We start from the raw sequence: 72,089 nt of genomic DNA, 5'->3' as shown, positions 1-72,089 counted from the left end.
TTATGAAGATCCAGATATTGAAGAACAGGAGCATACCATCAAGGATGAGGCAGATCATTCAAGTTGGGTTCAGAAAGATCATGACGAGTCGGTCGTCGTGAGGCGACTATTATATGCACCAAGAAAAGAAGTACATCCACAACGGCATAACATCTTCCGCACTAGGTGTACAGTGAATCAAAAGGTTTCTGACGTAATCATTGACAATGGAACTAGTAGAACATCGTCTCCAAGGTTATGGTGAAAAAATTGCAATTGAAAACGGAGCGTCATCCCTCTCCATATACAATCGGTTGGATCAAAAAGGTCAGCGAAACAAAGATAACTGAACGGTGCACCATTTCCTTTTCAATTGGCAAACATTATAAGGATGAAGTAGTATGTGATGTAGTTGACATGAAAGCATGTCACATACTACTCGGTCGTCCCTGGCAATCTGACCGCGATGCCACTCATAAAGGGCGAGATAATATATATATCTTCGTCAAGGACGGCCGGAAGACTATATTGGCCCCTATGGATCCAGAGGGACCACCTGAGACTTCTAAAGTGGAGGGTCGTTTTCTCTTAACTATACAGGACTTCGTGGAAGAATCAAAGGAAACAGGACAGACTTATGCATTAATTGTAAAAGGGGAAGAACTCGAGCCTACCAACATCCCTGAACGACTAAGGCCCCTGCTACATGAATTCAAAGAAATCTGGCCCGATGACCTTCCCGATGGGTTACCCCCCATGCGGGATATCCAACACCATATCGACTTTGTCCCTGGGTCCAGTTTACCGAATCGTCCCCATTATCGAATGAGTCCGAATGAGTGCGAGATTCTGCAGGGACAAGTAGAGGAGTTGATCCGTAAGGGTCTTATTCGAGAGAGCATGAGTCTATGTGTCGTACCAGCTCTGTTAACTCCAAAGAAAGATAGGAGTTAGCGCATGTATGTCGACAGCCGGGCCATCAACAAAATTACCATAAAATACAGGTTTCTTATACCATGGTTGGACGATATGTTGGACATGTTAAAGGGCACAAAAATATTCTCTAAATTGGACCTAAGGAGAGGCTATGATCAGATTCGAATACGGCTGGGTAATGAGCGGAAAACGGCCTTTAAGACCAAGGAAAGATTGTACGAATGGATGGTCATGCCCTTCGGTCTTTCGAATGCGCCTAGCACATTTATGAGATTGATGAACCAAGTTCTGAAACCTTTCATTGGGCGGTTCGTTGTGGTTTACTTCGATGATATTTTGATATACAGTCAAGATGAAACCACCCATATGGAACACCTCAAGAAGGTCCTTCAAGTGCTCACTAAAAATAAACTGTACCTCAATTTAAAAAAGTACAGCTTCATGACTGATAGCCTATTGTTTCTGGGTTTTGTCGTCACATCCACGGGCATTCGGGTGGATGAGGAAAAGGTGAAGGCAATCAGAGAATGGTCGGTTCCTACAAATATTCACGAAATGTGAAGTTTTCATGGACTGGCGACATTCTATCGTCGGTTCGTAAAAAATTTCAGTACCATTATGTCACCAATCACAGATTGCATGAAGAAAGGGCAATTTCAGTGGACTGACGAAGCTGACAGGAGCTTTGCCGAAATCAAGCACAGATTATCCACGACCCCGGTTCTTGTACTTCCCAACTTCGACAAATTATTTGAAGTCGAATGTGATGCCTCATATGTCAGAATTGGGGGAGTTTTGTCTCAAGAAGGTAGGCCGGTAGCCTTCTACAGCGAGAAACTTAGTGATGCACGCAAGAAGTGGTCTACGTATGAAATCGAGTTATACGCGGTGGTCCAGGCACTACGGCACTGGCGACATTATTTGATTCAAAGGAAATTCATACTTTACACGGACCATCAAGCTCTCAAATTCATTAATAGTCAAGCTAACATTAACCATGTGCATGCTAGATGGATCTCGTTTTTGCAGGAATTCACGTTCGTACTAAAACTTAAGTCAGGGCAACAGAACAAAGTAGCTGATGCACTGAGTCGCCATGCAACTTTGTTAGTCACTATGAGTAATGAAGTTGTCAGGTTCGAGCGCCTCAAAGACATATATGCCGATGATGACAACTTCAAGGACGCATGGGTTAGATGCCAAGAAGGCCACCCCGGGGACTTACATATGCAAGACGGGTTCCTTTTCAAGGAAAATCGACTGTGCATCCCAAACAGTTCGCTAAGGGAACAGATAATCCAAGAGCTATATGGAGGTGTCCTTAGTGGACACCTTAGGCAAGACAAGACGCGAGTTCTTGTGGAAGAATGGTATTACTGGTCGCAATTAATACGTGATGTGGGAAAGGCAGTCCAACGTTATTATATTTGTCAGACCTCTAAGGGGCAATCTCATAATATGGGCCTTTACATTCCATTACCCGTGCCTGACGGCCCTTGGGAGGATTTATCTATGGACTTCGTGCTTGGTCTCCCACGAACACAATGCGGTATGGATTCGGTGTTTGTGGTAGTATATTGTTTCTCCAAGATGACACACTTTATTCCATACAAGAAGACTCTCGATGCAACACACGTAGCGAATCTATTCTTCAGAGAAATTATACGGCTACACGGGGTTCCCAAGACTATTACTTCTGACCGTGACATGAAGTTCATAAACCACTTTTGGCAAACTTTGTGGACTCGATTCGATACACGACTTCAGTTTAGCAATGCCTACCACCCACAGACTGACGGTCAAACTGAGGTTGTGAATTGCACGTTAGGAAACCTTCTTCGATGTATTTCAGGAGAAAAACAGAAGCAGTGGGATTTTCTTTGTTTCAAGCGGAGTTTGCATTCAACAACATGGTGAACCGCTCGATAGGAAAATTCTCGTTCCAGGTTATTTACGGACGAGTACCTCGCCACACACTAGAGTTAGTCCCTCTGCCCAAGCTCCCAAGCATGAGCATTACAGCAGAACATATGGCTGACAAGATCATGGGCATTCATGCGGAGGTACAAACCAAGCTACATGCTTCGAATGAAAAGTACAAGGAACAAGCGGACAAGCATTGGCGACAAAAAGTGTTCAAAGTGGGCGACCAAGTAATGGTCCATCTGCACAAAGAACGATTTCCGACCAGAACGTATAACAAGTTGAAGAATAAAAAGATTGGACCAGTACCAATCATCCGAAAGATCAATGACAACGCTTATGTTGTTGATCTTCCAGATGACATGGCGATCTCACGGACTTTCAACGTCGTGGACCTGACCAAGTATCATGAACCAACGCAGGATGAGAACTCGAGGACAAGTTCTTTTGAAGTGGAGGGGACTGATGTAAAGTGGGTCGCGGACAGTTTCATGGCCAAGATGGATCAGAAAAGGCCCAGTCGACGACAGAAGTGATCCGGACCGTTGGACCTTAGATCGGGCGTATCTCACAATCCGGAATGAGTTATTAGGCGTAAAATATATGATTTTGGGGTAGAACGAGCTACTTTAGCCAACCAACCCTACAACGCCGGGTTATGTAGCCTCAAACTATGAAAAACCCCTTGATCGACGGTCATTTCCCTATTTTAATTTCGTTTTTACTATAAATAGTAAGTTTTAGTTTGATTATAACTCTTCATCCGTCGGGCTTTAGGAGTTGCGCCCAACGTGAAAAGAGCTTAGAATAATTAGGAGAACGGTTTGGTGAAGCCAAATAGGACACTTACTATTTTTGGCCGAAAACCTTGCGCACTAGTAGACATCACGACCGTCTATAAATAGTAAGTTTACTATTTATAGTAAGTCGCGAATTCTAGGAGTTTTAGTTGTAGTTTGATTCTGATTTCTTTCCCATTGCTTGATACCCTTATTTAAAGGGTTGTGAACTCGTTTTTAATTATTCATCAATCATTTCGAATTTATTAGAATTTATTTCTATTTTCTGCTTTCTTTCCTCGTGGATTCGAGAAGTCTCTGTGAGGAGTCCAGAGAAGTTCCGTGGATTCGGAATAGTTATCCTCTTGAGGAAGACGGTGCTCGACCTCACGTCCTCCTCTGCATCAGTTTGGTATCAAAGCGAGGTTTCTCCTCGGATTGATGGCTTCTAACGACAGGTTGGGCAACCATCCCATGGGCGGCTCCAGAGAATTTACCTTTAACGGTGGCGACTTTGAAGTAGCGCAGCGAGAGAATCGATAAGCCATGCAAGGACTGCAGGCTTCCATCGACCGCATAGCGGATCTCTTGCGAAAACCTAAGGCAACCCCATGTTCCAGGTGGCAATCCGCCACCCCAATTAGCGCCACGATCGCGAGGATAATACGGCGGTGCATCCAAGGGTCATTCCCGAGGAAGGGGGCTCCAGTGAGGAGAAAATCGACGACATAATCTTTCAACACCCCGGACATGGCGGCGATCGAGTAGATCGAGCGGATCGAGAATTCAAAATGAGGGGTTGATATTCCTAGCTTGATGGCCAACTACACATTGAGGATTTCCTCGATTGGCTTTATGAAGTTGAGTAATTTTTCGACTATATGGACATCTCTGAATCAAAGAAGGTCAAGCTTGTGGCCTACAAGTTGAAAGGAGGAGCTTGAGCTTGGTGGGAACAACTGCAACTCGCACGAACCAAGCAAACGAAAGCACCAATCTGCACTTAGCAGCGGAGAAGAAGCTACTACGTGCTCAATTCCTCCCTAGCGATTATGATCGGTATTATTCCAACAATACCAAAATTTTTGACGGTAGTCGATCGGTGAGAGAATACGCAGAAGAATTTTACCGCTTCGCGCGTAACGATTTGGTCGAGACGAATCGCAGAAGTCGCCCAATTTAATGGTGGATTGCGTATGGCTATCCAGGATCGGGTCCAGATGCGGTCCGTTTGGACGATGAATGATGCGATCAAGTTGGCTACTCGGGCGAAAGCGCAATGAACGTTCTAACACACGAACCTATCCTACGCAAGGATCCATATGGCGGTGCCGCCAATGAACCGCACGGCAAGGGGAAGGAGCCCGTAGGAGCACACACTCAACCTCCTACGTCTGTGAACCGAGATCAGGGAAGTGGGCAAGCTAGACCCCAAAGGGGCGTATCGACTGCTGCTGGTCCAAGTAGAATCCCGAACCCCTATGCTCGGCCAAGGCCTGACAACTGCTATCGTTGTGGCCAACCGGGCCACCTATCAAATACTTGTCCCCAGCGAAAAGTGGCAAACCTCACCATTAATGATGGTAGTGCTGATAACGCTTATGAAGATCCAGATATTGAAGAACAGGAGCATACCACCGAGGACGAGGCAGATGATTCAGGTTGGGTTCAGCAAGATCATGGCGAGTCGCTCGTCGTGAGGCAACTATTATATACGCCAAGAAAAGAAGTGCATCCACAGCGGCATAACATCTTCCGCACTAGGTGTACGGTGAATCGAAAGGTTTGTGACGTGATCATTGACAGTGGGAGCAGTGAGAACATCGTCTCCAAGGTTATGGTGGAAAAATTACAATTGAAAACGGAGCGTCATCCCTCTCCATATACAATCGGTTGGATAAAAAAGGTCAGCGAAACAAAGGTAACTGAATGGTATACCATATCCTTTTCAATTAGCAAACATTATAAGGATGAAGTAGTATGCGATATAGTTGACATGGAAGCATGTCACATACTACTCGGTCGACCTTGACAATCTGACTGTGACGCCACTCATAAAGGGCGAGATAACATATATATCTTCATCAAGGACGGCCGGAAGACCATAATGACCCCTATATATGGATCCAGAGGGACCACCTGAAAGTTCTAAAGTGGAGGGTCATTTTCTCTTAACTATACGGGACATCATGGAAGAATCCAAAGAAAAAGGACAGACTTATGCATTAATTGTAAAAGGGGAAGAACTCGAGCCTACCATTATCCCTGAACGACTAAGGCCCCTGCTACATGAATTCAAAGAAATCTGGCCCGATGACCTTCCCGATGGGTTACCCCCCATGCGGGATATCCAACACCATATCGACTTTGTCCCTGGGTCCAGTTTACCGAATCGTCCCCATTATCGAATGAGTCCGAATGAGTGCGAGATTCTGCAGGGACAAGTAGAGGAGTTGATCCGTAAGGGTCTTATTCGAGAGAGCATGAGTCTATGTGTTGTACCAGCTCTATTAACTCCAAAGAAAGATGGGAGTTGGCGCATATGTGTCGACATCCGAGCCATCAATAAAATCACCATAAAATACAGGTTTCCTATACTACGGTTGGACGATATGCTGGACATACTAAAGGGTGTAAAAATATTCTCTAAATTGGACCTAAGGAGCGGCTACCATCAGATTCGAATATGGCAGGGTGATGATTGAAAAATGACCTTTAAGACCAAGGAAGGATTATACGAATGGATGGTCATACCCTTCGGTCTTTCGAATGCGTCTAACACATTTATGAGATTGATGGACCAAGTTCTGAAACCTTTCATTGGGCAGTTCGTTATGGTTTATTTCGACGATATTTTGATATACAGTTAAGACGAAACTACCCATATGAAACACCTCAAGAAGGTCCCTCAAGTGCTCACTAAAAATAAACTGTATCTTAATTTAAAAAAGTGCAGCTTCATGACTGATAGCCTATTATTTTTGAGTTTTGTCGTAACATCCACGGGCATTCAGGTGGATGAGGACAAGGTGAAGGCAATCAGAGAATGGCCGGTACCTACAAATATTCACTCAGTGCGAAGTTTTCATGGACTGACGATATTCTATCGTCGGTTTGTGAAAAATTTCGGTACCATTGTATCACCAATCACAGATTGTATGAAGAAAGGACAGTTTCAGTGGACTAACGAAGCCGACAGGAGCTTTGCCAAAATCAAGCGCAGATTATCCACGACCTCGGTTCTTGTATTTCCCAACTTCAACAAACTGTTTGAAGTCGAATGTGATGCCTCATATGTCGGAATTGGGGAAGTTTTGTCTCAAGAAGGTAGGCCGGTAGCCTTCTACAGCGAGAAACTTAGCAATGCACGCAAGAAGTGGTCTACATATGAGATCGAGTTATACGCGGTGGTCAATGCACTGCGGCACTGGCGATATTATTTGATTCAAAGGGAATTCATACTTTACACGGACCATCAAACTCTCAAATTCATTAATAGTCAAGCTAACATTAACCGTGTGCATGCTAGATGGATCTCGTTTTTGCAGGAATTCACGTTCGTACTAAAACATAAGTCAGGGCTACAGAACAAAGTAACTGATGCACTAAGTCGCCGTGTAACTTTGTTAGTCACTATGAGTAATGGGGTTGTCGGGTTCGAGTGCCTCAAAGACATATATGCCAATGACGACGACTTCAAGAACGCATGAGTTTGATGCCAAGAAGGTCACCCCGGTGACTTACATATGCAAGACGGGTTCCTTTTCAAGGGAAATCGACTGTGCATCCCAAACAGTTCGCTAAGGGAACAGATAATCTAAGAGCTACATGGAGGTGGCCTCGGTGGACACCTTGGCGAGACAAGACGCGAGCTCTTGTGGAAGAAGGGTACCGGCCGCAATTGGTACGTGATGTGGGAAAGGCGGTCCATGTTGTTATATTTGTCGGACCTCTAAGGGGCAATCTCATAATACGAGCCTTTACACTCCGTTACCGTGCCTGACGGCCCTTGGGAAGATTTATCTATGGGCTTCGTGCTTGGTCTCCCACGAACACAACACGACATGGATTCGGTGTTCGTGGTAGTAGATCGTTTCTCCAAGATGGCGCACTTTATTCCATGCAAGAAGACTCTCGATGCAACACACGTGGCGAATCTATTCTTCAGAGAAATTGTGCGGCTACATGGGGTTCCTAAGATTATTACTCTGACCGTGACACGAAGTTCATAAGCCACTTTTGGCGGACTTTGTGGACTCGATTCGATACACGACTTCAGTTCAGCAGCACCACCCACAGACTGACGGTCAAACTGAGGTTGTGAATCGCACGTTGGGAAACCTCCTTTGATGTATTTCAGGAGAAAAACCGAAGCAGTGGGATTTGGTCTTGTCTCAAGCGGAGTTTGCATTTAACAACATGGTGAACCGCTCGACTGGATAATCTCCGTTCGAGGTTATTTTTGGACGAGTACCTCGCCACACACTAGACTTGGTCCCTTTGCCCAAGTTTCCAGGCATGAGCATAGCGGAACATATGGCTGACAAAATCATGGGCATTCATGTGAAGTACAAACCAAGCTACATGCCTCGAACAAAAATACAAGGAGCAAGCCGACAAGCATCGGCGACAAAAGGGTTCGAGGTGGGTGACCAAGTAATGGTCCATCTGCGCAAAGAACGATTTCCGACCAAAGACATACAACAAGTTGAAGAATAAAAAGATTGGACGGTACCAATCATCCGAAAGATCAATGACAACGCTTATGTTGTTGATCTTCCGAGATGACATGGCAATCTCACGGACTTTCAACGTCGCGGACTGGTTCGAGTATTGAACCAGCGCAAGATGAGAACTTGAGGACGGGTTCTTTTAAAGTGGAGGGGACTGATGTAGGCGGGTCGCGGAGCGGTTTCATGGCCAAGATGGATCGAGGAAGGCCTCGACGACAGAAGTGATCCGGACCATTGGACCTTAGATCGGGCGTATCTCGCAATTCGAAATGAGTTATCTAATGTAAAATATATAATTTTGGGGTAGAACGAGCTACTTTAGCCAACCAACCTCACTTTGCCGGGTTACGCAGCCCGAAATTGCGAAAAACCTCTTGATTGACGGTCGTTTCCCTGTTTTAATTTCGTTTTTACTATAAATAGTAAGTTTTAGTTTGATTATAACTCTTCATCCGTCGGGCTTTAGGAGTTGCGCCTAACGTGAAAAGAGCTTAGAATAATTGAGAGAATGGTTTGGTGAAGCCAAATAGGACACTTACTATTTTTGACTGAAAACCTTGCACACTAGTAGACATCACGACCGTCTATAAATAGTAAGTTTACTATTTATAGTAAGTCATGGATTCTAGGAGTTTGAGTTGTAGTTTGATTATTATTTCTTTCCCATTGCTTGATACACTTTTTTATAGGTTTGTGAAATAGATTTTATTCATTTATCAATCAATTTCGAATTTATTAGAATTTATTTCTATTTTCGCTTTCTTTCCTCGTGGATTCGAGAAGTCTCGTGAGGAGTCCGAGAAGTTCCGTGGATTCGAATAGTTTCATCTGAGTGGGAATTACCTTATGAACGGTTTGGATGGCATATAAACCACACCATGGACCATGGGAAGGTTTCAACGGTAAGCATTTCCCTCCTCACACTTTTGGTTGGTGTGGTCTACTTGAGTTTTGAATCTGCCTCATCATGGGATCATGTCTTAACATGATCGGTAAAAATTTCTCACAAACATCATGTGGGGGACATTCCCTGGAGGCGGATTGGGTACAACGCACCCACAGGACCTAGTTAGAGAGGGACGGTCCTCGCAGGTGATCTGTGGGGCTTACCATTATGCATGTGTTTTATCTACACCATTCATCCAGTCTGGAAAATCATTGTAGAATATGAGCCAAAAAATAAGGTAAATTGAAGGCTTAAGTGGACCACACCACCAAAAGCAGTGATGACTATAATACTCACTGTTGAAACCTTCCTCAGCACACGTGATGTTTATTTGCCACGGATGCGGATTTCCTGTTAAAGCCTTTCCCAGGAAGTTCTAGTGCAGGGAAGTTAGGTGAGGCTCACCATGATGTTTGTGAGAAATCCTTCCTATCCACATATTTGCAAGATTATTTTAGGATATGGGATCAAAAATGAGTTGAATATAAAAGTATTAGCTTGACCCAAAGCTTCTACTTTTGTGGCTCTCAAATTGTTTTCAATTGTAAGCATTCAATAACTGACGCAAGGGAGGACGTGAGGTCTTTGATTTGTCTATTTTGGACTCATGCCTAAAATGACAAGTCAAAATGAATAGATGATATGGATAAAACACATGCACCACAGTTAGCTTCATGAAGCCCCTACTGGTATCGAGTTCGTCTCTAGCTAGGTCAGGGATGTCGCTTAGATGCAACCCAGAAGTAGCAATGTGGTGGAACCTTGATCATGGGCCTATATAGTTGTAGATGACCCTGATCATGGGCCTACATTGCCAGCTTATAATTTTAGGTCATGGAAAAGGAAAGGAAGCATATATAAATTTAAAGTGAATCACACCACAAGAAACAAATTTCAGGTGGAACATGCCACAAGAAACAATGGTAATTGGCTATTAAAAACTTTTTGTGAGCCACAAATTGTTTTAAATCAAGATGATATTTGTGTTTTCCTTTTATGCAATTGTTGGCACATGGTTTGGTTTTAGCCACATGTGGTGTGTGTGAGCGTGCTAGAACCGATTCCACGGTTCGATTCAAACTGAACAACTTTGACCCTAAGCATCGAGATAGGCAAATGTATCAAATGCGCTCGTGTATGGTAGAGGTCTGAGAAGATTGGTTGTTTATTTAGTCACTCATGATGGAATTGTAAGATAATTAAACAATATTCAAAGGACATAGTTTTTCCTCTTATGATGAATTGCTTCTTACCTTCCGTGTGAAAGGACTTTAATATACCAGTATAATCAAACAAAAAGGAAATACTTACACTCGGTCACATGGAGCAACTGCAAGAATTATAAGCTATGATAATAAAATATAAAAATAATTTGATTGGTTCGTTGGATTAGTATGAGATGATTTGCTTTGTCGCGGTCCAAATAGCGTGGTTCATCCCATAAGGACTTACTGGGTATTGTTCCCCGTTATGAGGGATATTCATAAGGAAAGATTTCCCCCGGGGATTCTCTGATATCTGATTTCATGAATAAAATTCATCTTTTCTCATTCAAATTGTCTAAAATTTGTAGGTAGGGGAACATTCCACACTTCCTATATTAGAATAAGATGTGTGTTCCGTTATGAAATAAGAACTGGCGGTGCTAGTGGCACCGGTGCCAAGTTTCTAACGAAACTATTTTTGACAATTTGCTGAGGCACGGTTGGCTGTGGCACTGTTTGCTGAGGCACAGTAGGCATTCTTTCAACAAAATTGACCATTATCCGATTCAAGTTTTCAGTTTGATTGGCCATCCACATGTTGAAAAGTCTCATCTCTGAATTTGAGACTGCTCTGCCTAACCCAATGACTGATATGCAATATGCTAAATCCTCATTCACATATCGCATAGCCCAACTGACATTATCTCAAGAGAGATCTGTCCGAGATGACGATGTGTTGTTCTAGTTTGGAGGATTGGCTACTAGATCCGACAACAACTCAGGGACCGGTTGCACCTGTATTGCATCTTTTGGTGCATGAGGTTTATTAGTGCCAAAAGTATTACGACCTCTTCGGGTCATATTGCACTGGTATGAATAATACAATAGTCAGTCACTAAAAATTTATGGCAACCAGATACTATAATAGTTAGTAATTAAACATTGATCCCACCAAGTGTGCAAAAAATTGTTAACTTTTTTGCACGGTCGATGCACAATAAATATTTATAACAGCTTAGTAGCTTAAAGTCCCATCGGGCGTGCCAAAAATTGTTGGCACTCGGCTTGATTTTGGTCGTGTGTGGTGTGTGCGGGTGTGCCAGAACCGATTGTACAACTTGATTCAAATAGAACTACTTTGACCCCAAGTGCGAGTTAGGCAGATGCGTTGAATGTGCTCGTATATGACTGTGATTTGAGAAGGTCGGTCACCTATTCAGCTACTTGTGATGGAATTGTAATATAATTAAGTGATATCCAAAAGTTGTGCTTCTTCCTCTGATGATGGGTTGCTTCTTGCCTTCCGTATGAAATGAATTTAATATATCAGTGCAATCGAACAAAAAATAAATAAAAAATACTTACAGTCAATTAGAGAGTAACTACAAAAAGCCTTTATGAAAGATGAATTCATATTGAGAATGAAAATAATTCAACACAAAAGTATAGGCTTGAATTACAATTGAAGATTATCGTTGCTGAATTATCGCTATTCCCAAGATAAAGCTAAGCTATGATAAGAAAAGATAAAGATAATTTAATTGATTTATTAGATTGTTACGAGCTGATTTGCTTTATTAAACTTTTTATTATTTATATATTTTTATTTTTATTTTTATTTTTATAACGGTTATAACACTGAACCGTTATTACAGCCGTTTTTCACATCCTTCTCTTTCTGTCCTTTTTAACCGCGTTCTTCCTAACTACCTTTCACGTCTCGGACTTTTTTACCACGCCTAGTCATCAAAGAACATGCATCATCTACCTCAGCACCAGTAATACTTCAGTGAAAAACGCTTCAAATATTTCTAAAGATCCTCCCCACGCTATAAATTTTCGTGCAATGACACGTGTCTTTCTTCTCATCGGCTATTTCAAGAGCAGTAAAAAAATAAAGTCCAGCAAGAGTATGTGTGACCTCATAAATATGTGGGACATCAAATGGTGGACGTTGGGAAGTTTTTAACGGTGAGCATTTACTGACCACTTAATTTTTTGTACCGGGGCGTAAAATAAGATAGAAAAATGGATGCACGGCATTCATTGACGTAAGGTCGGGGTCCCACATACATGGCTAGGTTCCGGTCGCAGCTAAGTGGCTTGGTTGAGGGAGTAGCCAATCCGCGTTCTCAACCCCCGTCCGACGAGAGGGATATGCCCCCATCCAACCGTACTGGACGCCAACTTTAGCAAAGTTGTAGGTGGAAACTATGCGAGGCCCACCTGATGTCCATATGAAATCCACTCCGTTCATCAGTTTAGCAAGTGAATTTAAGACGTTGGCGAAAAAAAAAAATGAGTTAGATCCAAAACTAAGAAGGCCAACACCATAAAAAAGAGTAGGAATAGAAATGCCTGAAGTGTTGAAAATTTCCCCTGGCCCACCTTATTGTTTAGATGCCATCCAGACTCTTCGCAAGGTTACTCCAACCAGGATGAACTGAAACACCAGTATTAGGCAGATCCAAAACTTCAATGACCTCCACGAAGGTATCAATGGTGGGTTTTTAATCCCTACTGTTTCCTATTGTGTCATCCACGTAAGTATTGGATCTGCCTCTTTATTTGGTCTATGTCCTAACGTGAGATGAAAAAAACAGATGGACGGGTTGGATTTCAAACAGTCGCAGCAGTGGACCTTACCTACCTTAAGCATAAGGAAATTCATGTAAGTGGGGTAGGGCAATTTGCTTGTGTTTCTCCACGATCTATCTACCCTTCATAGTTTCTTCTCATCTTCAAGCGCCAATGACATGCGCACTGAAAATGCCAAAAATTCACTGTATAAGCAATCTGGTACGTTAATAGGGTTGTCCCAACAGTAAATGATACTTAATTAAATAACCTTGGCGGTATATTCATCATGCAGGCTCACACATTCACCATGCAGGCCCACACATTCACCAATAAACATACCGTTAAAATTATGAAAAGTGATGGGACACGATATTGTTCATCCTTATTATGGCCATTCCCTTTGAGAATCAATCAAAGGATGATTTGTATGGACCTGCTTAGTAAATTTGAAGATCAACAGACATGTACAAAGAAGATTTTTTGATAATAACAATAAAAACATATTAAACAATGTTATATCAATCTTTGAGCAACGAAGCGACCAATGAAGAAATAATAATGTAAAAAAAATTATAGAACAGATGGTAAAAGGAAAAATAAATGAAATTAGTAGTGATGAATGATTATGATAACCATTAAAACGTGAGAAAGATCTACATAGATAAGTAAAGGTTATAAATAATAATAAAATTCAACAAGACAATATATCTTATACTAATTCAAGCAAATTAAATATTTTTTTCAATTAGTAATATCTTCATATTTCATAGTGTAATCTTTTAATTTTATTGTTGAATAAATTACATTTCTTAATATAATATTTTAATTTTAGTCTATCATTTAAGTTCTATAGTATGATCTGTAGTAATAAGTAAGTAGTTGATAATCTTTAACTGTAATTTAAATCTATACTCATATGTCAAGTTTAGTTTTTTATTTTAAAAATGTTTAAATAATTGTTTTTGTTAATCAATTATAAGAAATCATTACTCATTTTACTTTATCCGTATTGAAAAAGAGTTTTGTAAGGAAGGCAAACATACGATACATTATTAGACAATAAACCTCACCATTTGAATATTATCTCATTATATTTATATGTCAAGGGAGGGGTTGTATAGGTAATAGATCTCATTATAACTTTGTCATCGCATTCATCCAGGGTCATAGTTGTTCACTTTAAATCAAAGCTGTAATTTCAATTCCGCACACGTGTAGCAACCGAGGAGCGAACAAGTATACGTGCGTATGTTTCCAAAAAGATAACCGAGTTTAGCCTTGTACACAACCACAGTCGTCGGATCCCACAAACACGTGCTACACCACACGTTACGGTGCGTTTATCTTCGGCGCTTGAAGATACGCGTCTGCAAGCAGAAATCTCGTTTCTCCGGTTTCGTTTTCAATAACTGATGACAGTCGGGAAGGCAGCCAAACAAGCCAAAATCAATCAAATCTCAATCCAAAGTCAAGAATTCTCAGCAAAAACCCCCAGAATGAGAAGCATCTCTTCTCTTCTGCAGGTGAAATTTCACACCCTCATATTTGATATCTCCACCCCCTTTTAACTCCTCTCCATATACCCTGCCAAACTCCTCAACCACCCAAACAAGAATCATGAAACAGCTCCACAAGCAATCCAGCATAAACCAATCCAAAAGAGATGAAGAACTTCAAAATCCATCCGTCCAAACCACCCCTCCATATTCAAGTAAATCCCAGAAACAGCCCAGATCTCTCCCAAGATCTATCAATTACCTCCTCAAAGAACAACGGCTCCTATTCATTCTCGTTGGTGTCCTCATTGCCTCCACGTTCTTCATCCTCCAACCAACCCTGTCCAATCTGGGCCCTTCCGATCCCCGCCCCATAATTCACGTCGCCAATGGCAACGGTGGCAATTCGGGTAATTTTGTGTCCGGAAGCCGGCGGGTCCCGGTGGGCGTCCGGAAGCCGCCGCTGAGGATCGTCGTCACGGGCGGGGCCGGGTTCGTCGGTAGCCATCTCGTGGATAAGCTGATGGCGAGGGGGGATCATGTGATTGTGATCGACAATTTCTTTACTGGGCGGAAGGAGAATGTGATGCATCATTTCCGGAACCCGAGCTTTGAGCTGATCCGGCACGACGTTGTCGAGCCGATCCTGTTGGAGGTGGATCAAATTTATCACCTGGCATGCCCTGCTTCGCCCGTCCATTACAAGTATAATCCGATCAAGACGATCATATCCTTTGTTCTGATCTTTATTCGGTTTTTTGTTAAATTGTGGTGAGATTTCTTGATTTTGCAAGATTTGTTGTTCTGGATCTAGGTGATGCTTCAGAATCTCCTCCTTTGGACATTTCTAGCCATTGGATCATTGGCCTTAAAATGAGTAGAAACAAATTCAGTCAATTGCCCATATGAAACATCAACAAGTCCACTAATTGATGGCTGGGATTGTTTGACGGAGAAGATTTTTGGTCTGCCACATGTGAGGCCACTGGATGAACGGTATGGATCATCAAAGGATGGGCCTTAGTTGCATGGAGTGCTAGCCCTGAATGAAAATGGCAGTAATTCAGGATGAGCATTATGTGATATCTCTTCTTTCTATGTGATATGAAACACTTATCTTGAAATTTTTTTCAAAAAAAGAAGCATTAGTTTGCTGTAAAACCATATTTGGTGAACAACAGTAGTGAAAAAGCTACTTTGCATTGGATTCTTGAAGCCACGAATGTAATTGGTGAGGCATTATACATGTTTAACACGGAGTTCCTTTTCATGTACCATTTAAAGACAGTTGGTGGGAATCTATATGCATTTCAAGATATGGATCTTCAAAAGTCCATTTTGAAATGGGTTTTAAGATTCTCGGCTTCCCACTCATGATTTTATGATGGTGGGAAATATGTGTGCGCCAACAATGTTTGCACACTAAACACAAACAGTCTTTTCCTTTTTGTTTTTATGTGTTTCAATGAACAAGGAGTTTCTTCTACTAAATTATTTTAATGCATTTCCTTCGTTTATTTAAATTGGTTGGATTCCTTTGTTTTGAGTCGGTGATCCTTCAGTTCGCCACTGTAAGAAGTACAACAATTTGATTTCTTCTATTGTATTGGACTTTAGTTGCAAGTAGCTTATTTGCTCTGTACAATTCCTTTTTGATGAATGCTCAAAAGTAGCAGTCAATAACTTCATGAATTTGGGATCTGATCCCTGACTCTGCTTACAAGACAAATGTGATGGGAACCCTGAACATGTTGGGCCTGGCGAAAAGGATCGGGGCCCGCTTTCTGCTGACGAGTACCAGTGAGGTCTATGGTGACCCACTTCAGCACCCCCAAAAGGAGACATATTGGGGCAATGTCAACCCCATAGGTGAGCCACCTGTTGCACGTCTAATTCATTTGGGAAAAATTAGTACTCTAAAATGTTCTTGTTGCATATTGTGATTATTTGATGTCTTAAAATATTTGTCCAACGCTTTCTACCTTATATAATTTTAATAAATACACATATTAAATGGCTTTGTAGCATATATTATACTTATATATGATATTGTTTATGGTTTGGTCTTGTGTAGGTGTAAGGAGCTGTTACGATGAGGGAAAACGAACAGCTGAAACTTTAACTATGGATTACCACCGTGGCGCAGATGTTGAGGTAACTAGTTTTTGAAATGCACTTGATAGATATGGCCAACTTCAAACTCCAAAAAAAATGCATTTATCTTCATATTGATTTATACTTATGTGAATGGACCTTCTATTACAAAAGAAAGCTTAAAGAGACAAATTTGGGTCTGACTCTTCTCTACAAGGCTTTCCTGATTACAAATACTGCATTTGCAATACTTCAAACTCATTTATGGATGTGATATTTGTATGGACAATAATATTTGAACTCAAAATGCTTATTCAATTAATGAACATCACTTCCTAGATGCATAGGAATGATAACATAGATGCATGCAATTTGTTCCCAATCAGAACCTCTTTCAGCCATTTGCACTATTCCAATACAATTCTTTTCAATGAAAAGACCACATCCAAAAATGCAACTAGTTCCCATATGTCATCTTCTAAACTAACTGTCGCCTTCTGATCCATGTTCCTTGATCATTGTTGAAAAGATACCATGGTGCCCTGGTATTCGCCTCCATAGAGTTTGCCACTACGATTCTGACAGTGTCCATCTCTTTGACCATCAAAGTTGTCCATATCTGTCGATTCTTCAGTCTCTTATACCAGGTCATCTGTCAAGTAATCTTTTGATTTGTTAGGAGCCTTCTCTGGTCCAGCTGTTGATCCATTTGTAGATCCATCCATGGATCCATCGAGCAAACTAATGGTGGGTTCCTCTTGGTGTGATTCCACATCTTCAGGTATGTCCAGAGCCGTTGAATATTATCTCAGTTTGGGAAGTATTCCCACTCTAGGATTTGTTGCTCCAGATACAAATGAAAAAATTGTTTCCCTGGACATACATCCCCATCTGAATATTATGTAATCTGCCATGGAAGTGATTATAAATACGCTATAGCGTCTTGATGACCGATGCAAATCTTATTTCCAGATTTGGGTTGGGAAGGAATTGGCTACAGAAGGGGAAAGGTTTATAGCTTGGGGTTTTAGGGACTGTTGAAATTGCTTTAGGTTCAAAAGGGATAAAATGTTGGGCTATGTCTGGACAGCTTATGGACAGAGATTGCAGGACAGATTGGATATGGTTCTGGGATGGGTTTATAGGTTGAGTTTGTGGCTGGAATATGGGATCTAATTGGTGGCAGGCTAAGGAACAGTTTAGAACAAAAATAGGCATTGTCTGGAGAGGCTAGACTGGTTGTTTTATGCACAGATTCTAGGTAGCTTTGGGAAGACTTTGGGGAAATTGTTCAGTTGGAAGTGGGGCTTGTATTTGGATGAAGCTGTGTTGGTATTAAGGCTGATTTGAATGGGCAAGGTTGATGGGCAGATTGCTGGCTGAATTATTGACAGAATTGGGCATTTAAAGATGCAGGTGGGCTGGGATGCTGTAGAGTTTGGAAAGAGGGCTTGGAGTGGCCTACTGTTTTGGACGTGAATTGCTTGTAACCCTTGGCTACAGGATCCCTGACATGACTCAGTGAAAAAGCACCATGTGCGTATGTCAGAGTTAGGGTCTGCAGTGAAAGGGCAATTACGCCATGTCACCCAGAGGAATCCTTGCCTTTCGTTGTGGGCCCCACCTCTGACATGCGCATGTGGTGCATTTTCAGTGGATCATGTCAGGGTTATATGGGATTCCTGTAATTCGTGCCCTACTGTTTTGCAGCAGTTAAAGAATGTTCAGTATAGATCTTTGGGAAGTTATGAGGCTATGGTATGACTGCAGTTAAGGCTGTTTTATAGGAATATGGACTATTGTTTTTTTAATAGCACTTGGGCTGTTTTGGATGCGGTAGCAAGTGACTTGCAGGTGGGACTGGGTTTTAGGCTTGGTAGCGTGAGTTTAAGGGTTGTGGTTGAGGGTTATATGTGCATAGACATCTGATCCGAGTTGGAGGAAGCCAAATCTGAACCTTTACATTCAGATTCTGGGTCTTTGAGGAGCAAAAGAAAAGAATGGAGTCCTAGACAGAAACAGCATATATGAATCTGTGCTCAATATTTGCAGTAGAAATTGGATCCAATTCCCTTCAAAGTTCCATGTGCATGTGCCGAAAACAGAAAGGAGGGACTGTGAACTACCCACAGATCTAGATGACGGATCAGCTCCAACAGTAGGAAACAAGTTGATTGCAGCAGAAACAGACTGACACAAGAAATCTGTTGAATTAAAAGCAAAACAAGTTCCCAAGACAGAAACTTGCTTTGATGCCAAATTGACACAATCACTCGGTTTGGATCTAGATCTGTCTAAACAGATCTGGATCTGAAGTTTCAGCAGAGAAAGCAAAGAAAATGCTGCCAAAAATATATCATATAGGACTTTGGGAGGATTCCCAACAGTATACCTCCCTGTCCTCCCCCCTTCAATCTCTTCTACCAATCAAGCAAAGGCATGCTAAACTCAAATTTTATTCAAGGCCATCTATATATTCATCCGTAGGCCCCACGATCCAAATAGACCATCAAATATGGTCATACAAGCATGGATCTGATCCAGGACTTCCATCATCCAATCTGGATCACCAATATGGTCACAGTTTACAATCTGAACAGTTGGACTTTTTATATTGTCAATATGAATTGATGGATCATTAATCAATGAGCAGCTCTTCAACTTGGTCAGTTGGATCATTGGTCAGGGCCTTAGATGGCCCCAATCTAGGCCTGATATACACTCCGACGGTTGGATCTTCAATCGCTCAGTTTTTAATGCTCATATGGGACCAATCCGATGGATGGATGGCCTTGATGCACCTGCAAAGCCCAATGGAAAAAGATTGAACAAATTGTTTGCTAGTCATAATTTCAAAATTTCCGATTACTATGAGAATGATGGAATTTGGTGGTGGTACTGAAACATTACAAGTTGGATACCAGGTACTGTAAATGGTGCTGTTGAGCCAATGCATAATTCAGATCATCGAGAGTGCCGCTTGCTCCCAAAACATTGCAGGAGAGAACGCGAAGCAGTGTTTAAATTCCAATTACATTCTCTTTGGTGTGCGAAAGGTTACATAACTGAATTGGAAGCTTATAACCACATACAAGGGATCAAGGTCTAGTATGTTCATGTAAAGTCTGATCAATAATATCTTTTATTTGTGTTGCTAGATCAGATATAGTTGAAAGTACCAGAACGTTTAGATGCAACCAAGTTATGTGGACTTTTGTATTTCTCAAAAGGAAAGTAACAGTTTATTGTTTTGTATATGGGTTAAATTATCTGTAACTTCTTCAGTGTTAAGATTGTCTGAGTACTAAAGAACGGTTTCATAATGGCTGTTACAGAAAGGTAACAGTCCAACCGGTTATGCGATTCAGGGCTATAACACCCTGTTCGGAATTTTTGGACTGTAATGGTCTGTTACGAGGGCATAACAGCATTTGCGGTCCAACATAACCATAACGGACCATTACAGTCCAGTATAATGGCCTATGGTCATTATGCACAGTGCTTATTTTCTGGAGAAGAAAAATAGCGTACGGGCCGCTGGGGAAACTCTTCTTGTGCTTCTGCTTCCTTCTCCTCCTCCTCTACAACATCTCTTTTTTCCCTCTCACTCTATCTCCGTCTCTTATGTTTTCAAAATAAAAGGCTTATGACAGTGGATACACTTGCACCCAGAAATTGTACGCATAGTGTATATTATCTAAAATAAACCAATTAAATTGTGGGACCCGTTGTTGCTAAGTGTCAATTCCAAAAATCAGATTGTTTGAATGATCATAAGTGTTGACTTGTGGACACTTGTTTGTTGAAATAGGAACATTGAATATTTTTCATTCTTCACCGTCCAACAAATGTTCACCTATCTGATAGTCGGATGATGAAATAAGCATAATTTTGGGCCAATTGCATTAGTGGTGATAAAAAGGGTTTGAGTGTCATCTGTCTGGCTTGTGCAGGCCCGTGTGGGCTTTATTGTACATGATATTTGAGCTATTGGGCTTTATTTTTCTGTTGGGTAGTATTTAGGAAGTGTAGGAGCCTCGCCTTGAAGATGAAGGCTCGCTGATTTTTCTTTTAAGGTAATGTTTAAGTTATTTTCCTTCCGTTATTGTGTTGGAGGTGGTCTTTTAATAGTTTCATCATCTGTTACATTTTGTGAAATGTATAAATGACATTGAAGTGAGTTCTAGTTGATGAGGGGCTAGAAATTTATGTGATATAGTTGTGAGTTGTAGTTGTGCATGAATTGAATTATAAATCAATGTTTTTCTGTATAAATTGAAGTAAATCAGTTCCACGGTGGCTATGGAGCCGAAATGTGTAGTTAGTGGTCCCTCATTACTAGAAGTGTCTGGACAGTCGTTTAATGCGTCCATAACATCCATGAAATTGAATGGGAAAAATTATCTTTACTGGGCTAAATCGATTTAAATATTTCTCATAGCCCCAGCAAAGGATCAATTCATCATAGAGTTTGAACTAGAGGAATCTGATTATAGATATGGACAGTGGATGCATAATGATGCCTAGATCAGATCATCGTTATGGAATAGCTTGGAACCCAAGGCGAGCTCTAATTTGATGTTCTTGAACACAGTGAAAGATGTTTGGGATATTGTAAAAAAGATGTAATCAAGAATATAATATCTCATGGGTCTGTTAGTTGTAATGGAAGATGATCTTGTTTGAAAATAGAGACAAGTCCCTTGGTGAGTATTTCGCTAAATTGATTGGCATGTGGGAAGAGCTTTCGATATATCATCTTATCATGTCAGATGTTACTCTATGAAGTTGTTGGGGGATATGAAAGTGGTGAAACTTTTGTCTGATTTTCCGAAAGAATATCAGTAGACTAAAGATCAAATTTTGAGTGGTGTGTCAATCCCTTTGGCTGCCAAAGTCTATACTAGGCTTTAGAGTCTCTTTTGCAAATGACTTTGATAGTGTTCATGTTAATGTGTCTGATACAGCTACATTGACTTCTTCATCTGGTTTCATTGGTTTGCATGGAGGTTGTTGTTGTTGGTCAGGTCGTGTGATGTATCGTGGTGGTAGGTTGCTAGGGGGACGTAGAGGTGGCCGTGGTGGTAGAGGAGATCGCATTTGCACTCACCGTGGTTTGGTGAATCACACTGAATTTTTGTTTGGATTTCCATAGAAAGGCTCCGAAAGTTAATTAAGCTCTTGTGATGGACTACGTTTCTGTTGATGGTAGACCCAATACTTCTACTGCTTTGATTGTTGATAGTGATCAGATTAATGTCACACCATCACGGAAAGAATATTCGCGTTTTCTCTTCCAGTGGTTCTATGTCCAACAATGTTTCTTCCACTTCTATAGTCATCTGGTTCATTTAGGTAGCCCCTTGTTTTCTCATCCTTCTCCTTAGATCATCGATTTTGGTGCATTTGATTATCTTTGGCAATCGCAGCTCCTTTTCTTCTTTTGATCATGTTTCGTCCAACATAGCTATTACTTAAGCTGATGGTACCCTCATCAACTATTTTTGAATTGGGCACTGTTAAGCCTAATGCATCTGTCCTTTTTTTCTATCTTGTATGCCCCCAAATTTCCTTTAGCTTTTTGTCTATAAGTAACTTACAAAATCTTTAAATTGTTCCGTCTCATTCTTTCTTTCCTACTGTGTTTTGCAAGACCTCAAGACGGGCAAGATGATTAGTAGAGGTTGTGAGAGGAAGTACCTGTATTATTTGGAAAGGGAATCAGCAGGTGTTGCAGTGCTTCCTGAGGGTTCAACCAATGTTGTCAAATTGTATAAGTGATCCTATGCGTCTGCGGGGGGCTGATTGATTATGTGACCACATAATTGCATATGCGGTTCACAGCCTGCTGCTTTTTTTTCCTGGAAAAATTTAGAAAAATGCCAAAAAAAGAGAGGAACAATTCCAAAAAAAATTCATGTAATATTACTAAAGTGTTTGGAATTGTTTTTTTAAACCTATTTTATTATATTTTATTACATTACATCTAAATGACAATTAGACTATAACTATTAACAAGTTAACTAACAACATATTACAGTAATAAGTGCGCAAACGATACGTTACCATTGTTTGAACTATCCCCGATATTATTGAAATATCCATGAAATTATTTGTATCTCTAGCTTAGTGATACCGATAACATTGGTAGCGATACTAATAACAATGGTAGAATCAGAAATTCCAGGTATCGCCACATCGGAGATGTATCGCTAATATTTTCGAATGTGTAAATTCCGGGTGTCGCTTGTATCATCATTGTATCGGCAATATTTTGATAATATCGCCAATGTATCGATATCGCCAAAAATCTGTTTATTAAAAAAAATTCCATTAAATTTTTTTTTTTTTTTTTTGGTTAGCTTGTTAGTACACCCCACTGTCAGTTCACACTTCACTGGTAGCCACCCCCACTAGGGATCGATACCAAAGCGCATGGTTGTATGCGATGTTCAATTTGTTGAAGATAATATCAATAATATCGCAATATTATCATCATCACAAGATAGGCGATATCAAGACCAAAATCTCTCGTTTCCTTTTAGTTGTCGACGATTTCTCGATGAAATATCGTGTTGTGGATATTGACGTTTGGATGAAAGGCTGGATGGTTGGATGGTTAGATGGTTGGGTGAATGGGATGGTTGGACTGATTTCTTACGTCAGCACATGCTTTTAGGCCCCCATTAAATGGAAACTTTTATGTATGTATTCTTTTTTGCAATTTTTGATTCCTAAATATGCAAACATGTGTATTTTAGCATCTCCTAAAGTTTCACTAAAGAATTTTACCGTTTCCCCCATGTTTTCTTGCATTTCTGGGTATTGATGATATTATTTGAGATATTGATATTATTTTCGTATCATTGACCAACGATACTTGTACCGTACTGATACTTCGAACATTGTATGATATGTATACTCAAAATTATGAAAAAAATAGAAATTTTATTGATGACTAACTACAGAGTTACAAACTTGTAATTACAAACTATAAATTAGTTACAAATTCAAAAAAAAAAAAAAAAAAAAAGCTATATAGTTTGATCTTTGGTCCATTTTGGCACATCATCACCACCATCATTGTCATCATCATCGTTGTTGTCATCTCATTCTTCGACGTATATTGCCTCTTTTTTTGTTTCTCATCCACACCCAATGGTTGATCATCTTCTTCTTGTATCTCCTCAATCTCATCTATTTCTTGGTTTTGATTGCCACTAAGCCTTGTGCTTGCTTCTCTTCTCCACCTTTCACTTGAAGAACTTTCTTTAGATGCTGATCCAAATGCAACATCTTCTCCTTGGGCCCATGTTAAGTCCTCATTTGCCAAGGCTAGGTCCTATCTCTACAAGCCACTCGTTATCTGCCTCCAAATCATCTAGGTAGATGGAATCATAAAAATTAGGCTTTTCTCACTTAGCTCAGAATTGTTCCTTCGCAGCTTTTGGTTGTATTGGATTAAGACTAGATCGTTTAGCTTCTTTTGTTCAAGACGAATCACTTTTTAAGTGTAAATTTGTATAACATTTCAATTTATGGATGTAAAATCATTGAGTACATGGACAAACATGCTAGAAAAAGCCATTATATTGTGGGACTTAAAGAAGGGTTTACAAAATAATAAATGTATAAAAATATTGAAATTGGTGTTGTTGACATGGATCAATCTACCCCTCTTCCAACCGGGCGCTTTAGACCACCAACACCCAAAGATCTCGTGGTAATGGGCCAATAGATACATGGTGTAAACCATGTCCTCAACTAAAGGGTTAAAGGATCCGCACAAAGAACACTAAAAAACCGTTATAAAAATAAAGATAGGAAAACCCTTCAGTATATTACTAAGTGGTTATACCAAGCTGTTGTTGCTTTAAACATCGTTAAATTGAAAAGCTTCAAAGTAATGATTAAAGCAATAGGTCAATTTGGACCTAAACTTGAGCCCCCTTCATATCACAAAGTGAGAGAAATATGCCTCAAAACTGAGAGAGAGAGAGAGAGAGAGAGAGAGAGAGAGAGAGAGAGCTTTAGAGTAGGGATTTTTTTGGGGGTAATGAATTGCAAAAATAAAATAAAATAATAATAAATAAATAAATATAAAAATAAATAATCCCAATGGTCACAAATATGACCCTTGGGGATTATTGCATAACCATCCCATAGGACACTATGCGATTGTGTTGTGTCCAATGACTACTAAATTGCATATGCCATTCCATGGACCAAGATCACATATGACAACACCAGGTCCGGCAATCGTCGTCGTCATTTGGGTCATCTATCTCTCTAAAATCTATAGACTCTTGTTCCATCCCTCTCGAAGATGTTGAATTTTGAGTGTGAAACGTATTGGCTGAGAAAACATCATAGAACTCATTTTTCTTCCAAATTCGATGTTAGGAGTGATATTCCGTTTAAATTAGTTCATTGTGATGTGTAGGAAGTAGCTCGTGTCCCAAGTTTTTGTTAGGTTTTAAGTACTTTTTTCTATTTATTTATGATTTTTTTTTTCATAGAATGACATGGGTATATCTCATGAAATATAGGTCAAAAGTCTTTCATATATTCTAAAATTTTCATAATGAAATAAAAACTTATTGTGGTGCAAATTTGTGTATGATTAGATTTTATAATGCTTTAGAATTTATTTCTCGGGACTTTTAAACCTGTGTGCAAAGTCAGGGTATTATCCATTAGACCTCTTGCGCTTATACATCTTAACTGAATGTGGTAGCTGATCGCAAGAATGGACATTTGATTGAGGTTACTTGTGCTTTGTTATTAGAAATGAATGTTCCGCAGTTTTGTTGGGTAATGTAGTTCTTATTACATGTCATTTGATAAATAGGATGCCCTTATTAGTTTTAGATGGAGAAACTTTATTTTCATTGTTATGTCTTGATTGGCCAATATTTTCGGTACTTCCTAAAGTGTTTGGTTGTACCGTATTCTTGGGTCTGGTCGAGATCAACTTGCACTTGGTTCTATTAGATGCATCTATTTGGGATATTCTCGTACTAAAAAAAGGTTATCAATGCTATCGTCCTCCATTCTAAAAGCACTTTGTGATATCTGACATCAGTGTTTGAGTTGTTGTTTGAGTTGTCGTAAAAAATTCGATAACATCGCCGAAATTATCAGTATTGCAGCTCTAGCGATACCGAAACCCGCTTGTTTCGATTCACTTCCTATTTTTGGCGAGATTTAGCTAAAAATATCGATTTTTTCGATATTACTTGTTGTCGGCGATAAAATTGACCCCTACCATTGTTAAGGGATGTAGCCAACAACCCACACCCGTGTGAGGCAGGTGGCTCGTGTGAGGCAGTACCCATGTGATTTGGGGCCCGCGAGGAGGGTTCGGCCGAGGTCTTAACTTATGGGATGTGGGGCCTGGGCTATGAGGTAAAGGAATTAATTCGCCATGCTCTATCAGTTCGAGCTTTTAGAGCAATTGGTTAATTATCCTGCATCAAAGAGTCAGTCTCAGGCAGTTGCCGGAGAGTAGAGAAGAAGCTATTCCCCTAGTAGAGTTTGAAAAGACTATCGTATCCATGATGGAGCCTAGCTGATAATCATCGAGCTGATGGGAGAATCCCCTCTCACCATTTTGATAGAGGACATAGGGGCATCTTGGGAAAAGCTCCCGTGGAGGCAGTAGCCTTGAAGGACGAAGGATGGACTCTAGTCTCCAGGGGAAAACCAGTAGCCTTAACGAAAAAGCTGCCGGTTTCAAAGTTTGCAAACTTCCCCACTCTTTTCATCTCTAACGTCCCAAAGGATTGGGACGAGTACATGGTTTCTTGCATCTTTCGCAGAGTAGGGAAAATCATAGAGATAGTATCCCTAGGAGGCAATGGTTGGCAGAAAAGAGGGTTTTGCTTTCGTCCGAGTGGAATCGATGGAAGCGGCTTCTTCAACCATCGCCCTTTTCCACCACGTAAGATTCAATGGCTACCATATTTCGATTCAAATGGCTAAGTATGGCCCTATACATGATTCACCGACGGACATCTCATCTCTAAAGTTGCTTATGTGGTATGGTTCAGATACTCGGGTGTGATCCAAGATCCCCCAAAAAGTTGTCGGTAACCGAGTAGATAGACGCTCCTTCACAGAGGTCGTGAACGAAATTTACCCTACTCAGCAATCATCACCCCCCCTTGCCTGCTCCCTTGACTCCTCTTGAGGAGCAGCGTTTGTTCGGATTCGTATTATCTCCTTGAAAGTGGGACTCAAAATTAGGGACGATTGCTCTGTTGTTACAAAAGCAACCATGTCTTACACTATAGCCTGGTGGTAACATGCTGAGGGGGAGCATTGTTAACCGACATTCAAGGCTGGTTGGAATTTCATAGGCAACTTAGGGTAGAAGATTTTGGCTTAAATCCCTTGGGTGATTCGGAGGCCTCAAACTCAAGCTAGAAATCAACATGGATCTCATTCTAATGGCGGGAGTCTAGTACAATGATGGATTGGTGGCCCTTGTCTGTAAATGGGAGTTCTCCTGCTTTGGCTTTGTCATTGGCTAGTATTATTTCTCTGGGATTCTGCTGGAATTATGAAATCTCGAATTCCTCCTTGCAGTTGGTTCTTGTATAGGTAGGTTACTCAGTTTGATCAAGTAACATAATCAGGTTGGGAACTTTGATACGCCTGTATTCAAATCAAGAGGAAGAAGAGCAACTCAAAAATTTCCTCTATACCTGTTGGTGTACGAGATGTTTGTTTCAAGATTCATATGTTTAGTTGGAGGCTCCTTTTGCTTCACCTTTCGAAACCCTAGCTGTAACAGACAAGATGACTAAAAGCCATGGTGTCGCAACCTTAGTGGAGCACTTTGGTGAAGGAGGAGCACAACCCCACCAATACTCCTACGAACCACCGCCCCCCTCTTAGAATCCTCGAGAAACACACATGTCGCTTCCAGTATACTCCATTAGCGATCGATATCCGAACTCTGCCGTAAACCATGACCCACCAGAGATCTAGTCGGTCCCCCTTTCGAATGTATCGAGTCTACTAGAGTGCGGCAAGTGTCTTAGATCTTGATGTTCATGTTGTGGAAGGCAATCTGGATTTTTCAGAGTGAATATCGAGGTTGGATTTGGACCCGATAGGGAGAGAAAATCAGTCCCTACCACATGGACGGATCCTGCCTGTCCACTCGTCTTTTGCAGGGGCAGTTGACGCTCTCTCACAATGCCTCAAGCTAATCGAGGTAGGTTCTTTTGACAGTAGCCGCCCGAAGAGGGACAATGCCCTCCTTCCAGCTATGGCATTTATGTTCCTATGCCACGTGTTAAAGGGAGAATTTCTTTTGGCAATCTCCCTCACCTCTCTCGAGATGACTATTGTCGCATTAACTCTACCATATCGGGAGCTTCTCTCCCTGTGACATGTAGCCCTATTTCGTTATTCCTTGCCCTATCTTTATCCTCTTCTCTATTTGAATCTGATTCCTTCATCAATAAAGAAAATTTTAATTGTCACGAGGTGTCTCTACACGACTCCTCAAGTCGCTTCTATTGGTCAGATGGTTAGGTATCCTTTGCCAATAGTGACACATCCTCTCTCGAGCCCATCCGTGGAGAAGCTTTCTCTTGGTGCCACGTGGCTTGCAGTAATTGATCTCCTCTCCCTAGAATAGAGCGAGCATTGAATGCCATTCTCTCTTTCCCTTCCTTGTTTTGCCACGCATCCATCCTGATGCTAATGAGGTCTCCATTCCTCTTCCCCTCCGAAATTCTCCTTTCCCCAGTTTCTATTCTCCCACTCTCATTTTCCTACCCCAGCATTTCCTCTCCCTTTAGGCCCCCATTAGGCATTCCTATAGCTCCTCTCGTTCTTCGCTCTCATCCTTAGAAGACAACCCTAATGCCTTTTCAGTTGGTGGATCCTTGGTTGATGCAGGACATGAAAATTAAATACGATATACGAGATTTCAGGCTTAAGATCACGTTAGTTCAGAAACAATTACACAAATTTCATATCCCATATGAAAGTCCAAACATTCAATTAAGGGGAATCTATGCAGGTCCAGGCCTACACATGATAGGGCTGAATCAATAAAAATTATGAACCAAATGATACTCAAAGATAAGAAATAATCATCCACACATGCATAGTAATCAGTCCCTAATCCAAGGGATTCAGAAATTCCAATTCGAGGAACCCTAGGGTAAGAAAATGGGCATAAAATTGGAGATTTGAGTAATTTAGGGTTAGGTTTAGGAATTTTGGGTGAAAGCGGAGTGAAAGAGAGGAGAGGCGAACCAGAGAAGTACCGTATGCGTGGACAACAACAATGGCCCAAACGCATGTGCGTGTGATCCCAGCTGCACGTGTGTGGGGTCCACTATTTAGAAAAAGGCCACCTTGGCCCTAGTCGGCCAGGGATGGACTCCAAAACCCCCAAATCTCAGCTCGATCCGATGCACGGTTTGTGCATGGTGCTCCACCAAAGTTTCAGCCCTCCTGTAGGGCCAGATTATGAAATTCTGCTGTGGGGAGGAGAATTGCTGCAATAGATGATTGATTTGAAGTGTAAATGATGGGGTGAGATAAGGAGAAGGGATGGTAGAAGATGGGTAGTAGAGATGGCGATGGATGGGGGGCGAATCGGGATAGATGTGGCTTTGCACCATGGTAGTTAACCCTTCGATGGAGGGAGGGCTTTGCACTCAATTAGGCTTCACAACTTAGAGAGTAGGAAAACGGATAATTTTTATTAATTTTCAATGAATCAAAAGAACTACAAGGGGTGCCTATTTATAGGAAAAACTCTATACCCCAAAACTTGCGCCATGTGCGCAACCTATTACTTGGCGATGAAGTAAACTAAAATAAAAACCAAACAAAGAAATCTAAAGCGTTTATGATGTTCTAAATAATAACAATAAGCAAAACGTAAAATATGAAATCAATCCGACTAGCGGGCCATGATCATGAGATCCCATGATGGGCTTTTCTTGATTATCGGGCCTACTCTTTTAAACCAAAACTCTATCTTCTAGCATAGGGGCCCTCCCTGGACGTCGTCATTGATCCAGATCGACGGTGGGGCCCTCCTTCATGCGTACGTGCGTAGGGGGCGGCGTGTGCGCATGATGTCCCCATCACTTGACCTAAAACCTTTGCCCTCTGATCTTAAATATGTCTACTTAGGTCAAGATGAGACATCCGGTGGTGATTTCTTCCCGCCTGGAGAAAGAACAAGAGTGTGGTTATTTCTACTCTTATCGAGCATAAAGGAGCCCGCCGTCTGATGTTGAAACTATCTGATGGTTCAGGATATCCTCTACTTCTTCTTTAGGTGTGTGAAGGTTGGGTATGGTAGGTAGAGGCTAGGAAGAAAGGTCAGAAAAATTAGGTATGGGAGGTAGAGGCTGGGAAATTGGATCTGGACAGGTAGGTATGGGAGGTAGAATCTAGAAAAATGGATCGGGATGGGTAGGAATGGGACGTAGAGGCTGGGAAAATGGGTCGGGAGGGGGCCATGGATCAAAGGAAAGGTCTGGGGAATCAGGATGGTTAGGCGAAAGGCTAGATAATGCGTCAATGACCCCTTGAAATGCAACTAGATCCTCCACATTGAATGTGGAACTAATTCCCATGGAGGGTGGAAGATTTACCACATACGCATTAAGACTGTTTCGTTTTATAATTTTAAATGGTCTAGCGCTATATACGTATAATTTTCGAACTGCTCCATGAGGGTACCGCTCTGGCCTGATGTGGATCATGACAGTCTCTTACATTGAATTCTTTGAAACATTTATGTTGGTCTGCAGAAAGTGAGTAATGTTCATTACTAGTCTTGATCTTCTGCCTGATTTCTTTATGCCATGAATGAATGTGATGCGCAAAAGACTCTGCAGGCTCTGACGGTCTATGGGACAGTGACACAGGGACAAGATCAATATGTTTCTCATATTTATAACCAGTAACGACTTCATAAGGACTGAGACCTGTGGACCTATCGACAAAACTATTAAACGCAAACTCGACCGTAGGTATTACGGTGTCCCATGTTCTGGTGTGCTTTATATCTCTTTTAGGGGGAAACTCATTCGGTAGATTATCAGGAAAGACATCATGAAACTCATCCACTACCGGAATAGCCTCAGTTGGTAACTCTACACTAGCCTCTGGTGCACTCTCTCTAGCCAAGAGGCCGCACATGTTGTACCCCTCAAAATTATGGTCTTGATGTCCCTCATGGAGTGGGGGTACGGGTGCACGCCCATGACTGATTCCTTGGCCACCTCCATTCATTGGTCTATCTTCCTGGCCACCTGCCTAAGATTGGTGATCTTTCCTAATGGTGGGGTTTGTCCTGAGGGAGGTCTCTATTTGGTCAAGGCGTTGATCTATGTCTTGTTCCAAACGCTTACCCCAAGACTCGATCCGCTGGGACAGCTTGTTTAGTGACTCTAATAGTTGTTCCATGTTTAGCGTAGGGTGCTAGCCAAAACCATGACCTGTACGTGTTGGACGTACAACTTGCAACTCCACCTAAGGACTTTCTTCGACGACTATATGGGACTAAATGATCCTATGAGACTATATGAGGGAAACTACGCAGTGTTACTAAAATCCAACAATATAGTTGTCAAAATAAAGGAATAATAGAAAGCTACAGCAATGTAAATTGGTAATTTCCTGCTAATAGAAATTTCTGCAACTAATATCAGGAACTATGGACTCCTAAAGGCTACATATGATGAATTGAATGCATAATGGACTCAAACAAACTAATCCTAAATATGTAATGTATTCCCCTATAAGAACCCTAAGCTCTGATACCAAATATGATGCAGGACATGAAAATTAAATATGATATGCGAGATTTCAGTCATTGGCTGAATCCCAATCTTACCTTTTCTCCCCGTTTTCCCCCATACCTTCATAACCATCTAATGGATGTTGTTTTGTTCCTCTTCAGGCCATTTCAGATTCTCCTTCTCCTTTAGACCTCCCTTAGCTCCCAAGTTCTAGGGAGGCCTTTACGGGCAATTGCTCCATTCTAGCTAATTGCTCCAATCTTACATTTTCTCCCTGTTCCCCCCCCAGACCTTCATAACCATCTAATGGATGTGGTTTTGTTCCTCTTCAGGCTATTTCAGATTCTCCTTCTCCTATATACCTCCCTTGGCTCCCAAGTTCTATGGAGGCCTTTACGGGCAATTGCTCCATTCTAGCTAATTGCAAAGAGCCCCAAAAATCAAAGAGGCCCTTATGGAATTTGGTTGATCTATTGGGATGTCTTTTAGGGATGAGGAGGAGGATTACATCACCCTCTACCACTTTATCGATGATCAGGAAACTTGAGCAGCCTTGGCAATAAGGAAATCTCCCAAGTCATTTTGGGGTAAACGGGAGCTAGCCAACCTCAAATCTTCAATTAATTACAAGGTAGGCTCAAGTTCCAAATCCTCAAAGAAAGGAAGACGGGGTAGTAGAGTTGCCTTATGAAGATTATCTCAGAAGGGGTGGTAAAGTTGCCTTATGAAGATTATCTCAGAAGGGGTGGTAAAGTTGCCTTATGAAGATTATCTCCTAGAATGTTCGTAGTCCCAGATGTGGCAGGAAGAGATCTCAAGTCAAGGACATGTTGCAGAAATACAAGGTTCAGGTCATCGCTATTCAAGAAACCAAGCTCCGGTCGGTTAGTAAGTCTGATCTTGATATCTCTACAGAGTCAAGCATAAAGATTGGATCTTCCTTGGGGTGGATGGATCCGCTGGAAGTATTTTGGTTGCCTGGAACTCTAATATGTGGATTAAGGAAGACTCTTTACTAGGAATTTCTTCCGTCTCGGTGGTTTTGAATGATACCTCCTCTAGTTTTTGATGGGTCTTTTCTTGGATTTATAGTCCTTACAAGGCTTCCTAGGATGATCTCGATGCTATTAAATTCAAATGGTCTCTCCCTTGGTGCCTCGAAGAAGACTTCAATGTCATTCGATTTTCTTATGAAAAGTCGAATGACATTGATTTGGGTTGGAGCTAATATCCTTATTGACCTCCTCCTTTTGGACGTCAGATATACCTAGTCCAATTGGCAGTTTCCCCCGTCTTGTCTCGATTAGATAGATTTCTAGTCTCATTTGCTTGGTTGGACGCCTTTCCTGTTGTTTTCCAGAGGGGCTTTCCGAGGCCGATGTCCAATCACTATCCCATCCTCTTGGATTCGGTAGAGGATAGTTGGGGTCCTAAGCCATTCAAGTTCAAACTTTAGAGTTTGAAGGGTTTTCTACTCTTATCTCCTCTTGGTGGTCCTCTTTTTCTATCTCTGTCAATCCTGATTTTGTCCTGATTCGCAAACTCCATCTCCTTAAGAACAAGTTGATTAATAGGAGAAAGGAAGCTCAGGATGATCTCCAGATCGTTGTTTCTAACTCCCTTTCTACTTTCCACTTGTTAGATGTGCTGGAAGAAGTGGGCTGTCTCTCTGAGAAAGATAATTTGTTGAGAGAAAACCATAGGGATGTTTATACTAGTGTCTCCAAACAACTTGAAATCAAATGGAGATAGATCTATTTGGCTAAACGAAGGGGATAAAAACACACCTTATTTCCATGCCATAGCTGGCACTGGATCAAGATCTAATAAGATGAGTTTTTTGTGCATTAATGGATCTCCCATTTCTGATAAGAGCCAAGTATGTGTTCGAATAACATCTTACTTCTCTTCGCTTCTCTTTTGTTGAGCACTGGTCTAGACCTAAGTTGGACAATCTTGAATTCAATCAGATCTCTGTCGAGGAGGCTTCAACTTTGGAAGCCCCTTTCTCTTAGGGAGAAATTAAATCAGTTGTCTTCTCCCTCAATGGAGACAAATCGCATAGTCCTGATGGTTTCCCTGTAGCATTAAAAAAAATAAAAAAATAAAAAAATAAAATCTCTTTCTGGAACATAGTCAAATAAGAGGTTATAGCTTTCATTGCTGACTTTTTCTCTTTGGGTTCAATTTCCAGGGCAACGGGAGCTACCTTCATAGCTCTAATCCCTAAGGTGGAAGGTGTGACTGATTTGAAGGATTTTAGGCCTATTATCTTATTAGGTTCTCCCTATAAAATCCCAGCTAAAGTTTTAGCTACTATACTAGGCCTATTTTGTCTAAAGGTTATTTCTAAGGCCCAAGGGGCCTTTCTGGCTAATAGACAAATCTTGATTGTGCCGTTTGTGCCCACGAATGTATCGATTCTCGCCACAGAGAATGTCTTGAAGGCTTGGTCTGCAAGTTGGACATTGAAATAACCCTTGACCACGTGGATTGGGACTATCTCGACTACATTTTAGGGCGTTAGGGTTTCAAATTGAAATGGAGAGGATTGGTCCATTCATGCATATCCTTTGCTCATTTATCGGTTTTGGTAAGCAGATCACCAAAAGGTTTCTTTCAATCCTCCGGAGGGCTCAGACAGGGAGACCTCTCTCCTTTCCTCTTTGTCATTGTTGTGAAGGTCTTAGTTGTATTATGAGTAAAGGTGAGTCAATGGGTTTATTTAGTGGGTTCACAGTTACCCCCTCTAGTCCCTTTCTCTCATAACCAATTTGTTGATGACTCATTGTTGTTCTATGAAGACACTGTAGAAGTTGTTACCAACTTGGGAAAGATTCTATGCTGCTTCGAGGCTATCCCTGGGCTTAAAATTAACATTTTCAAAAGTAAAATGCTAGGCATCAACATTTCTGCCCATTCCCTCCCTAACTTTGTAAAGGTGTTTGGTTGCAAACCCGATTCCTTCCCTTCTTCTTATCTTGGTCTTCCTCTTTGCATAGGTAAGCCAAACAAACACCTTTGGGACATAGTTATAGAGAGAATTGAGCATAAGCTATCTTCTTAGAAAAGTAGATATTTCTCTCTTGGAGGACATCTAATCCTTATTACAGATTCCTTGTCTAATATTCCCTCCTACTTTCTTTCTCTGTTTAGATGCCCTTTGACTATTATAAATATGAGACAAACTTAGGAGGGATTTCTTGTGGAATGGCAACTCATACCACAACAAATTTCACCTCCTTAGTTGGTCTGAAATTTGCAAACCATGTGGAAGGAGGAGCTAGCATTCACATTTTCCTCGACATTAATTCTTCGCTTCTCTATAAGTAGCTATGGCGCTTTGGCGAGGATGGCTCTTTGTGGAAAAACATCATTGCTTGCAAATACGACACTGAGGAAGGGAGTTGATTCACTAAGTCATCCTCCCTTTGCAGAGCATCCTCTGTTTGGAAAGCCATCATGAATCTTAAGCTCTCCTTTATGAATGGCATATCCTTCAATCTTGGAGACGGTTATAGACTCAAATTCTGGCTTGATCGTTGTATTCTTGATCATCCTTTAGCCTCTGTTTTCCCCAACCTTGTTGGTATGTTCACAATCTATCCATTTCAGAGGCTAATTGTTTCTCGGCTATTGGTCCAAGTGTCTGGTGCCCTTCCTGCAGGCGATCCCTTTCGGAGGCTCATCTCGACAAATTCCTGAACCTGCTTAAGGCGCTTCACCTCATTTGACCTTCCCCAGGGGAGTTTGATTCGATTTCTTGGGCGTCCGCTGCTTTGGGTAACTTCAATTGCAAGTCCTTCATTCAGATGATTCGCTTTAGACCGGCAGAGTAGACCACCTTTCTATCCTCATATGGTCTTATGGTAGTCCCCCCCAAGGTTACTTGCCTTTGCTTATCTCTTAGCTAGAGGGAGAACTCTCACTGTCAACAATCTTCAGCTTAGGGGCATGATCTTACCAAACTTTGCATCCTCTGCTTGGGCAATGAAGAAACCATCAACCACTTGTTCCTTCATTGCCCTTTTGTTTTTGGAATATGGTCCTCCATCTTTGCCCGAGGGAGAACTCTCACTGCTGATGATCTTCAGCATAGGGGCATGATCTTACCAAACGTTTGCATCCTTTGCTTGGGCAATGAGGAAACCATCAACCACTTGTTCCTTCATTGCCTTTTGTTTTTGGAATATGGTCCTCCATCTTTGCCAAATTCCAAGTAGCTTGGGTCATGCTCGGTTCTGTCATTGACCTACTCTTCTCCTAGCATAGACTCAGAAATGACAAAGCCTTCAAAGATGTTTGGAGATTGGTTGTCCTAGCAACTCTGTGGGAAATCTGGAAAGAAAGAAACAACCGGACCTTCTATAATCTCTTTGCCTCGCATGTGAGAATCCAAGGGATAATTACTCGGGTTATCAAAGATTGGGCCTCTGCTTTCAATATCGACCCTAGTTTGAATTCTTCTCACTTCCTGGATTAGTTCTTTCGCTCTTTCAAGGGACTGTTGGGAGGGTTTGGTTGTTTCTTGAGTAGTTCTTAATGTAGGGGCATTTTCACACCAGGGCTTGAGTGGGGTGGCTTGTGGGATGCAGGGGCACACTCAGGGTGGGCAGCCCATGTGCGGCGGGCCCCACCCGTGTGAGGCGGGTGGCTCGTGTGAAGCGGAACCCAAGTGAAGTGGGGCCCACGAGGAGGGTTCGACCGAGGTCCTAACTCATGAGATGTGGGGCTTGGGCTATGAGATAAAGGGATTGATTCACCATGCTCTATCAGTTTGAGCTTTTAGAGCAAGTGGTTAATTGTTCTGCATCAGTTCTTCTTGCAACTGTTGCACTTGAGTTGTATAGTTTTAGCTTTCTCTTTTGTTTTTGTTTTGAGTTGTATAGTTTTTTGGTTTCTTGTCTTGTTTTTGTTTTTGTTTCTGTTTTGCTTGGGATTGCCTTTAGTTCTCTTTAATAATATTCAATCTTCCAAAAAAAAGAAAAAAAATAGAGAGTGATCTTCCCTCCCAGTGAGAGATAGTTCCTCTCCTAGGAAGCTAACCTTTTCTCGATCCTCTCCACCACCTGTTACCAAATGGATGGGGATGCAACGTTGAAACCTAGCAGGAGGCCACCTAGGTATGAAATGGTAAAGGACTAGATTTTGCAACCAATCCTATCAGCTCGTGGCATAAGCCGGGTCTCACTGATTCCAATACCTGCCATGGAGCTTTTACTTAGATTTACTTTGAGGTCTGAAATTGCTTCAAAACATCCGAGAATGAACTTTAACCTGGTTACATTGTATGAATTTGCCTTGCAAAACACCACCGTAACGCTGGCATACTGGAGATGTGATAGGAGTAACTTCCCCAATTTGAAACCTTCTAACATACAGCAGCTTTCCCCATTTAGGAACAATCTGCTCAAACCTTGCGCTACTAGCAAGAATAGGAGGGAGGAAGGGGGTCCCCCTTGCTGCAGGCCCCTTGAACTTCTTAAAAAACTGAAAGGGGATCCGTTGATGAGAAAGGCGAAATACGTTGACGAGTTGCATTCTCCCATCCAGGTTTACCATTTAACACCAAAACCTACTCATCATGTAGTCAAGGAAACCCCAATCATCCCTGTCAGAGGCCTTCTCCGTGTCAATTTTGTGTACAATCCCTGGCTCTTTGTCGACCTTTATTGAATGAATGTATTGACTAGCTATCAATATACCATTGAGAATCTGACAGTTCTCTATGAAGGCTCCTTGAAAGGGGAAGATCAGGCCTTACATCACCTTCTTCAGCCTGCTTGCCAGGATCTTGTATACGCTGCTTATTAGATTGATCGGCCTTAAGTCTTGAAGTTCCAAGGCTCCTTGTTTCTCAGGGAGGAGGCACATTAGAGTAGCGTTTAGAGGCTCCTTGTTTTTCAGGGAGGAGGTACATTAGAGTAGCATTTGGACTTCTATTCAGTCTTCCCCTTTTGTAGAATTCCTTGAAAAACTCCATTAAGTCGAACTTTAATGACCTCCCAACAGGATTGGAAAAATCCTATCGTAAATTCACCTGTTCCTGGGTCTTCTCCATTAGGGAAATCACACCTTTGATCTCTTCCATCTCTAAAGGCTTTCCTAGATTAGAAGGCCCCTCAGTTGTTAGCAAAGTGAATTGTCTGAGTTCCGCATGTTTGGTGTATTGTAATCAACCACTACTTTTTGAAGTCTCCATTGTCTTGTCTCCCTCCCATTGATGGTTTTGTGTTTGATTATGTTCTTCCTTCTCCTGGCATTGGCTATGTTGTGGACGTATGATGTGTTACGATCCCCAGCTTTTAGCCGGAGAGCTCTGGATCTGTCTCCATGTGATCTCCTCTTGTCTAATGAGGAACTTCCACCTCCCTTCTAAGTTCTTATCTTTCCTTTCTTCCTTCTCCTAAACTCCCCAGATTTTCTCTTTTGTCAAATTCTTCTATGTCGTACAGGACGTATTCTGATGTGGGTGTATCAGCTTGTTGCAGCTCCTTGTCCCACCGTGATCTTTTCTGGCCTGTAATTTTTTGCTCAATCTGAAACCAGCCCATCCAGAGGCATTAGATTCTGACCACCATTCTTTCACCATGTTGAAGAAACCATGGCCATTTATCTTTTTATTTAGATGATCTTGGACTGCAGTACGGATCGTTGCTATTCAGCAGAAACGTTGGCTTAGGAAGGATGGTCTGCTTAGAAGCTGGGAAGATCTTCTTCCACTCCTTGACCATTAAGAAGTGATCCGGTCTGCTCAAAACAGGATGCTCACAGTGGTTGGAACAGGTGAAAGGACCCCCCTCAAATGGAAGATACAAGATTTCATTGCAGTTAACTCCAGCCTCAGCAACTCCCAACAGTCTGGACCCGGGGCCATTTATGTTTGAAAAACTCTTTTGTTGCCATCCGCTAGATCCACTAGGAACTTAAAGGGAAAAATCCTCTGTCAATTGGTCAGTAGTTTGAAATTTCTCGCTATCCCACAATGAAATCTAGGCACCCACTGTACCTTCAGCCTCCTTAGCTAACCAGTTGAAGTTCCTGATGCACCAAATCTGCCGAATTGTGGAGTCGTTCACTACTTTTGAGCTTGGATTCCTGAATGAGTAGAACATCTGCTTTTTCCTTTATGGCTAAACAAGACACTGACCTTCTTTTGCCCGAGTGGGGCCCAGACCCCTGATATTCCAAGATAGGTTCTCCATCTGCCTTGATTGATGCGAAATCCAAAACACGCTCTGCTTCCATTGGGTCATCTTTCGTTTCCATATTTCCCCCATCTAGTGACATCCTTGTTCTTGAATTAGATTGATTAGGCTGCCACTCAGAAGGTTTTCTCCCATGGAACGGAACTAATAGGCAGTGACTCCAGCATCAATGGGGAGAGGCTACTGTTTTCTGATGGGCCTTCTACATGACAGGAGCTGCTGTGATGATCTCAGTCTCTGGGTCTTGCATCTGATCTCTGACCTCTGACCTCTTTGGGATTGGGCTCCTTTCTGCCTCTATCTTCTCTACTGATCTATAGAAACTTTGGAGGATCCAACTTAGGGAGAGGGTTTTCCTTGCTAACTGGGGATTTTGTCTGGTCTATTTCATTACCCCCTGAGGTAGAGGACTTCCGGTTAGAAAAATGAACCCTTCAAACTCTAGGTTTATCATAGGCACCTTTTTTCGCTAACTGTGGTTAGTTTCCTTAACAGTTGTCTGGATGGATAAATTGTGCCGAAGTTGCATCTCCAACTGGGCTACATTGATGACTTGATGGATGTGTGTCACAATGATTAAATCCCCACCATTTTTTCTCTCCACCTGTACTTCCTCCAGTGAACAGCTAATATCAGATCCTGCTAGAGATGCGCCCCCTTGCTTTGTGAGGATATGTAAGTATCCCGAGAAGCTTTTGAGTCAGTCCCCAAATGTAATGTTCTTTTATTTATCATGGGATTTTGAGCATTTCGTGAGATGGTGATATTACCAGCATCATCAGATGTATCCCCCAATGAGAGATTTGCTTTCATAGGGAGCGGCATCTGTATACTTTTGCAGGTGGGTAGGTGAAGCCAGGGAGATATTTTAGCGGATTAGAGACCTTTCGCAATTGGGATTGGAAAGCTTTTTGTGATACAATGGGCACCATTTTGGCGTGGTGACTGTGAAACTATTGTTTAGAACAGAGATCAAGATGGATTTCTTCAAGATCTCTTCATTGCTGATATAGATTTTTGCTTCGGCAAAGTTGATCCCTCTGCCTATGACTGATACATGGTCATTCTCCACCATCATGCTCATCAAGGTATCCCGTATCGGTATCGGTTGGCGTAACGGTGCTCTCTGATACCGATATGGATACGGGGGTGTAATGGCGCTACGGGGGAGTTACAGCCCGTAACGGTGCAATTTTTATTTTCTTGCCAAAAAAACATGGATTAAATCCGGAATATTCTAAGCATTCCAAATATGCATTCATTTATAAATTGGAACATGTTTATGGTTATGTAACGGTCTACTCTTTGGTGAGAAGTTGTATCGAACTGTCTGATGAATTTATGAACCAGATAACTTGAATTTAACTACAAAATTCATATATTTAATTTTCTAAATATATAATTTATATACTTAACAATTTGATATCATTTCTCCCAATAGTTCTTAAGAAAAATGAAATTAAATTCAGGTAGATGGCGTTGCCAATTTGGGGTTGACTTGGGGGACCAATCCATACCCCAAATCAGCCTCAAATTCATGCAATTTATTGGCATTATACCACTTATGAATTGATGGACATATATTGGATAGTGAATTATGAAAAAAATCAAAAGGCCCTATTTTAAAAAATAAGCGTCCACAAATTAACAATTATAACTATTTAAACATTTTGATTTTGGCATTGTGAGTTAGCAACTATAGTTCATAATTTAATTGGTAAATTTTAAGTTAATACATGTCTCGTGTACAATTTTTTAAGGGCCCGAATTAGGCGGGACTCGGATTGTGAAGTGTAGCACACGAGTGTCAAAGTTTTTTGGGCCCCACCATGATGAATGTGTTATATCCACACCGTCCATCCATTTTGCCAAATAATTTTAGGGCATGAGCCCAAAAATGAGGCAGATCCAAAGCTCAGGTGGACCGCACCATAAGAAACAACAATAATTAAACGTCCACCATTAAAATTTATTGGGGGGTACAAAAAAGTTTTAGATCAAGCTGACATGTGTGTTTTCCCTTCATCCACGTCAGTGTGACCCAATTAACAGGTTAGATGGAAAATAAACATTATAGTAGACCGTGTAACAAAACAGTGCAAGTGCACTGTTCAGCGTGCACCGCAGAACACAAAAAATTACAAAAATAATAATAAAAAAAGCGTTTTTGATGCTGGAAATGAAAAACAAGAGAGGGAAACCGAAAAGAAAAGAGGGAAAGAAGAGAGAGAGAGAGAGAGAGAGAGAGAGAGAGAGAGAAGAAGAAGAAGAAGAAGAAGAAGAAGAAGAAGCCGCAGGCCCGCAACAACTGCTGCTGCCGTAGAAAAAGAAAAGAGAGCAAAACCGAAAAGAAAAGAGAGAGAGAGAGAGAGAGAGAGAGAGAGAGAGAGAGAAGCTGCGGCCAGGGATTTTGAGTCAGTCCCCAAATGTAATGTTCTTTTGTTTATCATGGGATTTTCAGCATTTCGTGATATAGTGATATTACTAGCATCATCAGATGTATCCCCTAATGAGAGATTTGCTTTCATAGGGAGCGACATCTGTATACTTTTGCAGGTGGGTAGGTTAAGCCAGGGAGATATTTTAGCGGATTAGAGACCTTTCGCAATCGGGATTGGAAAGCGTTTTGTGATACAATGGGCACCATTTTGGTGTGGTGATTGTGAAACTATTGTTTAGAAAAGAGATCAAGATGGATTTCTTCAAGATCTCTTCATTGCTGATATAGATTTTTGCTTCGGCAAAGTTGATCCCTCTCCCTATGACTGATACATGGTCATTCTCCACCACCATGACCATCAAGGTATCCCATATCGGTATCGGTTGGCGTAACGGTGCTCTCCGATACCGATATGTATACGGGGGTGTAATGGAGATACGGGGGAGTAACAGCCCGCAACGGTGCAATTTTATTTTTATTTTTTGCCAAAAAAATATGGATTAAATCCGGAATATTCTAAGCATTCCCAATATGCATTCATTTATAAATTGGAACATATTTATGGTTGTGTAACGGTCTACTCTTTGGTGAGAAGTTGTATCGGACTGTCTGATGAATTTATGAACCAGATGACCTGAATTTAACTACAAAATTCATATATTTAATTTTCTAAATATATAATTTATATACTTAACAATTTGATATCATTTCTCCCAATAGTTCTTTAAAAAAATGAAATTAAATTCAGGTAGATGGTGTTTCCAATTTGGGGTTGACTTGGGGGACCAATCCATACCCCAAATCAGCCTCAAATTTATGCAATTTATTGGCATTATACCACTTATGAATTGATGGACATATATTGGATAGTGAATCATGAAAAAAATCAAAAGGCCCTATTTTAAAAAATAAGCGTCCACAAATTAACAATTATAACTATTTAAACATTTTGATTTTGGCATTGTGAGTTAGCAACTATAGTTCATAATTTAATTAGTAAATTTTAAGTTAATACATGTCTCGTGTACAATTTTTTAAGGCCTCGAATTAGGCAGGACTCGGATTGTGAAGTGTAGCACACAAGGGTCAAAGTTTTTTGGGCCCCGCCATGATGAATGTGTTATATCCACACCGTCCATCCATTTTGCCAAATAATTTTAGGGCATGAGCCCAAAAAAGAGGCAGATCTAAAGTTTAGGTGGACCACACCATAAGAAACAACAATAATTAAACGTCCACCATTAAAATTTATTGGGGGTTACAAAAGTTTTAGATCAAGCTGACATGTGTGTTTTCCCTTCATCCACGTCGGTGTGACCCAATTAACAGGTTAGATGGAAAATAAACATTATAGCAGACCGTGTAACAAAACAGTGCAAGTGCACCGTTCAGTGTGCACCGCAGAACACAAAAAAAAAAAAACAGCCACACAGTCCATTCCGATTTCGACGCTGGAAATGAAAAAGAAGAGAGAGGGAAACCGAAAAGAAAAGAGGGAAAGAAGAGAGAGAGAGAGAGAGAGAGAGAGAGAGAGAGAGAGAGAGAGAGAGAGAGAAGAAGAAGAAGAAGAATGCATGGAGAACTTGAATAGACCCTTAACTGGAAGCGTCCAACACATGGCTCTTGCCAATGACATCATTAGGACAAGAAAAAGAGAGAGAGAGAGAGAGAGAGAGAGAGAGAGAGAGAGAGAGAGAGAAGCTGCGGCCAGGGATTTTGAGTCAGTCCCCAAATGTAATGTTCTTTTATTTATCATGGGATTTTGAGCATTTCGTGATATGGTGATATTACCAGCATCGTCAGATGTATACCCCAATGAGAGATTTGCTTTCATAGGGAGCGACATCTTTATACTTTTGCAGGTGGGTAGGTGAAGCCAGGGAGATATTTTAGCGGATTAGAGACCTTTCGCAATCGGGATTGGAAAGCGTTTTGTGATACAATGGGCACCATTTTGGCGTGGTGACTGTGAAACTATTGTTTAGAACAGAGATCAAGATGGATTTCTTCAAGATCTCTTCATTGCTGATATAGATTTTTGCTTCGGCAAAGTTGATCCCTCTCCCTATGACTGATACATGGTCATTCTCCACCACCATGCCCATCAAGGTATCCCGTATCGGTATCGGTTGGCGTAACGGTGCTCTCCGATACCGATATGTATACGGGGGTGTAATGGAGATACGGGGGAGTAACAGCCCGCAACGGTGCAATTTTATTTTTATTTTTTGCCAAAAAAATATGGATTAAATCCGGAATATTCTAAGCATTCCAAATATGCATTCATTTATAAATTGGAACATGTTTATGGTTGTGTAACGGTCTACTCTTTGGTGAGAAGTTGTATCAGACTGTCTGATGAATTTATGAACTAGATAACCTGAATTTAACTACAAAATTCATATATTTAATTTTCTAAATATATAATTTATATACTTAATAATTTGATATCATTTCTCCCAATAGTTCTTTAAAAAATGAAATTAAATTCAAGTAGATGGCGTTGGCAATTTGGGTTTGACTTGGAGGACCAATCCATACCCCAAATCAGCCTCAAATTCATGCAATTTATTGGCATTATACCACTTATGAATTGATGGACATATATTGGATAGTGAATCATGAAAAAAATCAAAAGGCCCTATTTTAAAAAATAAGCATCCACAAATTAACAATTATAACTATTCAAACAATTTGATTTTGGCATTGTGAGTTAGCAACTATAGTTCATAATTTAATTGGTAAATTTTAAGTTAATACATGTCTCGTGTACAATTTTTTAAGGGCCCGAATTAGGCGGGACTCGGATTGTGAAGTGTAGCACACGAGTGTCAAAGTTTTTTGGGCCCCACCATGATGAATGTGTTATATCCACACCGTCCATCCATTTTGCCAAATAATTTTAGGGCATGAGCCCAAAAATGAGGCAGATCTAAAGCTTAGGTGGACCGCACCATAAGAAACAACAATAATTAAACGTCCACCATTAAAAATTTATTGGGGGCTACAAAAGTTTTAGATCAAGCTGACATGTGTGTTTTCCCTTCATCCACGTCAGTGTGACCCAATTAACAGGTTAGATGGAAAATAAACATTATAGCGGACCGTGTAACAAAACAGTGCAAATGCACCGTTCAGTGTGCACCGCAGAACACAAAAAAAAACAGCCACGCAGTCCATTCCGATTTCGACGCTGGAAATGAAAAAGAAGAGAGAGGGAAACCGAAAAGAAAAGAGGGAAAGAAGAGAGAGAGAGAGAGAGAGAGAGAGAGAGAGAGAGAGAGAGAGAGAGAGAGAGAGAAGAAGAAGAAGAAGAAGAAGAAGAGCAAGTTTGGTTAATGCAATAAGTAAAGAAGCATACGTGGGGCACTCTCATCATCATCACCACCAAAAGAAAAGAAGCGAGAGAGAGAGAGAGAGAGAGAGAGAGAGAGAGAGAGAGAGAGAGAAGCTGCGGCCAGGGATTTTGAGTCAGTCCCCAAATGTAATGTTCTTTTATTTATCATGGGATTTTGAGCATTTCGTGATATGGTGATATTACCAGCATCATCAGATGTATCCCCTAATAAGAGATTTGCTTTCATAGGGAGCAACATCTGTTTACTTTTGCAGGTGGGTAGGTGAAGCTAGGGAGATATTTTAGCGGATTAGAGACCTCTCGCAATCGGGATTGGAAAGCGTTTTGTGATACAATGGGCACCATTTTGGCGTGGTGACTATGAAACTATTGTTTAGAACAGAGATCAAGATGGATTTCTTCAAGATCTCTTCATTGCTAATATAGATTTTTGCTTCGGCGAAGTTGATCCCTCTCCTTATGACTGATACAGGGTCATTCTCCACCACCATGCCCATCAAGGTATCCCGTATCGGTATCGGTTGGCGTAACGGTGTTCTCCGATATCGATATGGATACGGGGGTGTAATGGAGATACGGGGGAGTAACAGCCCGCAACAGTGCAATTTTATTTTTATTTTTTGCCAAAAAAATATGGATTAAATCCGGAATATTCTAAGCATTCCAAATATGCATTCATTTATAAATTGGAACATGTTTATGGTTGTGTAACGATCTACTCTTTGGTGAGAAGTTGTATCGGACTGTCTGACGAATTTAAGATCTAGATAACCTGAATTTAACTACAAAATTCATATATTTAATTTTCTAAATATATAATTTATATACTTAACAATTTGATATCATTTCTCCCAATAGTTCTTTAAAGAAATGAAATTAAATTCAGGTAGATGGGGTTGCCAATTTGGGTTTGACTTGGAGGACCAATCCATACCCCAAATCAGTCTCAAATTCATGCAATTTATTGGCATTATACCACTTATGAATTGATGGACATATATTGGATAGTGAATTATGAAAAAAAATCAAAAGGCCCTATTTTAAAAAATAAGCGTCCACAAATTAACAATTATAACTATTCAAACAATTTGATTTTGGCATTGTGAGTTAGCAACTATAGTTAATAATTTAATTGGTAAATTTTAAGTTAATACATGTCTCGTGTACAATTTTTTAAGGGCCCGAATTAGGCGGGACTCGGATTGTGAAGTGTAGCACACGAGTGTCAAAGTTTTTTGGGCCCCACCATGATGAATGTGTTATATCCACACCGTCCATCCATTTTGCCAAATAATTTTAGGGCATGAGCCCAAAAATGAGGCAGATCTAAAGCTTAGGTGGACCGCAGCATAAGAAACACCAATAATTAAATGTCCACCATTAAAAATTTATTGGGCGCTACAAAAGTTTTAGATCAAGCTGACATGTGTGTTTTCCCTTCATCCACGTCAGTGTGACCCAATTAACAGGTTAGATGGAAAATAAACATTATAGCAGACCGTGTAACAAAACAGTGCAAGTACACTATTCAGCGTGCACCGCAGAACACAAAAAATTTAAAAAAAAAGAAGAAGCATTTTTTATGCTGGAAATGAAAAACAAGAGAGGGGGAAACCGAAAAGAAAAGAGGGAAAGAAGAGAGAGAGAGAGAGAGAGAGAGAGAGAGAGAGAGAGAGAGAGAAGAAGAAGAAGAAGAAGAAGAGCAAGTTTGGTTAATGCAATAAGTAAAGAAGAATGCAAGTTTGGTTAATGTAGGAAATGAAATAGAAAAGAGAGGGAAACCGAAAAGAAAAGAGGGAACGAAGAGAGGGAGAGTGAGAGAGAGAGAGAGAGAGAGAGAGAGAAGCTGCGGCCAGGGATTTTGAGTCAGTCCCCAAATGTAATGTTCTTTTATTTATCATGGGATTTTTAGCATTTCGTGATATGGTGATATCACTAGCATCATCAGATGTATCCCCTAATGAGAGATTTGCTTTCATAGGGAGCGACATCTGTTTACTTTTGCAGGTGGGTAGGTGAAGCCAGGGAGATATTTTAGCGGATTAGAGACCTTTCGCAATCGGGATTGGAAAGCGTTTTGTGATACAATGGGCACCATTTTAGCGTGGTGACTGTGAAACTATTGTTTAGAAAAGAGATCAAGATGGATTTCTTCAAGATCTCTTCATTGTTGATATAGATTTTTGCTTCGGCAAAGTTGATCCCTCTCCCTATGACTGATACATGGTCATTCTCCACCACCATGCCCATCAAGGTATCCCGTATCGGTATCGGTTGGTGTAACGGTGCTCTTCGATACCGATATGGATACGGGGGTGTAATGGAGATACGGGCGTAATTTTTTTTTTTTTGCCAAAAAAATATGGATTAAATTCGGAATATTCTAAGCATTCTAAATATGCATTCATGTATAAATTGGAACATGTTTATGGTGGCGTAACGGTCTACTCTTTGGTGAGTTGTATCGGACTGTCTAACGAATTTATGAACCAGATAACCTGAATTTAACTACAAAATTCATATATTTAATTTTCTAAATATATAATTTATATACTTAACAATTTGATATCATTTCTCCCAATAGTTCTTTAAAAAAATGAAATTAAATTCAAGTAGATGGCGTTGCCAATTTGGGTTTGACTTGGGGGACCAATCCATACCCCAAATCAGCCTCAAATTCATGCAATTTATTGGCATTATACCACTTATGAATTGATGGACATATATTGGATAGTGAATCATGAAAAAAATCAAAAGGCCCTATTTTAAAAAATAAGCGTCCACAAATTAACAATTATAACTATTCAAACAATTTGATTTTGGCATTGTGAGTTAGCAACTATAGTTCATAATTTAATTGGTAAATTTTAAGTTAATACATGTCTCGTGTACAATTTTTTAAGGGCCCGAATTAGGCGGGACTCGGATTGTGAAGTGTAGCACACGAGTGTCAAAGTTTTTTGGGCCCCACCATGATGAATGTGTTATATCCACACCGTCCATCCATTTTGCCAAATAATTTTAGGGCATGAGCCCAAAAATGAGGCAGATCTAAAGCTTAGGTGGACCGCAGCATAAGAAACAACAATAATTAAACGTCCACCATTAAAAATTTATTGGGGGCTACAAAAGTTTTAGATCAAGCTGACATGTGTGTTTTCCCTTCATCCACGTCAGTGTGACCCAATTAACAGGTTAGATGGAAAATAAACATTATAGCAGACCGTGTAACAAAACAGTGCAAGTGCACTGTTCAGCGTGCACCGCAGAACACAAAAAATAAAAAAATTTTAAAAAAAAGCGTTTTTGATGCTGGAAATGAAAAACAAGAGAGAGAGAGGGAAACCGAAAAGAAAAGAGGTAAAGAAGAGAGAGAGAGAGAGAAGAAGAAGAAGAACTGTGGCCGCAGCCGCAGCAGGGCCGCAGCTCACAGCCACGCAGTCCATTCCGTTTTCGATGCTGGAAATGAAAAAGAAAAGAGAGGGAAACCGAAAAAGAGAGAGAGAGAGAGAGAGAGAGAGAGAGAGAGAGAGAGAGAGAGAAGCTGCGGCCAGGGATTTTGAGTCAGTCCCCAAATGTAATGTTCTTTTATTTATCATTGGATTTTGAGCATTTCGTGAAATGGTGATATTACCAGCATCATCAGATGTATCCCCCAATGAGAGATTTGCTTTTATAGGGAGCGACATCTGTATACTTTTGCAAGTGGGTAGGTGAAGCCAGGGAGATATTTTAGCGGATTAGAGACCTTTCGCAATCGGGATTGGAAAGCGTTTTGTGATACAATGGGCACCATTTTGGCGTGGTGACTGTGAAACTATTGTTTAGAATAGAGATCAAGATGGATTTCTTCAAGATCTCTTCATTGCTGATATAGATTTTTGCTTCGGCAAAGTTGATCCCTCTCCCTATGACTGATACATGGTCATTCTCCACCACCATGCCCATCAAGGTATCCCATATCGATATCGGTTGGCGTAACGGTGCTCTCCGATACCGATATGTATACGGGGGTGTAATGGAGATACGGGGGAGTAACAGCCCGCAACGGTGCAAAAAATATGGATTAAATCCGGAATATTCTAAGCATTCCCAATATGCATTCATTTATAAATTGGAACATATTTATGGTTGTGTAACGGTCTACTCTTTGGTGAGAAGTTGTATCGGACTGTCTGATGAATTTATGAACCAGATGACCTGAATTAAACTACAAAATTCATATATTTAATTTTCTAAATATATAATTTATATACTTAACAATTTAATATCATTTCTCCCAATAGTTCTTTAAAAAAATGAAATTAAATTCAGGTAGATGGCGTTTCCAATTTGGGGTTGACTTGGGGGACCAATCCATACCCCAAATCAGCCTCAAATTTATGCAATTTATTGGCATTATACCACTTATGAATTGATGGACTTATATTGGATAGTGAATCATGAAAAAAATCAAAAGGACCTATTTTAAAAAATAAGCGCCCACAAATTAACAATTATAACTATTCAAACAATTTGATTTTGGCATTGTGAGTTAGCAACTATAGTTCATAATTTAATTGGTAAATTTTAAGTTAATACATGTCTCGTGTACAATTTTTTAAGGGCCCGAATTAGGCGGGACTCGGATTGTGAAGTGTAGCACACGAGTGTCAAAGTTTTTTGGGTCCCACCATGATGAATGTGTTATATCCACACCGTCCATCCATTTTGCCAAATAATTTTAGGGCATGAGCCCAAAAATGAGGCAGATCTAAAGCTTAGGTGGACCGCACCGTAAGAAACAACAATAATTAAACGTCCACCATTAAAATTTATTGGGGGCTACAAAAGTTTTAGATCAAGCTGACATGTGTGTTTTGCCTTCATCCACGTCAGTGTGACCCAATTAACAGGTTAGATGGAAAATAAACATTATAGTAGACTGTGTAACAAAACAGTGCAAGTGCACTGTTCAACGTGCACTCCAGAACACAAAAAATAAAAAAAATTAAAAAAAAAGCGTTTTTGATGCTGGAAATGAAAAACAAGAGAGAGGGAAACCGAAAAGAAAAGAGGGAAAGAAGAGGGAGAGAGAGAGAGAGAGAGAGAGAGAGAGAGAGAGAGAGAGAGAGAGAGAGAGAGAGAGAGAGAACTGTGGCCGCAGCCGCAGCAGGGCTGCAGCTCACAGCCACGTGGTCCATTCCATTTTCGATGCCGGAAATGAAATAGAAAAGAGAGGGAAACCGAAAAGAAAAGAGGGAACGAAGAGAGGGAGAGTGAGAGAGAGAGAGAGAGAGAGAGAGAGAGAGGAGAAGAAGAAGAAGAAGAAGAAGAGAAAGAAGAAAGAAGAGGAAGTATCGGGGAATAGAAGAGAATTTTGGGGGGAGGGGGGGGGGGGGGAGGTGGAGGTGTTCCCGTTTCGAACCTGTATCGAGTAACGGTGCCGGCCGTTACCGTTACGTATCAGCCAATATGGCTATATTGTAACGGATACAGGACACCCTGATGCCCATAGCATTCGCTGATTTCCATCGATGTTTCAGAAAAACAGGCATGACGAGGGATGCTGAATAATCTAACCCAGTGGATTCTTCTATGGGCTGAGATTTCCTCGGACCAATGGATGATGGTCGCTAAGAGCTCATGTACAGGGGCTCTGTTTCTCCATGTCATAGCATCCTCTGATTGGTTCGTTGCTGTCATTTTCCTCATCATAATAGTCATGTCCCAGCTATTTAGAGTTTGCTTTACAGATCCCATTTCTAAGGCCCTATCCTTGGTAAGTTAACAAGACTTAATATCCTACTTCCAAACTATGAGTGCAAATTACATGCTGAAATCATTGAATGTTTTTTACATCCTTTATCTTAGTAGAAATATTGCCATTTCTGCTGTTCAATCATGTTTGAATCAGTGAGACCTGCTATTTTTTCTGGTCTTTCTAGATATTCTATAAGCTTGAAGAGTAAATTTGGAGAGATGTGCAGTCTTAGAGTTAGAAGGTGATATGAGCTCGTGTTCTGAACCCGAAAGCCATGCATTTTTATTTTATTTTTTATATTTCATTTCAAATCTTTTTCTTTCATACATATATAAATATTTGTAACCTGCATATTCATACCTTCTTTTTTTTTTTTTTTTTTTTTTTTTTTTTTTTTTAAATAATAATAAAATAAAAAATAAAAATCCTACATGGAATTCATCTGATGTTGTGATATTTACAGGTGCGTATTGCTCGCATTTTCAATACATACGGGCCTCGTATGTGTATAGATGATGGGCGTGTTGTCAGTAACTTTGTTGCTCAGGTTTGCTTCCTCTTTAGTTAAATTGCAGAACAATGGTTTGTGGCTTTCATAACGCATTCAAGTTGGAATGGACTAGAGTTACAAAGATGTTGGTGTTCTAATCATGCTGAGATATCTGTGTTACAGGCCCTCCGTAAACAGCCTTTGACAGTTTATGGTGATGGAAAACAAACCCGAAGCTTTCAATTTGTTTCTGATCTGGTACTTTACTCTTTCTTTTAAGACTTTATGATTGAGAATGTGTTGTGGGCTCACCATCTTTCCCAAAAATGGCATACCTTGCTCAGTTCCCACTATTGTGATAGAATCCCTTTCTTCAATCCCATGGTTAATGATTAATTGTATGTCTAGCCACTGCTGATTACCACCAAATAATCTTTATATTTAATGATGGAAGTTTGCATAATTCATGGGCACACTTTGACTTATTATTATTATTTTTTAGTTGTCATTTTTGTCATTTCTTTTACCGAGCCTTTTGTGAGCAGCATAAAAAACCTTGGTAATTTTATCCAACTGAATTTGGGACGTTTGTCTTGGTAATCAAGAATGAGCTAGATCAGAGTTTTGTCACTTCTCTGCTCAAGTTATTATTGACTCTTATTTTTAACTGATGGTAGACACGTCTACGTGGTAACATATAGAGGTTCCAAATGAATCATCAGGGAAATGTCTCAAATACAGTAGAGGATCCAAAAAGAAAAAAAGAAAAAAAAAAAAAAAAAGAAGAAGAAAAGAAAAAAAGGGAAACCTTTAGAGGATCTAAACCAATTATCAGATACCGTGGATGGGCCATATCTAAAATATCATGCCCGTTGGACAATCCTGTTCTATTGGAAGAAATTTGGGGAAAGAAAATGGATAACAATATTAGTTCTTTGGCTATCCACAGTTTTCCTAAAAGATCTTCCAAGCCAGGGGTTGATAACTTGATATTCTCCATCACTTTAATTTCGAGATATGGCCCATTCAAGGTTGGTCGTACCTGATGATTGGTTCGGATCTCTTACATGTGGCCATGTTTACAAAAAGCGAGTCACCGGTAATAACTTATGGAAAAAAGGGGTGACAAATTCTCTAGAGTTTCTTTTTAAGAACTATTCTCTCTATGTGCAGAATGCAGATTCCAGCATTAGAAACCAATAATTCTGAAGTAAATCTAAAAATCGGTAGTTGTTTTTGGTCATTGTTATTGGTGGACAAACATTTTCTATTTAACTCGCGTTTATCACAAACTGATGCTGTTCGTATGCCTTTTAGTCACATACAGAGAAGTTATGGTTCACATTGGATTGTCATGAAATATCCTTGCAGTCCTTCCAAGAATGTTTCATGATATGTTTGCATTATTGAGAGGAGCTAAGAAATGCCTTAGTTCCTATGAGTATTGGGAACAACAATAGAGAACCGGTAGAGCTATAATTAATTAATCAGCCATTATAAGCTTTTGGAATACGGTGAAACAGCTCAGGAGGGAGGATGGTGAAGGGCACAGGGACCTTTTTTGTTTTCATAGGGCAGAGAACATGATTCTGAATATCAGTCTCAAGGAGCATATCAGCCTGGCCAAAAAAACGATATGATATGGGTGTCGCATATCGGTATTGATCCATATTGGGACCATATCGGCCCATATCAGTCTAAAAAAAAAATATTCAAGCTGAAGAATTAAGGAAAATATCAGGAATAAAAGAGAATAATAAGATATTCAAGAATTTATTATTATTATTATTATTTTTTGGTATTTTGGACATGCATATGTTGGTGCATCGGACCATTTTTTGATGAGAATGTTGTTTGTCAGCTTGACTTGTTAAAGATCATCTAGACGGGCCCTAATTGTATACAATGTTTTAAATATTGACGATATTGGCCAATATATCTTGTATCCCACTTGTGCGATACGAAACACACAAGTAGTGGGATATATCCCACATGTTCGATCAGGTGAGCATTTTCAATTTTCGATACTTTTTAAAAAAAATTTGTAAATCATGTTAAATCAGTGTCAAATTGTTACAAATCCATAATTTTTCATATTTTGCATGAAAAATCATGGATTGGGAACTTTGATTTCGAGATTTAGAGGAGATGGGTCGAGTTGCTGAAAATTGAAAAAAAAAAATAAAAAATAAAAAATTTCTCGCAAATCGGTTGCAATCTTTGTGTCGTCGAAACATAAAATCAAACATGTATGTAACCTGATCTAGTTATTCTTCTTTTGCTTCGAATGTATTGCTTGTGCTTCCACGTCTTCTTACAGTTATAAATTATATGAATAGACTTTAAATATAATTGCATCAATTCAGTTAGACAACGCATAGATTATGACTCCATACAAGGAAAACCTATTATGTGAACTTGTTTTTCGTAATGTTTTGATTTATAGTGTATATTGATGTCTTTTTTAACAATCACTGAAGTTTCATTGAAAAATTCAACTAATTTCCCAATGTTTCCCTATGTTTCCAACAACAATGATACCTTATGAGATATAACTGATATATCCCATGCGATAACTGATACGTATCCGTATCCTAAAAAGTGCGATATGTAATGCGATACCGATATTTCAAACACTGATTGTACACAAATCAAGCATGATTTGGTGAATTAGGGCCCATTACATTGAAAAAAAAGAAGAAGAAGAAGATGAAAATATCAAAAAGAAAGTAAATATTTACTATTCTTTCTGATTTTTTCCATAATGGTCCATTTCGCTTCGATTTGTGAAATTTGATTCAAATCATTTGTCTTGATCCTAAAAATAGGTATACATCTAGCATAAAATAAGTTTTAAAGCTTCCTTCATGGTTTAAATGAAAAAAAAAGAAGAAGAAGAGGAGACATGAGTGTAATTTTGAAAAAAAGAAAAAGAAAAAGAATCAAAATTGGGCTTTTGTGAGTGTATTGGCCTGTATTAGCTCCGTATTGGGCCAATATAGGCCCGTATCGTGTATCATCTCATGCTAATATGGATTCGATATGGTCGTATCAGCATATACGATACCGATATTTAGATCAATGGCAGAGGGTGTGGAAGGTTCTGAGTTTGAGAATTCATTGGCCTATTTTAACGTTTAAAAAGTAATTGACCGGGTGAGTGCCTTGGCTTGAGTCACCACGAGTCACATTGATATGATTCGACGAGTCTTGTTAATTTGGATCTGAGTTAGTCTTGAGCGAATTTTCTAGTGACATGTGCTTGACATCTCGTCAACTTGAATTGACTTGGCCGAGTTTTGAGTTGAGTTGCTGAGTTCTAGGACTATTTGTGATGCAGGACATGAAAATTAGATATGGCATGCTAGATTTCGGGTTTTAGATCATAATAATTTAGAAACAATTACAATAATTCCACATCCTATATAAAGTCAAGCATTTAACAAGGGGAACCTATGAGGGTCCAAGCCTACACATGTTAGGGCTGAATCAATTAAAAATTATAGACCAAACAATACTTAAAGGATAATAGATTCATCCACACATGCAAAGGATTATTTCTCAATCCAAGGGATTCCACGTTTCAATTTGGGAAAACCTAGGGTTTCAAAAGTGGAATAGAACTTGGGGATTTGAGATGATCTAGGGTTAGAGTTATAGAAACAAAGCAAAAGAGGAATGAAATAGAGACAAGAGGAAACCTGTGACTAGCCCACACATGTGGACAGCAAACCGGCCTGACGCACGTGCGTGGATGGCGGCCCTTATGTGTGTGGGGCCCACGAATATGAAATCGGCCAGCTAGGGCCTGATCAGCCAGGGATGGGCCACCTTTCCTTCAAATTTCAGGCCAAACGGATGATCGGTTTTAACACGGTGCTTCGCCGAAGTTTCAACCCTCCTGTAGGGCCAGATTCTGAAAATCTGCTGTAGGGAAAAGATTAGTTGCAAATGTGGGTGGATTTGATGAGGGGATGACTGTAGGAGATAAGGAATATGGAGAGTACGAGATGAGGACAATTTGGGATGGGTGTGGCTTCGCAGAATGGTAGTTAGCCCTCAAAGAAGGGAGAGTTTTGCACCCAATTAAGTTTCCACAACTCGGAGAATTAGAAAAGCAGGAAAACGCAGAATTTTATTAATCATCTTCAATGAAAAAAACCCTACAAGGGGTTGCCTATTTGTAAGAAAAACCTATACCCAAAAAGCCGCGCTATGTGTGCATACTATTACTTAAAGACGAAGTAATAAAAAATAACAACTAATCAATGCAGTCTAAACCGTTCATGATGTTCCTAATAACGGTAATAAGTAAAACTCAAAATCCTAGGTCACCTGGGGTAGTGGGCCACGATCATGAGATCCAATGATGGAATCCACATGATGATCGGGTTCACCCCAAGGAACCAAAACACAGTCCTCTAACTAGGAACCCCTCCATGGATGTTGTCATCGATCCAGATCGAAGGTGGGGCCCTCCTCCTTGCGTATGTGTGTAAGGGGGGCGTGCGTGTGCGCGAGATGTTCCCATCAATATATTTTGTTTTTTGGTTTGGTGGTTTTAAAGCTATGCCTTAATCATGTGGTGTAATGGTCAAAGTAGTTTGTTGTCCAAGGGTTGTTCTTTTAGTTTAGCTTCACTTGAGTATGATAGGTGCTTGTTCTTGTTTAGCATTCGAATGTTGCCTAGGTTCCATATGGAGAAAACCGAGTTCAAGCTCACCAAGATTTTGGCTGATAGCAGCTTTTTTCTGGTTCTTGAAATTGAATTTCAAAGCAATGATAAAGAGGACGTGCACATTGACTTCTCCTTTTCTGTGTGAACAACAGGTTGATGGATTGGTAGCACTAATGGAAAGCGACCACGTTGGACCTTTTAACTTGGGGAACCCCGGTGAATTCACCATGTTAGAGCTAGCTGAGGTTTGTTCTCGAATGACAAATACATCTATTCCTTTTATTCATTTTAAGGTCTGCCCTTTTCGTAAATGACTATTTTGCTGTCTTTACTTTGAAAAGGGTCAAAGTTGCCTAGGCTACACATCCAAGGTGGGGTCCATACATGTCTGTGTGGTCCACAAGTGGCTGTGCCAGCATGCACAAGCAAAGCAGGGCCACCATTTGCACTTACATGCTGCATGTACAAGCAAGATGGTCCCACCATTTGGACTTGCATGCCATGTGTACAAGCAAGACGGGCCCACCATTTGCACTGATATGCCACGTGTACAAGCAAGGATAGAGAATTTGAATTTAGTAAACTCATGGACTTGGTCCAATTCATTAATTTGCATCAAATTTTGGATTTGGCAAAAATCCCAAAGTCCATTGTTTGGGAATCAACCTATTAATCCATGGATTGGGGGAGTATTTATTGCAATGGTAGGACATTTATTGCAAGGAAATAACCTTTATTGCTTTTAAGAGAGTTATTTTGTGAATTTGCCAAGTCTTTAGTTTTCTAGGGGATTTGGATAATCCATAGATCTATGAGGTATGGTTTTGGGAAATCCCCAACAAAACAGTGGAGATTTGAAATCCGTGGATTTCACAAATCCCCACTGCAAATCCTTCACCCGAAACATGTCAGACTTGAAAGAGACATAACTGTGATTTGAGCAACTTCTCATTGTGCATCCAAAGGTAGCTTTAGTTAAAGCTTAAACAATACTCCCTATTTCTATACAGGTGGTGAAAGACACGATAGATTCTAGCGCGACCATTGAGTTCAAACCAAACACTGCGGACGATCCTCATATGAGGAAACCGGATATCACCAAAGCGAAGGAGCTGCTGAATTGGGAACCCAAGGTCTCCCTAAGAAAAGGGCTGCCTCTGATGGTGACTGATTTCCAGAAACGCATCTTGGATGAAGAGAGAAGGCTCTAAGCGATACTTGTGGCCATCTGTATTATATAGAAAGAAAATAATCCTCTTGATTTATTTTTGTTCATGGTGTTCGGCCATCCTATTCATCTCATGATCTAATTTACTGCCTGGAAATGTCAACTTCTCTTCAGTATTGCATTGTTTGTTCACCTTTGGCTGTGGTAGGGGCCACCATGTAGATGGGTGGCACGAAGGGCTGGTCCACTCATCAGCTGGGTCATGCAAATGTTGAATGTGGGCTGTTGGCAGTTCTTATAGCCACCCATTGTTTTTCTTTGCATGTCTGGTCTTCAGAGAAAGCGATGAACGGTGGTTCGTAATCTTTGTGGATTGATGAGCGAGACTCAGTCGAGCGTGAACTGTTTTGGCACCATGGGTCAGCATTGAAAATATGGGTGAGTTGGCCGAGTCAAAACTTGACTCGGTTTGAGTTGCAGTCTTCAGTCCATGTGTGTTGTTGGATGGCCAGTGCAGGTGCCTCCTGAAGTTAGAACTATTGCTAGTGCAAAATGCTAGTTTGGGTGGTACATCCAAACTGGGCCTCAGATAATGGGTATTATTGCATGACCATCGTGTGCAATGCATTGGATGGATGTGGGCACAGTAGGGGCCATGATATACCGTTTCAAAATATCAAAAAACAATCTGAATAGTAGAAAATGCAGCGATGTTTGGACCATCCATTGCTTTGGACTGCTGTGGACCATTCAACACTGCTTTTTTGGGACATGGTCCATATGAACTATTCAATGATCTGGGTCACCCACCCAAGGGCCCCACTTGGTAGAAACTGATGGTCTGACCAACCCTGGTTTTTAAAACCTAACCTGATATTTTAAACGGGTCAAAATCCTAACAAAATCCATTTTATGGACAGCAAACAAATAAGCCCCTGAAGTTGGGAGTTTTAACATCTAGCTATGAGATGAAACTCACTAGTCCGAGTAGGCAAATCCCAATTTTAGAACATTTGGCCTGTGAATGATGGGCCAGCTCAGTGCTATAGGGGTGAGATTAGGGTTTAATTCATATAATGATGCTAATGGCCCACTAGTACAAGGTCCACATGGACAAATCATGAATATGTCATGGCACAAAAATAATAGAGCCATATTTGAATTATGATAGTCAAAGAGAAATGAAAATTCTGAGAATTTTGCAACCTAACTTTTAAGGAAGAACTTAATGCGGACTCAGTGACTCATCTCAAACACGTTTGGGTAAGGTTGGTTCGACTTGCCTGAGTCGGGGCTGAACCAGGGGGGCGATTTATGGTACCAACCTGCACCAGTTTGTGCTCGGGCTGATGCTAACCCGTCTAAAATCCAAACCATTGACACCCCTAGATGGACCAGGTGCCAAAAATTTAGGTTTTGGGAATATCTTAGCCGCTAACATTGGGAAGTTCAGTAGTTGAATATGAACCGTTCCTGTATTTCTCATCTTAACCGTCTGTTTGTAGCCCACAACTAAAAAGATCACGATCATCCCATGTAGGAGATTCACGGGCAAGTATCAAAAGACTGCCCAACTGATGGTCTGGAGTACTGGAACGTGGACCCCACCTATCAGAACTGAAAACCTGAGTATGAAATGGTCTGGATTACTGGAACGTGGACCCCACCTATCAGAACTGAAAACCTGAGTATGAAATGGTCTGGATTACTGGAACGTGGACCCCACCTATCAGAACTGAAAACGCGAGTATGAAATGGTCGCTTCATGCACGTAACATGTGGTAGCCATCAACAAGTGACAAAGAAATAAAAAACAAGACGACATATGCTATTTGAATTTTAATTTTGCTTCCTTAACGATGGATTTTTAGGCATCATTGATGTGACAGACCCATCTCAGCCATGATATTATAGAGCCTTCCACTACACACGTGGCAGGGTAATCAGTAGATCCGGACCGTGCATCTTGTGTGCCTGCCATAGGTGGTCCTTGACTAAAAATAGCTAATAATGGAACATCTGATCAGTGTCCTTCAAATGGACGGTAAAAATAACATATTTAATGGTGAGAAAAACAGATGGACAGGATTATCCAATTAGCAAGCCATACGCTATCCATGGTACGGACTACTAGATAGACGGTTCTGATCGGAAACGGATTGGCTACTCCCCCTGCCACCAGCCAATGGCTGATGGTCGGTGCTCTGTGGGCCCCACCATGATGTATGTGTTTCATCCATGCCGTCCATCTATTTTTCTAGATCATTTTATTCCATGATAGAAAAAAAAAGTATATCCCAATCTCAAGTGGACCACATTAGAGGAAACAGTGTTGAATGAATTTTGACCATTAAAAACTTTTTGGGGCCATAAAAGTTTTGGATCAAGCTGATCTTTGTTTTTTCCCTTCATCTGGATCTGGATCTGTATGACCTAATCAACATATTGGATGTCAAATAAAAAGTACAGTGAGCCTTAGGACGATTTTAACGGTAGATATCCAATCACTATTTTTTCGTTTGGTGCGGTCCACCTAAGATTTACACTCTTATCATTTTTTATCAAAAACTAAAATGATCTATAAAAATGAATGAACGGAATGGATGAAGCACATACGTCATGGTGGGGCCCACAGAACACTGACCACCAGCCACGGGACTGGTGGCAGGGTGAGTAGCCAATCCGTTTCCGTACGCGATCCGCTTCCGTCTAGTACGGACGCGGATTTCCTGCGAAAGCCTTTCGCAGGAAGTTCCTGCGCAAGGATCTGGGTGGGGCCCACTACAATGTATGTGAGAAATCCATTCCGTCCATCCGTTTTGAGATCTCATTTTAGGGCGTGTGACAAAAAATGAGGCGGATAAAAAACTCAAGTGGGTCACACGAGAGGGAAAATTAGGGAAAGAAATTTCTACCGTTGAAATCTTCCCAGTCTCCACCTTGATGTTTATATGTTATCTAAACCCTTTAGAAGGTCATTGTCAATGGGATGAAGTGAAAAAACCAATAATATAGACTGATACAATAAATTTTTGGGCATAAGAATGCTTCAACGGTGCTCACTGAATGATCACTGTTTCCTCTCGTGTGTCCCAATTTAGTTCCACATACATCTAATTTTTGATATCAAGTCCTTAAATGATCTTGAAAAACGGATGGACGGATTGGATTTATCAAAAACATGTCGGTGGACCCCACCCAACATCCATGCGCACGAAGTTCCCGCTATAAAGGCTTTCGCAAGAAATCCGCGTCCGACGTGGATGGTCGACAGTTCAAACACTATGTCATATCATCCATCATCTCCGGTGGAAAGAAAGCACCGACCGACTGTTTTGTCATTTTCGGCCTTTGATGTGAGTGGGATTAGATAGGTCCCGGCGCATTGTAGTCAAAGGTTGGTGAGCAGCGCCGCGTTACGTAGGCAAGGAATCAACGGAAAATCAGGTATTTGTCTCGTGATCATGTCCCCACACCTACTGTCAACAGGGTTTTTCGACATTTTTATGTACGCCCCACCGTATGATTTACGTTCTTTATCCATGCCGTCCATCCATTTTTCCTGATCATTTTATGGTATGAAACCAAAAATGATGCGGATCCAAATTTCAGATGGACCACATCACAGGAAAATAGTGGTGATTGAACTCCCACCATTAAAAACTTCCTACGGCCGACTGTAATGTTTATTTGCCAATGTGTTAATTAGGTCAGAGACATGGATGAATGGAAAACGAAACTATTAGGTTAATCCAAAACTTTTGTGCCCCCAAGAAAATTTTAATGGTGGCCATTCATGTGGTGCAGCTGTGATTTGGATCTGCCTAATTTTTGGGATCATGTGCTAAAATGATCTGGAAAAATGGACGGACGGCGTAGATAGAATACATACATCATGGTTGGCCAGTCGCTACCGGCAGCGTCGCTAGGCAATCAGCGACCGTTTTTCACGGCTGCTACTAATTTTCGAGATCAACGGCTAATCCTGCGTTTGGTTGCATCAAATATCATGAATTTCATGATATTTGGTGCAACCAATCACCCCCTGCACATATGCTAAAAGTCGTAATCAAAGAATCTGGATCCAATGTGAACGTTTCTAGGAGAAGCTTGGCCTACGGGAGTAGATTAGGGGAGACCCCGGCCTCACCCAAGATGGTGCGGCCCTTACCGTGGGGCCCACCTTGATGTATCTATTCTTTATCCACGTCGTCCATCCTTTTTTTTCAGAACATTTTAATGTACGATCCAAAAAATGAAGCAGATCCAATTATCAGGTGGACCATACCATAGGAAACAGTGGTGATTGGCCATTAATGGGCTGCATAAGTTTTGGATCAGGGTGATATTTGTTTTTCCCTTCATCCCAGGATTACATGAGCTTATCAAGGGATTGGATGGCAAATAAACACTACAGAAACATTAATGTTTACCCTAAGAAGTTTGTAATGGTAGGGTGTTTAATCATCACTGTTTCCTAGAGTATGGTCCACCTGAGGTGTAGATCTTCTTCATTTTTGGACTCATGTCCTAAAATGCTCTGGAAAAACGGATAGACGGCATGGATACAGAATAGATACATCCAGGTGGGCCCCACAGTAAGGGCCGCACCATCTTTGGTGAGGCCTGGGTCTCACCAATTCGGCTCCCTTGGCCTACAAATCTAGGTGGGGGGCAGCGTGATGCTTGAATGACATCCAAATCTGTTCACCATGTGTGCTGCTCCTTATTCTCCTGAGATCTCAGGACTCAAGTGGGCCACAACAGGTGAAATCATGTTTAAGTCCTCTAAAATCACGTGATATGGTCACCTCAGTTTTGGAATAGCCTATTTTTAGGGTGTACATTAATCATGGTTGAATGCATTTTCAAAATGGATTAGATGGTATGTAAAAACATGTTGGACCCACAGACAATTTAGAGGATTTTTAATAATGGCTATCTTTATTCCAACTATATATTCCTTACGGTGCAACTCATCTAAGTTTTTGATCAACAGTAATTTTTATTTTTATTTATTATTATTATTATTATTTTTTTGTGCTGAAGAGAACATTTAGAAACACACATGATGGATAGATTGAATGTGGATACCAGCATAATAGTAGCCCCATAGATAGATTTGTATGTTTAGATCATCTTAGAAATGTTCATGGTGGATCAACCTCTAATAGAAATCTACCTTGAGAGGCATTTAACATACTACATCTAGGAATTTGAACATTTTCTGGAAGGTGCCAATGCCGTGGCAAAGGTGAGAGAGTTTATGTACAATGAAAGCAAAATAATATCAAATTGGATTTACTTCTACATGTGCATGAATTAATAAAATTGTAAAAAAATATACTTTCAACCACAGTTGGAAGAGGAGGATGATCAATACAACGCTTATTATTATTATTATTATTTTTTTTGTTTTCTTACTGTCCCGTAACATTTTCATTCTAGGGTTTTTACTCCATGTGCCAAATGAACTTTTTTTAAGGCATAAAACTCAGTGGAACTTCTTAAACTACTCTTTTATATTTATGAACTTGTAGCAAATGTCATCTACTTTCTTTGTTATAGAAAAACCTTTTTAAGATAATCTTTGAAGGTTGCATAAAATGCAACCAACCAATGTAATATATTTATCTAATCACTCAGGAATGTTGACCAAGTAATGTAGGATAAAGTCAAAGTTATCCTCATTAATGGTTAGGATCAAAAGAAAATACCATACCGTAGATTACTAAGAGTTAAGTATGTATTATAGTTTCCGACAACCATAACGTTACCACCTGTTATGATTTTGTATATAAATATATTGTTGGAAGTATATTAAAGAGCTCTACGTCTTGACCAATGCTAAATAAGATTGCCTTATGAATGTTATTTCAAAAATAGGTTGTTTTAAGGATTAAATGTGAGTTTTTAGTCAAAATTTATTATTTTTATTATGTTATTATTATTATTTTTAGGTTATTTTAGAATTTGAAAATGAATTCCCCATAATTTAATAATATGAAATAGATATATTGATTGAATTCACTTCTGGTAAACTGTTTAATAACCATGAAGGAATCAAACTTCTTATACCACCATCTAGGCACCTCTTTTAAGCTGTATAACGACATCTTCAACTTGCAAACTTTATTTTCTGCTCTCTTCACCTCGAATCCTCTTGTTGTTTCATGTAAATTTGCTTTTCCAATTCTCCATGTATGAAAGCAATCTTCACATCAAATTATTCCAGTTTAAGATTTTATTGGGTAACCATAGCCAACATAAAACCGATAGATACTTGCTTGATCACAGACGCGAAAAATTCACTGAAATCGACACCCTCCTTCTGTATAAAACCCTTCACAACCAATTTAGCCTTATATCTATTCTGTTTTTTCCTAAGATCAACGTGCATCTAATCACTTTCCAACTAATGGGAAGCTTCTCTAGCTCCCAAGTCTTGTTCTTATACAATGAGTCTATCTTATCGTGTATTGCCGTCATTCATTTCTTAGCATCATCGTTATCTAATGCTTTCTCGAAGGTAAATGGATCATTCTCATCCGTAATGAGGGCAAACGCAGCATTTGAGTCATCCTTATATCGCAACAGTATTCTGTGATTTCTCAATGGATTTCTTTTAACAAGTAGTTGCTCTACCTGCTCCTATACCTCTTCATACTGCTCGGCTTCTATAGGTGCTTAACCTTTGCTTATTTTAACATTAATAAAATTTTTTTAATCATTTTTCTTGCGTTCATCTTTCTAAAATAAAAAACTTTCGTCAAACTTAACGTCACGACTAATTATGATCTTCTGTATGATTCGGTCACGCGGCATCTATTCTTTTACATAATCACCATAGCTAACAAAAGTACACTTGTTAACCCTTTTGATCTAACTTATCTCTCTCAGCTGATGGTACGTAAGAGTAAGCATTAAAACCAAACACATGTAGCCCCGAGTAGTCAACTTCATGGCCACTCCACACTTTTTTTGAAATTTTACAATCTATTAGTATAAATGGAGACCAATTTACTAAATAACAAGTCGTGTTAATGGCCTCAGTCCATAACTCCTTACCTAATCCATCATTACTTAACATGCTTCGGGCTATCTCTAAGAGAATCTGATTCATATATTCTACCATGCCATTCTTCTCTGGTGTATGCCTCGCTATGTTATGTCGTACAATTCCATTATCTTTATAAATTTGATTAAATTCTATAGAAGTGAATCTTCACCATTATTAGTCCTAAGAACTTTCAGTTTCCACCATAATTGTTTTTCAATCATAGCCTTTCATTGCTTAAAAGTGGTGAAAACATCGGATTTACGTTTTAAAAAGTAAACCCACACCTTTATAGAGTAGTTATCTATGAATGTGACAAAAAATGAGGATCTCCCTCCAAAAATAACAGGCGATGACTCCCACACATTAGAATGCATATAACTAAGCAATCATTTATTATTATGTTTTCCAAGTTTAAAAGACAAATTTGAATGTTTACCGTATATGCAGTGCTCACATACATTTATATCAAAATTCTTAAAGGCGGGAATTAAACCACGATCAAATAGTACATTCATACTACATTCGTTCATATGGCTTAGGCATGCATGCCACAAATGTGCTAATGTGGAGTCTTCTACTGTCGTTGCAACTCTACCTGATCTAGTGCTACCAATCAACCTGTAAATATTTCTGCTTTTGTGTGCCTTCATTACAGTGAGTGACCCTTTAGAAACATTTAGGACACTGTCGTGGCAAGAGAAATTGGATCTAAGAACATCAAGCACTCCTAAAGGTATTATATTCATTTTTAATTTAGGAACGTGCCTCACATATGCCAATATACACTCCACCATGTCGAACATTCGTATGTGAATCGAACCAATTCCAACCATCTTACAGGCATGATTGTTGTCCATAAGTACTAAGCCACCATCATACTTATTGTACATGGTGAACCAACTCTGGTGAGACACATGTGATACGATGCCCTAGTATCCAAAATCCACTCGTTATGCAAGTGTCCAACCTTAGACACAGACAATATATCATAGTCACTGACCTCCTCATTGGATTTCGTTGAATTGACTTCTTAGGGAGAAGTATTTGATTTCTCATCTTTATGATTTTTAAGGTTTGTGCAGTCCTTTTTCATGTGACATATTCTTCCACAATTCCAACATTTCAACTTCCCTTTGCCATTTGATTTGGACCTCGATCATGATTTTCCTTTCTCTCACTCAGACGCTCTTCCCATAGTAAACAATGCATTGGTAGATGTACCTACCCACCATTTTTCTTTCTTAATTGCTTCGACTGAAACAATGAAATAACAGTATCTAGGTCCAAGGTATCTCTACATTGGCACAAAGTATCGACTAAATTCTCGTAGGAATACGAAAGGGATGCCAATAAGATCATGACTTGATTTTCTTTGTTGATCTTTACCTCCATATTCGTATTTCTACCTTGGCACAAAGTATTCACTAAATTCTCATAAGAATTTAAAAGGGCTACCAATAAGATCATGACTTAATTTTCTTCGTTGATCTTCACCTTCATATTCATTAGTTTACAAATTAATTGGTTGAAGGCACTAATGTATTCATTGAGATCCGACGCTTCTGTCATCTTTAGAGTAAACAGAAGTTTCTTCAAATATGGGCAATTTAAGAGTGATTTTATCATATAGATACTCTCCAACTTCACTCGTAAACATGAGGTAGTCATCTCATTAATCACATTATATAGGACATTATCAGTAAAGAACAATTGAGTTGTGCTCATTGCCTTTTGATTTAAGTATTCCCAATCCTCATCTTTCATAGCTTCAATATATCTCGCTTTACCAAGGAGTGCCTGCTGCAGCTCTTCCTAAATCAAGAGGGCTTTTATCTTCAATCTCCATAATTTAAAATTATTATTTTTCATAAATTTATCTATCTTGTATTTAACATTCGATCATTTAGAAGCCATGTTTAAGATTAGATGTAAAACCCCAACATAATAGCCTACGCTCTAATACCACTTGTTGCACGCAGTCACCTTTACATTAGGCGAGGAAGCAACTGTAAAGTGAATCAAATAAGAAAATAGATAAACAAAAAATATGAACAATCATAAAGAATATAATGATTTATGTAGAAAAACCTTTTTGAGAAAAAACCATTGCACAAAGCGACAATATCCACTATGAAAATGGAGTTACAAGAGATAGAATCAACTTACAATCAAGGTATCGTCTCTCAAGATGAATCCCTAGAGTAGAAAACCCTAGCTTCCTCATCTCAAAATCCTACACATGTTTTGGCTCTCCTTATGTTACTATAATTCGTGATTACAAGCCACTAATATATAGACTCCTTCAAAATTAGAAAAAAAACCCGCACTTGCGCAAAATCACACAATTCTGTCTGTGAAACTTTTAATAGGATCGAGTGGCATCGACGACCTCTCAATAGGATCGAATATCCCCAAAAAACTATCCAGCGAACAAATAGGATTTATGAGATTTTCTCAATAATATCAACCAGGCTGTCGATCCTATTGAAGATCCCTTTTTAGCATAAATTAATGGCACATGTTTTCAACACCTATCGCATATTATCATGCATATATCCTTCGGCTTACCAAGTTAAATCCAACTGTCATACTGTTCATCATATACCACGGCTATAATTGATCAAATTTTACAGATAATACATAGGACTAATCCAAAATTAATTGTTTGATCAATACAATTTATGAAAGCTAGTTTAGTTGGCCATGTTGATTAATTATTCAAATAAGGGTCATAGATCATTTGTTGAGAATCCTATTCCTTAAAGATATTTAGTTTACCATCCAACTCATAATAATCCACTAAAAAAACTCACATATTAGTAAATCAAAGTATTTGATTAATCATCCGTCAAGGTCATTTGAAGTCTAAAGATAAGTGCAATAAACATAGTAAGTATAAGCTAATTCCAATCAATTTGTTTTTATAGATCCAGTTAATATGTACACAAGTAAGTAGCGTAGGGATTAATCTATCTTAACTTATCTATTGGCGTTGACAATATTCTAATTCTATAAGTAATTCAAAAAAGCCAGGCCCCACTGTCTTTTACATTAAACTTTTCCTACTTCAATACTATAAGATACAAAGATCTCCAAGAAGTCTCTTCAAAATGATCCATTCCAATTATATTTATTCTATATATAGTGATAAAAACATCAATGCTAAAAATATATAATTCATATAATTATAGCTTTTCCCATGGTGTGGTCCCACCTCCCCCGTACAATTCCGAGTGTTGATTTTAGGGCGCCCCTAGTCCAAACATACGATGGCACACCTGATGAACGGCATGGATCCCATATTCCACATGAAGTCTTCCATCCACATAAATGTGGTAGGAGATTTTTGGTTGGTGTCCCTTCCATTACATGGGCCACATATCAATGGTTTGGATCACCAAAGTACAAACTTCACATGTACAAAACAAAAGCAATCCGGATTTGGTACACATGAGCCACATCTGCCGATGCATACTTGTGAAAATTAGGGTCGATGACCATCAGTGAAAAATTGTGCACTTCTATCTGATCATAGGCCCACCTTTCCTTCATAGTAGTAAGAGAACTGCTACTTATAAATGCACTCTCCTTCCATGTTCAAACAAGGCACACGTGTGCAAGATCAGTGCCATCATCACCCGACCACCACTGTGTCAATACCATGGTCCAAAATAATATTCTGATATAGTTCTCCCATTGAGCTAGATATTTTTTATTAAAATCAATATTTTTGCAACAGCAATGGCCCCAATTCTACAAACATGTGGCCCCCTTCATCATGAAATTGAGTAAGCAATGCAATATATTTGATGAGCAGCTCAGATTTAACACATGTATGCCTAGCTCCCATGTTTGAGTGAGTGTACTTTGTATCCGTTCCTCTTAAATATCTATATCTACATATATGAGGTAAGAAGCTGACAATTTCGAGTATTTAAAAGATATGCAAAAGACATTTTTAAAGATGATAAAAATATTTTTGAAAATTGGAAAACATGATTATTAGAAGAACGGCTCAGATTTCTCCTCAAAAAGATTTTGGCAAAAATCCTAGCCTGTCCCACCTTGTGGCGCGCGGCACCATACCATAGTATGGCATGATGGTCGGTTTACAGCCCCAGATTGCATCCTTAGATTGATCCGACTCGTTCATGTTCTTGATACCACTATAAATAATCTATGTTCTTATAATCATGCTTCATTGATCATTCTATACTTTGTATCCATGTATTATATTCCGTTATGGGGCCATGTAAGCCTAGAAAAAGCAGACATTTCTTTCTCCCGTGTCTCTCTCCTTCGGACTCCCAGTCATGGAGCCCTTTCCCTCATAAGCGTCCCTATTCATGAGAATTTTACAAACAGTAAAAGTTAGAATACAATCCATTCAAATTGCAATATTGGAATAGAATCTCTGTCTTTTTAGTCTTTTTGAGTGATCACGCCAAGAGTCGGTTTGGATATTGAAGTGATAATAATGTACTAAGTATTTTCTCTAATGTGATGTATGATTGCACCGTGATGTGTGCATGACATCTGATCCGTCCATCATGAGTACCCTCTCATGTTCTCCTTGGTGACCAAAGATCAGGTGGTCCATGCCATATAAAATCATTCCTATATAAAAGCCTTAAAATTACATGGTGTGGCCCACCTGAGTTTTGGATTGGCTTGTTTATTCATCCTGGTGGGACCCATCTTCTAATAGATTGAATGGCATATAAAAAAACACAGTGTGAGTCACTTGATGAGCTGCTCAGATATCACACACGTGTTCCTTGTTAACACGCATGAGAGAGTACAGTTTGCATTTCTGCCTGCCCAATGGAAACACAAGACTTGTAGTAGAGAGCCTGTGGGATCCGCAGTAATGTCCGCAAGACATCCACTCCGTCCATCAGTTAAACCAGCTAATGTTAAGAAAGGATTCCAAAAATCAGGAATATCGTAAACTCAAGTGGGCCACACCACAAGAAACAGTGGGATGCAGACGCCCACCATCGAAACGCACTTGATCAGACTCATACATGTGCTTACCCTCCATACTGGTGGGCCCCATCTCATCAACAGTTTAGAAGGCATGTAAACATCACCATAATTGAGGGCTTCGTTTCATGGAATTTTCCTGATCACGTGAAAATACAATCCATTAAGATTGCGATGTTATAATAGAATTTCTATCTTTTGACGTTTTTTGCCTGATCACGGGAAATGGCTGTTTGGATATTGAAATGACAAAATACCCTTATAAAAAATTAAAATAAAGACCCTGATCGGTGCTAGAAAAGCTCTGTGGGCCCCACCATAATGTATGTGTCTTATCCACGCCGTTCGTTTATTATTTCCGATAATTATAGGGACTGAGCTCAGAAATGAAGTAGATCCAAATCTCAAGTGGACCACACTACCGGAAACGGTGGTGATTGAATGCGCACCATTAAAACTTCCCTAGGGTCCACTGTAATGTTTATTTGCCATCCAACCCGTTGATTAGTTCACACAAACGTGGATGAAGGGAAAACAAAAATATAAGCGTGATCCAAAACTTTTGTGGCCCCAAGAAGTTTTTAACGGTGAGCATTCAATTAACAATGTTTCTTATGTTGTGGTCCACATGAAATTTTGATCTTTCTCATTTTAGGGCTCATCCCATAAAATGACCTTAAAAATGGATGGACCACATGGATAAAACACATACATGAAGGTGGGGTCCACAGCTTTTTTCCAGCACAAATCAGTACGGAGGGTCACTACCGAATCCGATTCCCATTTCAAGGGCGCGGATGGAAAGCATGCAGATATTAATCGTCTAAGACAAAGCATGGCAAGGAGAGATATTTGTGGCAGCTGTAAAGGCTTATATAACTTTGATGGTCCATACCCGTTTCCAAATTGATTGTGACTTGTGCACCACATATGTGATATAGATGTAAGGGAATCTAGGCCGTCCAAAGGTGAAGGGCATTTCTTTTAGGATGAAGAGTAGCTTGCAATCACAGAGCTCAAATAATCAGAAGTACTTATAATTGTCAGCCATCACATGGGCAACTAAACATTAAAACATGGTCGACGGTCCACATCCATTGGGAAAAAAAAATAAAATCAAATGGCTAAGATTAACTATTCAGTGTGACCTTTGAGTTATGGCCCATCCAAAATAAGGACTCGATTCAGATCATCTTGATTACAACGTGTGTATTCCCGGTGGAATGAACCGCGGATATAATTAGTTTAGAACAGAGAGCTGCAAATCCGTATGAACTCCATTAAAAGTAAATGGAAAGATTAAAAAGTGAGTGAGAGAAGAATAGAAGGATTTGGTGTTACCCGAGTAACATTTTAATGGGTTTTACCATTACCGTGTGGGGCCCACCTTGATGAATTTGTTATCAATATCCACGACAGCCCATCCATTTTTTCAGACTATTTTAGGACGTTATACCAAAATTTAAGCAGATCCAAACCTTTGTTGGATCACAGCAACTGAAAAAAGTGGGGAATAACCGTTAAAACTTTTTGAGGGTCACAAAAGTTTTAGATCAATCTGATATTTGTATTTTCCCTTCATCCTGATTTGGTTGACCTTATCAATGGGTTGGATGGAAAATAAAATATTAGGCTATGAGTGCATATGTGGGGGAAAAAAAAAAGAAGAAGAAGAAGAAGAAGAAAGAAGGAAAGAAAGAAAGATGAAACTCGGATTCGATCAATGTTGTCGAATCGCTCATGCAATCGCACATGCGATCATGTGTGTGTGTGTGTGTGTGTGTGTGTGTGTAATAAGAAAAAAAATTCAAAAAATGTAAAAAATAAATAAATATAAGAAACTAAGGAGAACTTTTCTAAGTTAATAGATAACTAATTTTATACATTTAAAATACATTTGAGAGAGATATTAAAATCAATTAAATAATAAATTAAACATCAAGTCATCCACATTTAACAATGTAGTTAACAAGAAATAACAACAAAATCAACAAGCTATCTTCCTTGAAACGTGCTCGACCGGTCGTGAGCCTCACTCGACCGGTCAAGGGCTGGTGCACGACCATTCGTGGAGTTGAGTCCTAACTCGACTCAAAGTCCAGCGCTTTTGGACTATTTTCTCTGGGGGTGCTCGACCGGTCATGGGTGGCGATCGACCGGTCGTGGTTACGCAGATTTGTTCCGTGATTTTGCGGATTGCGGAAATCTGAGTCCTTTCGTAATTGGGATGCGGAAAGGAGTCTCCTAAAACTATAAATAGGGGTTCCTAGGGTTTTCTTAGGCTATCAAAGGTGTGAGAGAGAGAGAGAGAAAGAGAGAGAGGAAGCTTGTGGAAGGGAGACTATGCTCGTGGATGTTATCTATGTGCAACTTATATCTCAGCGTTCTACATCCTCGTAATTGGTGAGATCTCTCTGTTTTTCTTTTATTCTCTTATTGTTTATCCACTCCTGCGTGAGTGAAGAAGGTTGTAACGTTCTACTTCATAGTAGATTGTTAATTTGGACGAGGTCCCGTGGTTTTTACCTCTTTGAGGGTTTTCCACATAAAAATCTCTTGTGTGGTGTGTGGTTGATGCTTTGATTTATTTTATTGCTTTATTATTCCATAATTATGGTTGTTCTGAAGAGCTAGATCTTAAGGTTTTGTGCAAGGCCCCCAACAGAAAGTGTTTGAATCTTGATCTTCCAACTTCCAAGAGAGAGGGAATGTAGGAGAGAGAGAGAGATTAGGATCACTTAGAAGTAGGAAATACAAGATGGATATTGTGTTCGTCTCAAAATGGCAAGAAGGAACGCTTACTCTAAATGGCACATGTAAGATTAATAATAAGGGAGTATGTTAAATGCTATTGGTTAATCTTTTGGGTCCTACATGTGACTTCTTTTGCTTTGGTTCCAGAATTATTTTTGTTTTTGTTTTTCGTTTTTGCTCTTGTTCTCGTTCATTTTGTTTCTATTCCATGTAAAATGGGAACAAAAGTTCCGACATAAGGTCATGTGTTCGATTACCCATCACGGTGAAATCTCATATTGGTGTGGGTGTGTTAGGCTGTGAGTGCATATGTGAAAAAAAAAAAAAAATTTTAAAAAGAAAAAGAAAGAAAGAAAGATGAATGTTGTCAAATCACTCGCACAATCGCATTATATATATATATATATATATATATATATATATATATATATATATATATATATATATATATATATATATATATATCAAAGAAAAAATTCAAAAAATGTAAAAAATATATATATAAGAAACTAAGGAGATCTTTTCTAAGTTAATAGATAACTAATTTTACACATTTAAAATACATTTGAGAGAGATAAAATCAATTAAACAATAAATTAAACATCAAGTCATCCACATTTAACAATATAGTTAACAAGAAATAACAACAAAATCAACAAGCTATCTTCTTTGAAACTTGAAAGTGCTTGAATCTTGATCTTCCGACTTCCTAGAGAGAGGGAATGTAGGAGAGAGAGAGAGAGA

At 39.9% G+C, this 72,089-nt stretch overlaps 1 protein-coding gene across 2 annotated transcripts; it reads left to right on the top strand.

Annotated features, from left to right (window-relative positions):
- The first annotated feature begins 14,462 nt into the window (after window positions 1-14,462).
- On the top strand, window positions 14,463-56,737 carry LOC131253027 (UDP-glucuronic acid decarboxylase 1). 2 transcript variants are annotated; one of them, XM_058253858.1, is made up of 7 exons: window positions 14,463-15,305; window positions 16,300-16,446; window positions 16,652-16,731; window positions 50,673-50,756; window positions 50,883-50,957; window positions 55,530-55,622; window positions 56,388-56,737. In XM_058253858.1, exons 1-7 carry the CDS (start codon window positions 14,699-14,701, stop codon window positions 56,586-56,588), a joined length of 1,287 nt encoding a protein of 428 aa, XP_058109841.1. In that variant the 5' UTR covers window positions 14,463-14,698; the 3' UTR covers window positions 56,589-56,737. The 2 variants fall into 2 exon arrangements, with proteins under 2 accessions (XP_058109841.1, XP_058109839.1); XM_058253856.1 differs by having other exon boundaries at window positions 14,464-15,309; window positions 16,304-16,446.
- The last annotated feature ends 15,352 nt before the right edge of the window (window positions 56,738-72,089 follow it).

The sequence above is a fragment of the Magnolia sinica genome, chromosome 8, assembly GCF_029962835.1.
Source record: "Magnolia sinica isolate HGM2019 chromosome 8, MsV1, whole genome shotgun sequence".
Classification (NCBI taxonomy): domain Eukaryota; kingdom Viridiplantae; phylum Streptophyta; class Magnoliopsida; order Magnoliales; family Magnoliaceae; genus Magnolia; species Magnolia sinica.
Note: the sequence above shows the minus strand (reverse complement) of the source record. Positions and strands in the feature narration are given on the sequence as shown.

Excerpts from the sequence above, each read along its gene's own strand:
- LOC131253027 (XM_058253858.1), top strand. The coding sequence starts at position 14,699 with ATGAAACAGCTCCACAAGCAATCCAGCATAAACCAATCCAAAAGAGAT. Across the intron at positions 50,757-50,882 it reads TCAGTAACTTTGTTGCTCAG|GCCCTCCGTAAACAGCCTTT; the intron begins GTTTGCTTCCTC and ends TCTGTGTTACAG. Across the intron at positions 50,958-55,529 it reads TTCAATTTGTTTCTGATCTG|GTTGATGGATTGGTAGCACT; the intron begins GTACTTTACTCT and ends TGTGAACAACAG.